The 72,089-nt window shown below is 46.0% G+C and overlaps 1 protein-coding gene across 1 annotated transcript; it reads right to left on the reverse strand.

Annotated features, from left to right (window-relative positions):
- Positions 1-4,245: 4,245 nt before the first annotated feature.
- Positions 4,246-38,817, reverse strand: LOC107116752 (keratin, type II cytoskeletal cochleal-like). Its single transcript, XM_015418743.1, has 9 exons — positions 38,261-38,817; positions 35,926-36,134; positions 24,276-24,336; positions 21,244-21,339; positions 17,136-17,300; positions 15,821-15,946; positions 8,261-8,481; positions 7,447-7,481; positions 4,246-5,355 (listed from the first exon to the last, which is right to left on the reverse strand). Exons 1-9 carry the CDS (start codon positions 38,708-38,710, stop codon positions 5,156-5,158), a joined length of 1,563 nt encoding a protein of 520 aa, XP_015274229.1. The 5' UTR covers positions 38,711-38,817; the 3' UTR covers positions 4,246-5,155.
- Between the last annotated feature and the right edge of the window lie 33,272 nt (positions 38,818-72,089).

Consider the following 72,089-nt stretch of genomic DNA (forward strand, 5'->3'; position numbering starts at 1 on the left):
AGCCCGGTTCTTGCTGCCTCTGTGGCCCGTGGCCTGCACTGCCCCAGCTTCCTTTCTACTCTCAGAGTAGTACTCTGAGTGAAAGTTCCTGCCCGCCCCACCTCGCCTGCCAACTTCCTGTGGTGCTGATTCTTCTCCAACTGCTGGCCTCTCCTGGGAGCCCTGCACCACCACCAGCTCCAGCTCCAGAGAGTCGGGGGGGGGGGGAATAGGAAGTCATGAAGCTTTGACAGGAAGCCAGGGAGCCAGGCCTTGGGAGGCCCCACTGTAGCTACCGGCCTGCAAGGAGTAGGGTTGATGAAAGCTGAAAGGTGCATGGAAAAGAAATGGCTCCTTTACATGTTGAGTAGGGTTGCATAAGGAGCTGCGGTGGCTCAAGTGGTTAAGATGCTGAACTGCAGGCTGTGGAAGGTTGCTAGTTCAGCAGTTCGAGACCCGAGTGTGCCGCATGACGTAGTGAGCTCCAGCTCCTGCCAACCTAGCAATTCGAAAGCAAGAAATTGCAAGTAGATAAATAGGTACCACTGCAGTGGGAAGGTAACAGCGTTCTGTGCGCCTTGGTGTTTAGTCATGCCGGCCACATGACCACGGAAACGTCTTCGGACTGCGCTGGCTCTTCGGCTTTGAAACTGAGATGAGCACCACAACCTTAGAGTCGGATTCGACTGGCTTTTGAGCAAGGGAACCTTTACCTTTACCTAGGGTTGTTGCATACTGCCTTGGGAAGCAATGGTCCAATCTGCATTGGTCTTTCCCGCCACTGTGCCAACGATCTCACATCGTCTCACAAATTTCTGTCTGCATTTCATGCCACATCCACTCTCCTACTGTTTCATCTCAGCATTGGCTGTCTGCATCATTTTATTGCCATTTAGTGGTTTAGTTGCTCCTCCCCACCCTCAAGCTGCTGTGAGCGATAAGCAGACAACTGGAACTGAATTCTCCCCCCACCACCACCACTACCCATCTTTTCTAAAGAAATACACAAATTGTCACAAAGGAAACTAGTTAGCTGAAAATCCAGCCGTCTGCATATAAAAGGAGCCAGGGAACATTTTTCTGCAATTGTATTTGGGGGAGGGGTGTTTGAAAGCACACCCACCCCTGAACCATTTGTTATTTCTTGGGGCAGTCCCAAGAACACCCTGCCTGGCAACTGCCCGGGCGTTTTGTGTTTTTTACCCAGCTCGTTCCGTCCTTTTGCCCCCCGCCTCCCCCTCCACCAGGTTACCCCCCTTTTACTTTCGGGGTGTGTGTGTGTTGCAGGTGCCATTTCCTCCCCGTAGCGCAGCGCAGCACCCTGCTGGCGCTCCTGGAAGGCCACTCCTCCCCCCCCTCTCTCGCGCTCTCCCTCTGTCCTGATGCAGACAGCAAGCATTTTATACTGAGCCAAATGGAAGGCAAAGGAAGCTGGTGCCACAGCAGAATGAAACCGCTTTCCATAGCAAATGCAGATTGGGCCAATGTCATCTCTCTCGAATAGAGACTTCTTTACATATGAACTTAAGTGCCCTCAAGTCACAACCAACTTATGGTGATCCCAGCAAGGGGCTTTCGAGGCAAGGCAGAAGCAGAAGTGGTTTGTCATTGCTTTCCTTCGCAGAGCCTTCCTTGGTGGTCTCCCGTCCACCTACTGACTCTGCTTAGCTTTTGAGATCTGTCTAAAGTGGGCTATTCTGGTAGGAATGCCAGCCTCCAGGTGGGACCTGGGGAATCTCCTGGTATTACAGCTCATCTCCACACTACTGAGATCTTTTTCCCTGGAGAAAATTGATGTTTGGAAGCTGGGCTGTGTGGTGTTGTACGCCACTGAGGTCCTAATCCTTCCCAAGTGCCATTCCCAAATCTTCAGAAGTTTCCTAACCATCGGCAGCCAGGGGCAACCTGGCAACCCTGTATACCAGCCTTCCTTCCCAGAGCCCTATTTACCAAGTGATCTTATTTACCTCTATGCAGGGGTCATTTCGTAGAAAAATAGCTGGGGGGACTCATTAGCATAACTCATTAGCATATGCCACACCCCCTGACATCACCGGAAGTGTGTCCTCCCCACAGCCGGCGGCAACCTCCAGCGGGCACCAGCAGGGAGCTCCAGGCCCCGCCCTCCCGCACCTCACCCGGGGGGATGGCGTCCCCCCGCGTCCCCCCCCAAATGACCCCTGCCTCTATGCCATGAAAAGCTTCTGCTGCCCATTTTCATGCATTTGCAGTGCAATCTGAAGCAATGTTACCTTCTTCTAAATCCTGGTATTACAAAGGAACTGTTTAGGATTACACTTTAAACCTATATCAAAAGGCCAGGAATTTTTCATCCAAGCCTGTTGTAACCCTGTTTGGGGGTTGCAATCATGAATATTGTTAGGGTATCTTAAATTCTGTACAAGTCAGTAGGATTTATGTCGCATAAGAGTTGCACAGGATTGGTGCAGCAGGAAGCAACTCATGACTGGATTGGCCTTGATTGGCCTCCCCCCCCTTCCCTTCTCCTTTTCCCCTCCCACTTTTTCCTTCATACCAGACAGTTTTTAGATACTAACTCCCCCTGAGACTTCACACCATCCATTAGTAGAATTGTGAAATATATTTTATCATTTCATTGTACTCAGGGCTATTTTGGGGCAGGAACGCACAGGAACGGAGTTCCGGCTGGCTCCTGAGCTGGCCACGCCCAGCAGGAACTCATTAGCATAATAGGCCACATCTAACAGCAGAAACTCATTAGGACTGGCTACATTAGGGGTGTGTTTCCTAACATGCAAAGGAGTTCCTGCTACAAAAAAAAGCCCTGGGTTTTGACAACAAAGTAAACAGAATAAGAAGCAAAAGGTGGGTGTGGCTGGATGACCACACTTCTGGTAACATGGGGGTGGCCTAATATGCTAATGACCTGTGATATCATGGGTGTGGCCTAATATGCTAATGAATTTCTGCTGTTGGGTGTGGTCTATTATGTTAATAAGTTCCTGCTGGGCTTTTTCTACAAAAAAAGCCCTGATTGTACTTATTGTATTAGAATTATGAATGTTTTACATTGCATATTGTGTTTTATCGTGATGTTACCCACCCTGAGCCCATTCGTGGGGGGAAAGTGGGCCATAAGACCAATGAAATAAATAAATATGTGCAACCCATTGTCAGATCAAAGGCTGATAAAAGCACAGTACACAGCAGTGGGCACCATAGGCAAGCTTTATTAAAAGGCACCCAAAGGTTGCTCACAGATCCAAGTATCTACATGCATGGCAATAGGACAGAGTAGAAGCACTTGCTGTTGCAGTGAGGACCGTGTGACACCTCGACGGCAGGTTCGCTCATTCCTAATGATTCCGCCCAAGCTAGGAGCTCTTTCAATGGGTTTATGGGAAGAGACTAGGGTTGTCCACAAAATCCTCCTTGGCTGACTTTCTCCCAGAAATGGGTGTTGTTGTTTTTTGTTTGTTTGTTTTGTGGAGTTTTATTTCCAGAATGGAACCAGAATAATTTTAAAAAACCTCCACTCAAAACAGTTGCTTTAGAAAGGTTTTATTGTATGCTCTGTTGAAGAACTGCGTAAAAATAACATAGAAATAAATGCCTTTGTGCTGGGGGGGTGGGGAACCCCATGCATTGATTTTATATTTTTGCTTAGTACAGAAACACATCAGCTTTCTTAAAACAGCAATGAAAACATGATAAACCACTTGTCAAAAAGTACAGGCTTTGTGTAGCAAAACAATCTTTACATTTTTTTTAAAAAAAACTATCTATTTTAAATATTTTTTCCAGCACCCTGAAGTAGCAGAACATCAACAAACAATACAGACTAGAGCCCTTCAAAAACTACTAGCTTTTTGGACACATCTTTTTTTAAAAAGTTTCCTTTTTAAGAGGCTTATTTGTTTCCTTGTTGTTGTGTTGCCCAGCAGCACCTGAGCGCTCTAATACAATGAAGGAAAAAATAAAAACTGGAGGAAAATATTTTTAAAATATAAAATGGAAAAAATAAGGGCATAAGGTTGCCATTTTTGAAGGGGAGTGTATTTGCTGCCATCATTGTCAGACGTTGCAGGAAAAAATAAAAATACTAAACAATATCTGGCAGAAAAGTGGTTAATTGTTAGGTGGGGGGGCTGCTTGGGGGGGTATTTTACCATATGGCATTGGAAAGCTGGTGCATTTTTGTGCAAAGGCAACAAATATAAAATATGTTTATTGCAGGGAAACAAATTCTTTTGCATATCCAAAACAAAAGAATAAGAGGGGGGGTTTCTCGCACAAAATCTGTTATCAGCATTGCAAAACCATCCTTCCTTGACAGAAAACAAGTGGTGTGGAATCTCAGGTGTCACAGAACCACGGCACAATAAGAGAAGGTGAACTCTAGGGTTATTCCCCAGAAAAAGAGTCTGAAATGGGCCTCCAAGATTCCCTGCTCAAAACCCCAGCATCTGACCAGTGTCCCCCAACACAGCAAATGCATTGCTATTAATCTTATTTCTCTGACTGGAAGGTAGAACAGATGGGAATCCATCTCACGGAACAGAATACAATTTTGCATAGGAAGTCGGGGGGGGGGGAGGTTGGATCCTGCAGAAAATTGCAGCTGATAGAAGAGACAGGGATTTTCACTGATTCCCCCCTCCCACTTCAAACCTCCAACTCCCATTCTGTTCCTGTGGGGTGGGGAGTCCCCTGTTCCCCAAGAACAGCTTTTCAGGGTGGCGTTTTGGGCTGCAGCAGTGAGGAGGTCAAGAAATCATCCTCTGCTGATGGAAATCCCTTCGATCAGGTGAGCTTTTCTCCTGGATCCAAGCCAACAGTTCCAGTTTTATTTTGGGGGGCTTTCATATTTCATTTCCTTTTAGGAAAATCGGGAAGGCAAGGGGAGAAGCCAATGTCTGCCCTGAAAACAGCCAATGTGAAATTTGCCTATATAGGTTTGTATTCTACTTGTAGAGGTTCACGCTTTGCTGTCCATGAAATCAACAGCAAAGCTGTCTGTGCTGGGGGATTACATACTTGCAGAATATGTGACTGTGAGAATTCTTCCTACCAGCGTGGCTTTGGGGAGACCATGAACGGATTTTTTTTTCTTGCTTTGTTGTGGGGAAAGGGGAAGGGGGGGTAGAGATGCTGTTTCTTCTGCTCAGGCAGTGATGACCGTGGTCTTCAGAGCTTAGTTTCTGACGCTTCGCCGAGTTGTGCTGCTGGTCACACTGTATGATTTCCTGCTGCTAGAGCCACCTCCGGGAGAAAAGCTGAGGCCTCCGCTGCCCATTCCACTCCCCAGGCTGATTCCTCCTCCATAGCCATAACCACCACCGCTGCCATAACCACCACCGCTGCCATAACCACCAGCACTGGAGTTGACCACAGCTGTAGCAGAAAAGAAGATTAAAAAAAATAAAAGAAAACATTTATATCCTGCCTTTCCCCTTGGTTCAAGGCGGCTTACAATAACAGTTATGAACCCTCCCAGCTAAAACGAAAGATAAAAGGGCAAGTTCATATCGCTCCCCTCCCCTTAAAAATGTCTGTCATTTAACCCCCCTCAAAAGCCCTGGCAGACCTTGCACCTAGTGACCCCCCTGGGCAGGTTCTGGGTCAGAAGGCAATACGTAATCAGGCTGTTTAGAACTCATTGTAAGGAAAACAAACATCTTTTCAAGTGGTGACAAGAACAAAAATAAATTTTCCATAATTTGACACTATAGCTCTAATTTTGGATTTTGGCTGTGGATCATGTATGTGCACTCCACAACAGTGAGGCAAGGGTAGGGTTGCCAGGTCTTACCTCGCTGCTGGTGGGGAGTCCCAGTTGTCCTCCTGGAGCTTTTCAGCATGTGCGCAAAGTTCGAGCACCGCAATGACATCACCCGCAAGTGACGTCACCGCGTAGGGCACGTTGCGGGGGATGCTCTATTGCCTAAGGAAAAACTCTATGGTTTTTCCTTAATGCCAGGTCTTACCTCGCTGCTGGTGGGGGTTGTCCTCCTGGAGCTTTTCAGCACATGCACAAAGTTCGAGCACTGCAATGACATCACCCGCAAGTGACGTCATCGCGTAGGGCACATTGCGGGGGATGCTCTATTGCCTAAGGGAAAACTCTATGGTTTTTCCTTAAATGATTGACCGTCCCCCTCACAACGTGCCCTGCGTAATGACGTCACCTCCAGGTGACATCATTGTGCTGGGCCCAATGCAGCAAACCGGGCGCTTTGGGGGCAGGGTTCTCCCCACCAGCCAAATCCGGGCCGGCAGATCTGGGGTCCTGAAAGCAGGCAAATCCCTGCCCCCGTCAGGAGAATGGCAGCCCTAAGCAAGAGACTTGTCTCATAGTTGGGGAACTCCCTTCCCTTTGTAGCCTGTGTGTGTCCCAGCCTTTATACTTTGGAGAAGAGTTCTAAAAATTTCCTTGGGGCCCCCTGTCCAGTAGAACCAGCATGGGAGGGCATTTGGGGTTGCAACAGTTGGGGGTGGGGAAGAATACTGCATGGCTAGAGATCGCTCCATCTCCAGACACCAGGGTTGAATGGCCTGGCAACTAGTGGGAGATGGGAGGAGGGAGTACTGGGGGGGGGGATGATCATCATCCCCAGGTGATGATGCAACTTCCAGCATGTCCTGGAAGCAATAGCATCATGTTGGGACAATGCTGAGTCACTCAGCTAAAACCTTGACTTTCTGGCCAAGTGCCAGAGCGTTGCCCCTGGTGCTACACCATTGCTTCTGGGTCTCAACAGAAGTTGTGTCATCACGTAGGGATGATTTGGCCATCCAGTTTCTGCCCACCAACCAGGGAAATGGGAACACTAGCAGAAATACTCCGGGGGATCCAAAGCTTGGTGCAGCAAAATACACTTCCTGCTCTGTCTGGAGAACAGAGTAATCCCTGAGAATGTAGCAGCTGGCCTTCCCTACTGATATTTGTGGATGAAACACAGGTAAAATGGTGGCACATGAATTATGTATTATTCCCCCACTGCCAGGTCCTGCCGCCAATCAGATGGCTGGGGGGGGGCAACTTATCTCGAAAAAAAGTGAGTCCCAGCTGATGTGCAGCAACATGTCTATATCACTTCCTACCTGACCTGGAAGTGACATCATCACACCAGCAACATTAGGGTGACACTCTGTTATTTGGGCAAAAACTCTATGATAGAAGAAAAATTTACCAGATAGTTTTTGCCCAAATACGAGAGCATTGCCCAATGTTGCTGCATTATGACATCACTTCTGGGTCACATCAGAAGTGATGTAGATACATCACTGCAATGTTGCCTGGTCCTCATTCCCACTCCTGGTAAGTCCCCCCCCTCCACCACTAATTGTCAGGTGAGCAGAAGGTGCACCCCCTAGGGGATGTGTTCTGTGCCACGAAAGGAAGCCTTTGTCAGTTCTGGATCTATTATGAGCCTATAGTTTTAATTGAAAGGGGAGAATTCAATAAATAATAAGCAAACTCACAGATGTTCACAGCACCAACTCCATCACCGGACAGCCTGACAAGAAAAGAAGAGGGAAAAAGAGTTAGTTTTCATTTTCTCTAACAGCACCCACAGGATTTTGGCTCTTGGTGACAAAGCAGCAACACAAAAGAAATTGTTCTCCGTATGAAATATTCAGAGGCGACAGCAGTGTGTCTGAATAATCAACGCAGGTGTTCCAGCCCTAGGGGAAGCATAACAACTGCTCTGCCAGAGCAGATCCAAGATCCTCAGTCCAATATAAGCCCACCAAATGGGCCACAAGGGTAAACAGAAGGAAAGCCCAAAAATAATAGATCAGGATGGGACACAGAAACATCTCAACCTTCACCATGCCCACTGATGGCGGAGGAGAAAGCAGGACCATTTCCAGTCTCTGGGAAGCAGTGGCAGAGCTCCCAGGACCGTGGCCACCGCATGATATGCAGCTGAGTAGGTAGTGGAACCTGGCACATGCAACAGGTGATAATATCACTTGCTGGCGCCAGGTTCTTCTAGCCACTCAGTAGTTTTTCATCTGTACAGGACTGCAGTCATGGCCCTAGAAGCCCCATCAAAGTCTCTTGATGCCCATTAGTTAAGGGCACTGTGTCCCCTTCCCCCTTCAACAGTGGTCAGATGTAGGGGATGTTCTCTGCCTCCCACCCCACAAGCTGCAGCTGCTGGAGTCACAAGACCAAACGCTATCATACCGGCAGCAATGTTATCTTCCTACTTACAGAGCCATCAGTTTGGGATGGTGTACAATGACTAAGCACGGAGCATAAAGAGGCATGGTGATTGCAGCTACTCACCGGCTCTCCTCTCCTTCCAGCAGCTTCCTGTAGGTGGCGATCTCAATATCCAGGGCCAGCTTGACATTCATGAGCTCTTGGTACTCTCGCAGCTGGTGGGCCATGTCTTGCTTGGCTTTGTTCAGTGCAGCTTCCAGCTCCTCCAGCTTTGCCCTGGCATCTTTGACAGCCATTTCCCCACGTTCCTCTGCCTCAGTAATGGCTGATTCCAGCTTGGCACGCTAGAAAGACAAAGCACAGGACTGTTCAGACTATCCTTCTCTCAATCCCTGACGAAAATCCCTACACCTAGAAAATGAGCATGTCAAAGAGGCATCCTTTCTGCTCACTAGAAAAATAGTAAGGGGATTTTTATATAAATGAAGGAAACATTTGGTAGTTGGAACACAGGAGGCCAGGGAAAGCCGGGGGCCCTCTCCAGGCCTCCCCTGACTCGCCCGCTTTGGAGGGTGGGCTGGGGAAGGCATGGGTAGGCATTTAAATGCCTTCCCTTCAGTGATAGGAATTTATTCAGGATAGTGATTTAATTCTGGATAGTGATTTAATTAATTCAAGATAGTGATTTAAATGCCTTCCCTTCCATTTGCATTCCCTTCAGTGATAGGAAACCCCCCCTTCAAGGGGCAGGATTATTATACCCTATGAGGACAGTCCCCATAGGGTATAATTGAGCCGAATTATTCAGCTAGTCCGATAATTCCCGAACCCCAGTATCATACCAATACTGAGTTTTGGGAATATCAGCAAATACTTAAATTTTTCAGGCTCGGTAGATCCAAACTCGAAAAATTCCGGATTTTTTTTTTGGGGTGCACACCCCTAAACACAAGCCTGCAGTACAATCTATTTATTTTCGAAAAATTCCAGATTTTTTTTTGTGTGCACACCCCTAAACACAAGTCTGCAGTATAATCTATTTATTTGAACCATACGATAATACAAAAAAAGCTCAAAGCATTAACCAAAAACGGCAGTGTACACAATTAAAAAAGAGATGTCTCTTGACCAACACCAAGGGCATTCAGGAGGTAGTGCTGAACAATAGAATCTTGACAATATTTATTCCCTTTTGCAAGATAATAAAAGACACGCATCAAATGTCCCATGAGAATGTCATGAGCGCACCAGTAGCCAGACCCTTCCCCTTGGTGGCACCATAAAACCATAAACTTTTCCTCCCTAAGGTCTATCAGTTAGGTCAAAGCCTCTGGCCAGAGCAGGTGAGGTATAGACAAAAATCTCTAGAGATTCAGCCTTGGGATTTAGTGCATTTTGGCTCAAGGAATGTGAGGTATGTGTGGGAAACCGTTTGTTCACAGCCAGGCACCACTTTGCAACTAGGAAGCAGGCATTGGACATACTGCGGTGCTTCATGGGAAGAAATCAAAGTCTGTTTTTGCTACATCTATTCAATATACCTTATACATAAATGGCCAAGTCTCCCTTAATGCAAAATTCTGCCACAGCCACAAAGCTCATTCAATGACCTGAGGATGACCAAGGCTACACACAGGGAAGGGGAGTGACAATCCTGTATGGTGGCATCAGTTCGCTGAAGGAAGTGCAGGATAAAAATGGATAGACAATTTTTAGGGAAGGGGGGGGGAATCACCCATCCATCTTAAGTGTAGGCTCAGTGGTAGAGCACCTGCTTTGCATGCAGAAGATTCCAGGTTCAATCTCTAGCATGTCTAGTTAAAAGGATCAGGTAATAGGTAATGTGAAAGATCTCTGCCTGAGACTCTGGACAGCCACTGCCAGTCAGATCAGACAATACTGAAACAAGAACATAACTAGAGCCTGCTGGATCACACCAGTGGTCCATCTAATCCAGCATACTGCTCTACACAGTAGCAAACATGTTTCCCCAGAGGGCCAAACAAACAGGGAGCACACAGTGGCCAAGTTTTACTGCCTCTGTGTATGGAAGTTCCCTTCAGTCCACATGGCCAGTAGCTAATCTTCTTCTTCTTCTTCATCATCATCATCATCATCATCATCATCATCATCATCATCAGGGCTATTTTGGGGCAGGAATGGCCACGCCCACTACAGAGGGAAGGCCTGGAGAGCGACACCCCCCCCCAGCAACTCCGTGGCGGGCAGGCCAGGGGGGCTCCTGAAAGGATCGGGGAGGCATTTAAATGCCTCCCCGTGCCTTCCCTGGCTTCTCTGTGGGCTGGCTTGCCCTTCAAGTGGGGGCTTGCCTGGGTTTCCCACAGCCATGGGGCACCGGGCAAGCCAAGGGAAGGCATGGGGTGTGGCCTGATATGCTAATGAACTGTACTGTTGGGGTGTGGCCTGATATACTAATGAGTTTCAGCTGTTGGGTGTGGCCTATTATGCTAATGAGTTCCTGCTGGGCTTTTTCTACAAAAAAGCAATGATGATGATGATGATGATAATCACCCTATCCTTGCTTGTGCAGGGTTCTGGGTGATGTCCAGCAAAAAAGGCATGGAGCCATAAAACAAACTGATGGACCTCTTCTCCATGAAGGCCTTGATAGACCACTGATCTGGTCCAGTATAAGACAGCTTCTTGTACTCACATGTTCAACCCGTCCTTTGTGCTCCACCTATGTTGGACATGCTTGCTGGATATTGCATACACCTCCTTGTACATGACAAAATATCCGGCTGTCCTCGGCCAGGGCCAGGGCTTTCTCAGCCCTGGCTCTGACCTGGTGGAACTCTCTGCCCAATGGCATCCATACCCTGTGGGACTTAGTACTGTTCCGCAGGGCTTGTAAGGATTAGGATAAATTTATTCAAGGCGCCATCTGGAATGGGTACTGTATTTGCTTTACTATTTTTAACTTGTTTTAAATTTGATTGATTGTATCTCTTAAATGCTGTACACCACCTTGAGCCCCAAATATGAGGGAGACAGTTTATTTAATAAATATTAAAAAAATAAAAATAAAAATGGCTAGTCACTGGCCATTGGTACAGGATGGACAAAAGGAAATGCTACTTTACACAGAGAGTGATTAAAATGTGGGATTTGCTGTCAGAGGATGTATTGATGGCCACAGGTATAAACAGCTTTAAAAGGGGATTAGATAGATTAATGGAAGATGTCTATCAATGGCTATTAGCCATGGCAACTAAAGGCAACTTCCACATTCAGGGGCACTAAATCTCTTTATCCCAGAGCCAAGAGGTAAAATCGGGAAGGTCTCAACCTCTATGTCCTATTTTTGGCCCTCTAGAGGCACTGGTTGGCCACTGTGTTAGACTGGATGCTGGACGAGATGGACCATTGGTCTGCTCCAGCAGGGCTCTTCTTATGCTCTTGTGTCAATGCAGAGCCTATTTCCCTATGCTCCTATCATCAACTGTGTTATCAGCATAATGCTCTCCTGTAGTGCAATGCAAATATGTGCAAATCCTATAGAGGAAGGGTGTATTACCACACCTTGGTTGCAAAGCTCCCATTCATTATTCAGATGTGAGTTTTCCTGGATCACACTATTTGCTTAGGGATGTTTGCTGTAGCCAGCCTGCCCTAAAGCTAAACAAATGCTATAGGGAGTGATTCACAGCAGCGTATCTCTCTTTGCTTTTGTTCAAACTCTGGTTATTCATTGTCCTTGAGGGCACCATTGGCAGAATAAGTTTCTGCCCAGCTTCTACCTGCAAATTGGCAGTGCTCGCCAGAATACAGAACATTCTGGCATGAATCATCACAGAGTCAAATCTGTAAGTTTGCCAGCTACTGGAACAAAATGGCCAATGGATGGAATTCACAGGTCAGAACATACAGGGAGCTGAGTCAGACCTCTGGTCTATTAGGGTCAGGAGGACTGTCTAACTTGCAGCAGCTCTCCAAGATCTCAGGCAAAGGTCTTTCATATCATGTGCCCGTTGATCCTTTTAAATGGAGATACCAGGAATTGAACTTGGGGCCTTTTGCAAGCAACGCAGATATTCGACCACTGAGTCACTGCCCCTCTTCAAGCAGGCTGAGAAGGCCACCGACTGATAGAACAGATGAACTGTCTCAGTGCTCTCCACTCTGCTTTCTAACTAGGTTTGGAACAAAATAGAAACCCAGGCTGCATTGCTATGGAACTCATATTTAGTGGGATAGTGTGAGGCTTTAAAAAAGGACTGGATAAATTCATGCCAGTTGGTCTGGACAATAGTTCTTAGCCATAATCTTCAGGAATGGAATTTCTGAAGTTCAGAGGCAGTAGCTAGGTTCAGACTAGGCAAAACCATGGTTTATTTCAAATATGGTTAGTTTGTAAGACCAAGGTCTGGTCCATAGGTGATCATTGAGATTGTGATTTGCCTTGGTATGTGCTGGTTTCCTTACCTCTCCTCTGGCTAGAAATTTCTGTAGCTAGGAAATGCCTAAGAGCAGCACCAAGAAACTAGTCAGCGTCATGATAGGATAGTACATCATACAAAACCATAATTAAGACTGAATGTGGTTAATTACACCAACTTCAAATGTTGGTTTCATACCTTGGGCTGACATAAACCCACCAGACCACCACTGTTAACGAAGCAGCCTGCTTTGAGACATGCACACTAACTGTAGTTAGTTTAATTGAACAATGGTTTTGTTTTATGTCTGAAACTGAGCCAGTATGTCTCTGGCTATTTCTATCATGTTTTGCTTGAGAGCTACCTAAGGGTCCATTTTTTGACTGCAGACTAGAAGATCCATACCAAGAGGACATTTCTTCTTATTATACCAGTTATTTTCAGAGAGATGGACATACCATGCCTGAATTATAGGACCTTTACTTATCAACTCCATAGAAGCATATGCATGGAAAATACACTAGTATTTGATATCCATTGGTGTTTTTGAAGGAGAATTCATGGAGTGGATACCAATGTTCCCTCTAAGCTGTGGAGTCTTGTGAGCAAAAATTCTACTTCATAAGCTAGTGACATTAAAGTTCTGAGTGAGCCATTTGGCTACTGCATAAATTAGTTTGTTCTTGAGCCATCCTTCCAGAGATATGACAAAAATGTGTGAGCCAGAGGCTAAAAAACTGTGAACTAGCTCACACTAACTCAGCTTAGGGGGAACACTGGATACCAGATTCTATTTTAAGGTCAGCCTTGAAAATCCAACTGGTGAATTAATTCTGTTGTGCCTTTTTTTTTGTCTTGCCCTGTCTATTTTTCATACTCTATCAGTTTTATATCACTATAATTATGGTGTCTTCCACCAAAGAATTCTAGGAAGTCTAGCTTGGTGAGCCTGTTATGCATACTCTGACAGAAAAGATCCATCCAGCCACCTTTCACATGTCTATGTTTCCTTGCAGGGTGACTTATAAAACTTCCTTAAGTCTGTAGCATGGATATGATCCCATGGAAATAATTACAAAAGCATTTGGGTAGAGAAAAAGGTACAAGTCCTTCTCAAGGCAACCAGCGTTGCAACCTTTACATGTTAAAATCATCGAATGACTCACAGAAGACGCTCTCAAGAAGCCAATTGTGTTTGGGGCCCTTAAAACTAGTACATCCCACATGAAATGGGTGATGCATATTTAGTGGGATAGAAATTTTCCCCTGGAAACAACTTGTGCAAATTTTTGACTTTTAGCAACCACGTTCAGGACCACTGTTCCCTCCGGATGCTGCTGATTCAGTCCAATTTCCCCCATCCCTGGTTGCTGCTGCTGCTGCTTCCCTCCCAGATCAGTCGCATGGCCAATGCCACCCAATCAGGGATCACACAGTGAATATCAGAACAATATATAACCAATCAGATTTGGCTAGTGGGTGAAATCACTCGGGGCAAACTAAATGAAAGTGATTATTATTATTTTTTGTTTTCAAAGAGTGCCCCCCCCCCCGGAACTGGAAACAGGAGTAGTTTGGGGGGCCTTTCTGAAGAAAACAGGAATAGTTTGGGGGCCTTTCAGAAGATCATCATGATGTACTTGTTGTCTCTGCTTTAGATAGGAAGCCAACTTTGGCTCAGAAGGGGACGAGAGTTAGATTCCCAAAGGCTGCAATGAAACGTGTCTTTACATCCGCTATAGCTGATGATGCTTGATGGATCTAAAGTGCACAACAGACAGCAACATCTGGGAAAGGTTCCTCAGTTGTCAGCACCCCATTCTGCCCCACCCCTGAAACAGAGTAAAAAGACACCAAGGAAAGTCCAGTACTAATGCTTGCCAAGGGGCCATGGCCAGATTTTCCCTAGTCTGATCGCTCAAGTGCGCTCTCAGGCCATCAGAATGGTCTGCTCATTCCATCCTGACTAGGCTCCCCTTCTGCTCACTTAGCAATATGCGCATAACCACATAATCGCACCCATCTCTAGGCCAGCTTTGAAAATGAGCAGGAAAGGGAGTGATCTGTGTCAGGTGACCACGGCTCACTGTGAACCAAAGGGATCACAGTGCTCCGTGGAAGGATCAGTGAGTGGTCAAAGTAGAGACTGGACTCCCAGAAGTTGGAAAGCACGCGTGCAAAAAACTGCACCCTTGTTTATGCACATGCACAAAAGCAGGCAAAAAAACCCCTCACCCATCTACATCATCTGATTACACAGTGATGGGCTGAGCCCGCAGTGAAACACATTATACTGGGATGTGTGATCGAGCAACTCCATTTCAAATACCAACAGATGAAATAGGAGCGCTTCCTGACTGCGCCAAATGGCACGTCTGACCACAGCCAAACTGAGCAGCATTAGCTATCCGGTGGCAACTGTAGACTAGATCTGATCTGCACGCAAGGAAGCTTCCTCTGGGCAGCTCTGATGGAACTCATGACTCCTTCCTTCTGTAACCAGCAATGGGATGCCTTGCAGGAAGGTGAGGTGAATCACAGGCTGTTTTGGACAGCAACAGGAGCTTCCTTTAACTGAGACTGCCAAGAGACAGAAACTCTCCTAACTAACTCACAGGGCAATGCTAAGCAGAGTCAACCCCTTCTAGACCGATTAACTCTAATGGGCTTAGATGAAAATAACTCTGCTTGGGATGGTTTTGGACAGCAACAGGAGCTTCCTTTAACTGAGACTGCCAAGAGACAGAAACTCTCCTAACTAACTCACAAGGCAATGCTAAACAGAGTCAACCCCTTCTAGACTGATTAACTATAATGGGCTATGGCCCCGGTCACACGGCAAAGTTGCCGCGGGAGAGGCATGGATGGTGGGCGGATTATCCGGGCGCGATCACACCCCAACATCTGGGAAGTGGAGTGCACCCGTGGCTTACCACCGACAATGCGCGTTAAAAAACTAGTAAACGTTTGCCACGGGCTGCCTCAAGATGCCCGTTTACCCGCTGGCGCTGAGGGAAGGACCCGTGATGTGCCACTGGCGCGTCTGATCGCGTAATCGTGGATCAAACTGTGCCGGGGCAATCAGCCACGCCTCCCCCTTGGGATGGCACTGTGAATTTGGTACTTGCTCAGAAAGTGAGGCAGTTCGCCAATCAACAGAACCGTTTGATGGGGTAGTGGGAGTGGGCAGAGTGGGCACTGTTTGGGGTGGACCCCCCCTATTTCTTTCATTCAGCATGCACCTTCCATGACAGTATCCTTCTTCAACAGTTTTTCTCCTCACCTGATTTTTCATGTTATCGATCTCAGCCTGCAGCCTCTGTATGTTGCGGTTAATTTCAGCAATCTCAGTCTTTGTGCTACGCAGGTCGTCTCCGTGCTTCCCAGCACTGGCTTGCAGGGCTTCAAACTGAGATGAACAGAACACACACAAAAAAGATAGAAATGAAGGTCAGTGTGAGAAGGGCGTGGCAAGACATCCTCTTTGGGGGCCACAGGACCCCTGTTGCTGGAGACACAGCCCACCAAGATCAGGAGGGGCATCTTGCAAGCTACTGAACTCCTTGTAACTAAGACCTCAAAGGAAGTGTTTTACTTTTTCCCTCGTAGAAGTGAATGGCAGCCATTCGGTTGCAGAAGAGATGGACTTGGGGAATAGGAGAAACCAATATCTGGTGTCCTGGCTAGTATTCAGAAGGTGTCTGATGGACAGGAGAAACTTGCAATTTATAGAACAAGGGCTCTGTCACCTGTTTTAGGATACCTGTCTACTTTTCTTTGTACCTGCTCTCCCCCTCTTCTGCCCATCAAACCTAAATCCAAAAAGCTGTCAGTGACCTTAGGCTGATGGGTCCAGCCCTCTCATTCCCTCCCTGGGAAGTTTCCCAAATGACATCTGTTTGCAGAGGAGAGGAGAAGAGATGAGTGATGTGATGAGTGGGTGACTTGTGTGTCTCAGTAAGGTAGGTAAGTGGGCTTATGGAAAGACGTAATGAATAGACAGGGTTTTTTTTGGCAGGGGTAACATAATTGGTTATCTGTTATCAATCTCTGTGCTTATTTGTGCAAAGTGTGAAGTTTCTTAAGACTGTCTGACTAGTATGCATTGACTAAGAATGCAATATGAAAGGAAGAGAAGGACAATTGGCTGGACAGTTGATGATGCCACAATGGACTTCCTTCAGGGTCAATCAAAGAGCTGTCAGTCACCCGCTTCTGATCATGGATATTCTGATGGCAATAAGGGATAATTAAAATCACCCTGTGGGACTGGCGTGCAGATAAAACAGATCCCAGGAAGTAGTAAGTATACGAAGTCTGAAGTACCGTGGGCATCTTGTTTGTGAAAACAATTACTGTATACTGAACCACTACAAAGGGATAGAATCCAAAGTGTGCACCCTGCCTTGGGTTGGAGGAAGTCACTCCATTCTGCGGTGCCTTCCTCCAGCTTAAGCAGCTCCTCTGGTGGAAGAAGAGGGTCTCCTTAGGCTGGAGGAAGCCTTCATTCAATTTTTGCTCCATGGAGTGTTAGAATCTTTGCCACAACCTCCAGCTTGTGGTTCACATACCGATCCGCCTTCGCTATTGTTGCCCACCTTAGTTTGGTACCAGGATTCTGCCTCCTGCCTGCTCTTGGTGGCGATTTCCTCATACTGTTGTTTAACCTCAGCAATGATGCTGTCCAGGTCCAAGTTTCGGTTGTTGTCCATTTGAAGGACCACGGAAGTGTCAGAGATCTGTGTCTGCATCTCATGCAGCTCCTGAAAAATGAAGCAGGTAATGTGCATTGGCTGTTTTCTAAGCACCTTCCAGCCATCATTTCCTTCAACTGGAAACTGGGTTTCTTATTCAGAGTTTACTTAATGTCATTCATCTCCATATTTCTTGCAAAGACCCAAGGCCCAAAAGCTGGAGCCAACTCAAAATTATACGGAAGAAAAGATTTAAATATTCTCATCCTCAGCATCTTTTAGGATCCTTCACTCACCAGTTTCTTTTTTTAAAAAAAACATGTGCTGTGGAGATTGAGATGGTGAAAGTTCTCCTGTTATATTACTGATCTTTTAAAAAAATATTTCAAGTGTATTTAACAGTATTTGTTGTTACAAAATATTGTTCTACCATCAATGGCTCTGTGAGAGAAGCAGGCTTCCAGTGGCGTGAGGTTTCCATGGGCCAAGAACAGGATCCTCTTCATTCTAACCATAGCTTATGCTTTGGATACACTGCAAACTTTATCATAGTAACCAACAAACTGTTCTTTTTGAATGTTTGTGTTTGACATGTTGAAAAATTTCTGTTCTGGATCATAGGCCATATATACACCCAGTTCCCTTGCCTGGAAAAAATAGCTAAAAAAAAATAGCTTCAAACATGGGACATTTCAAAATGGCCTCCAAACACTGGTAGTAATGTGTAACTCTACCAATATGGTGACCAGATGTGTTCTGTAATTTACCCAGCCCTGAGAGCAAGGGGGAAAATATGTGTCCCATGGAAACCCCTGCATTAGTGAACAACTTGGTACAGGCTCAGAAATAGACTCCAGTTCCTGCAACGTGGCCAAGAAAATCAACATGAACTCATCAAGCCAGCAGCCTTTGTAAACTCCCATCTATTGAGCCCGAGAATCACGTGAGACAGGAACCGGATTTTCTAAGCAAGGGCTTAGGGTCTTCCTGAAAAAAAATCTCACTCTGCCAAGAAGGTGCTTGGCACAGTTTAGAGTGCCAGAGCCAAAGCTGGCAAAGGCTGCGGCTATGAATCAGCGCAACAAAAAAAGTAATTATACGTGATCAGAATTCTAGCTTTTGTCATAGAGGAATAACAATCATTAATTGCATTCACTTCCTGCGCAAGCTTCTACTAAATATATAAGCAATAAAATATTAAATATGTAGAATATTGATCACATTTTTAAAAATCTACACAAACTCATTACACTGGCAGAATTGGTAAAGCTTCCTTTGACTCCCATCAGTTGAATTCAAGAACTGCACAAATCAACACTCTGGTTGTAAACCACCTTGAGTATCAAGTGAGAAAGACTTACTATAAATGAAGTAAATCGATACATACACATTCTTGGGAAAATCTAGTTTCTGTATACGGTGCCCCAAATAAATATATGTATGAATGTATTTGTGGCACCATATACAGAATATACAGAAACTAGAGTTGTCCAAGAATGTTTCCTCAATCAAAGTGCTGGTTGTTACAAAAGCTCTTTTATCATCAGCTTCAGTGTGTCTCCTCCTGTGTCCCTCACGCAAATGATACACTGGTTGACAGTGTGGAATTAACTGTTGTCCTTAAGTATTCTAGACTGAAGTCCCATCTTAACTACCCCACTCTAAACTTCAGGGTGTGTTTTTTTAATTACTTATTTACATTATTTATAGTCCACATTTCTCATTCGGAAGTGGGACTCAAAGCGTATGACACAGAGTGAGTCAATACAGCCGACATATAGCACATTAAATAAGCAATGCAATAGGATTAGGGTTGTACAACCAACCAGAAGTCTAAAAACAGAACTGAAGCAAAGCACGACACGTTAAATAGTGCAGAATTTACATTGTAGGATCCTAGTTTCAACAAGGTATACGCAGTGGTATAGGCCACAGTCCCTAATAATTTATCCAAGTTAACTGTGCTGTTTAAACCAGAAAAAAACTCTACTGACATTTTGAACAAATAAATATACATTTATAAACGTAGATAGCACCATAATATTAAGCCACCATGGTGGGAGGAAAAGGCAACATACAAATATTTTACTAAATAAATCTTGAACTATGGCATAATTCTTATAGTTTTTAATGACAAAGGCCATGCCTTTAATGGACCCATGAAGACATAACACCTAACTGTAGTTTATTTTCCTTAACCAGGACTAAATGTTATACATAAACCATTGTTAAGGACCAGCTGCAAACCAGAATCTAAAGCCATGTTTTGAATAGAGTCTGCAACTCACTGAGTAGGATTCAGTGGTGATTTTTTTTACACCAGCAGAATGATTTTCACTGATTTCCTCTGTCCCACTGTGAACCCCCAATTCACCCCTTACGCTGTTTCTGAGGGTCCCCTATCTCCCCAGCAGCCCTTAGAGGAGTTTGGTGGGCTGCAGTGGGACAGGGAAGCAGAAATCTTCTGTGCTACTGGCAGAAATATCTTCTCTTAGCAGGAAATTAGTGCACGATCCAGCCCATGAACTGTGTTGTTAACCCTGGTGAAGTTATACAACTGCAAAAAGCAAACAATGGTTACAGCAGTGTCCTAAGCAATACAGTCTCTTCATATGTCTGGTTCAAATAGGTCCCACTGGAGTCTCTCTGGAGTGCCCTCCAGAGGTAGGGCTTGCTTATCAGTATTTATTTAGGGTATTTCTATGCTGCCTCTTCAAACTTTCCACCCCTGGCACTGGGCTCCTACCAATGCTTGATGGATCACTGGGAGCAAAAATGTGGAGAAACTGGCATCACACAACACTGTGACATCACTTCAGGAATGTTGTGGTATCATGCAGCCAGCGGTCATTTCGGGGGGGAACGCGGGGGAAGCCCCGCCCCCTGCTTCCAGCTGCCCCGCTTCCATCCCTCATTCAGCCAGGAGGAGGCAGGAGAAGAGGGATGGTAAGTTGCTTCCTCACTGCCTCTCCCCACCCCTGCCTGCCTGGGGCCAAGGAGGGCCTTGGCGGGGCTTCCTTGCACTCCCGCTGGCCTTGCAGGTCCACCGCCGGGCCCCTGATGTCAAGGGGTGTGGCATATGCTAATGAGTTATGCTAATGAGTTCCCCTAGCTCTTTTTCTACAAAATGACCCCTGCATGCAGCTATTGACTTCTGCAGGCTCTGCTCCCAGAATGCTCCAGGGGGTGGCCAGACAGGGGCTGGCTACCCTAATATAGCCTGTGTTTTTTAATGGACACTTGAGCTCTTTTTTACTAGGTTTAAACCAACAACCCAGGGTTAGCACTAACCATGCTTAAGCCTTATGTTTGCTTTTGGGCAAAGGAAAAGAAGCTTTTCTATTTCCAAGTGCAAAGAGCTGTCAAATAAAAGGCAGTATGATTTTGTCAGGAAAAGCAACACCAAGCACAGAAGCCTGAATTCATTTCCCCAGAGGACAACCCTGTTCTCTGCAGAGAAGCAACAGCCACTCTCTTATCCAGTTGGTATTGCATGTCTGGGAAGCTGAGGCAAAAATATAGATTCTCAGACTTTTAAGGCGCTTATCTCTGGATGCTTATCTTCAATGTTTGTTTCCCCACATATATTTTCTTATAATGAATAGCCTTTATCGCTTTTAGCCCTTCCCAGAACCACTCCCTTGCACATTCCCACCCCACTCCACTTTGGTTCAGCTTTGACTCTCCTTCCCTCTCCCTTCGACATTTTTTGTTATTGTAGCAAGAAAGCCTCCCGCCCCCCAGCCTTCTGTAACTGCTGTATTCCACTGGGGCTCCCAAGATACCTTTGCAAGATGGATCCATGAGAGAAACAAGCTAGTATTTATGCTGTTTCACTAAATCAGTGTATCTTGACTGTCAATGGAATGATATGATCTTCGTACTCAGCCTTTATGAGGAGCCCTTAGCCCTTATGAGGAGGAGCTAAGATCTCCAATTAGTTCTTTGAAATCAGTACCTTATTTATCTCCTTACTCTAGGGAGCAGAGATAGCACAGAGATGGTGACTTACTGCTTCGTGGAGAGATCTCAGGAAGTTTATTTCATCAGTCAATCCATCCACCTTGCCTTCCAGCTCCACTCTGTTCATGTAGGAAGCATCAACATCCTAGAAACATAACGCAAGGACAGAGTGATATTTTGATGAAGCGCCGAAGAGGAGGAAGGTCACCATCCTGTGCAAATGATGGAGAATCCCATCTCCATAATCCTAAACTCCAGTGCAATCCTAAACAGCTCTGCTCAGAAGTAAGTCCCATTTTATTCAGTGGGGTTTATTCCCAGTAAAGTGTTCTTATGCTACAGTGCAATCCTAATCAAAGTCTCACCTTTCTAAACCCATTGACTTCAGTGGACTTCAGAATGTTGTAACTCCGCTTAGGACTGCAGCGTGAGTCTTTCAAAGGAGCCACTGGACTCTTGTTTTATTTCACCTTCGCAATGAAAACAAAGTTCCTACAATTCAATTGTTCTTCTCTTCCTCTCTTTATAGAAGACAAACAGGTCACTCCCTACACAAACTCCCTACACAATATTCAGAAGCCATTAGGCAACATTTCAGTTTACTAGAACACACCGTTGTACCAGGGCTGTGGTCAGACGTGCATTTAGATCCGATATAGCTGCTGATGCCTGATGGATCTAAAGTACATGTTAAGACAGCAACATCTCTGAAAGGTTCCGCAGTCATCAGCAGCCCGCTCTGCCCCGCCCCTGAAATGGAGCTAAAAGGCACCAGGGAAAATCTGATCCTAATCATTGCCGATGGGCCATCCCAAGCCATCAGGATGGTCTGTTCATTCCGTCCCAACTTGGCACCATTTTTTTTGTTTGCTTGGTGATATGCGCACAACTGCATAATCATCTCCATCTCTAGGCTAGATGTGAAAATGAGCAGGAAAGACAGTGATCTGTCAGGTGACCACAGCTCAGTGTGAACCAAAGAGATCAAAGTGCTCCACAAAAGGATCTGCGCACTGTCAAAATGGAGACTTGACCCAAGGGAGCAGAAAAGCGCATGTGCAAAAAACCTGCATGGAAACATGCAGACCACACCCAACCACGCTGTCTGATCGTTCAGTGATGGACTGAGCCCACAGCAAAATGGATTATGTTGGGATGTCTGACTGAACGTCTCCATGTCAAATAACAACAGATGAAATTAGGAGCACTTCCCGACCATGCTAAGTGGCACGTCTGACCACAGTGCAGGACACAACATTGCCATTTTCCAGGGACAGTCCTTCAAAGGAAGTTCCTCAGTATGAAACTGCTGATTTAGAATTCATCAAGAAGTTTGACACCATCATAATGAGGACTTAGGATTCTTCAGTAGTTACGGGTGTTATCTAGCTTAGCTGGTTAAAATTGCATTGCCATCAATTGCCTGCTGTTGTGAATGATCTCTGTACTTTTCTTAATTACATTTGAATTTTACATAATTGTGTCATTACTTCTACTTCTGGCATTTCCTGACCTTCTGGCCTCTATTGCTTGCAACTTTTTCTTCTTCCTAACTTTGTGAATTCATGCACGCCTAGTAAGGATCCATTACCTGCATTGGTCAAAGTAGCTGTATCCACACAAGCTTATGCTGGAATAAAATCATGTTAGTCTCTAAAATGCCACAAGACTCCAGTTTCTTTTTGCCGCAACAGTCTAACATAACTACTCCACTAGAATTGTTCCCAGCAATGTCACTGGCTACTTTGACCTTGAGCAAATGACCTCTCTTGTCTGTGTGTTTTTTGCCCTTCTTCTTTTTCTGTCCTGTCTGTTTAGTTTGTAAACAAGGAAGGATAAAAGTCCTCTCTGAATCATAGAAACACTGCTTTGGGCTCCCAACCCAATCCAAAGAATAAAGAAATATGCCGTTCCGCGTGGGTAACTGCATCTACGGATGCACGGCAATATTTTAGAAGATGCGTCTTTCTAATATGACCCATTTTCAAAAAATATTAAGCATCCTTCTTCTAGAGGATATCTTAGAAAAGCTATCTCATTTTCTCCGCTCTACCATTACAAAAAATCTTTTTTTTTCCTAGCAAGCTGTGGCCTTTTCTGAGTTCAGTCCTATCACACAAATGTAACAGATGGTGGGAGAACTTTAGACTGCATATGGATGGTCATACATCCCTATGACAAATTTCCCTGCTTGTAAGAATTCACATGAACTGCAATACCATTGGCCTATCAAGGCCAGTACTGTCTATTCTGACCAGCAGGAAACAGTCTCAGATAAAATTATTTTACATCATCTACTACTTCACCCTTCTAACTGGAAATACCAAGGGTTGAACCTGGGACCTTCTGCTTGCAAAGCAAATGTTCTACCACTGAGCTAGAGTCCCTCCCTAAGTAGGACAGCATCAAAAAGAAAGATAGGCTTGAACCCATCTCCTGGGCATCTGATTTCCTATGAACAAGAAGTTCTTTCATATGGCTGGTCATGGAATCCCACGGTCCCTGAACTGCTGTCTGAAATGGGATAGCTTCAGCATCTCATTTGCTGTTTAGGTGGATCAGACCTCATATCTCAAATGCACACCAAAGCCTACATGTGAGCTCTCAGAGTTGCAACTACTGTAGATGCTTAGTTGGTTTGGAACTAGAATCACCTCCAAAATGAATTTTAATGGCGAATTTTTACTCACGTTGGCCTTCATCCATAGAGGTGCTGCATTCATACTGTAGGAGTTCCCGCAGCACCAGAATCTTGAGTGTGGCTATTAGGGTTGCCATCCTCCAGGTGGGGCCTGGAGATCTCCTGGAATTACAACTGATCTCTAGACTGCAGAGACCAGTCCCCCTGGAGGAAATGGCAACTTTGGAGGGTGGACTCGATGGCATCATATCCCTGCTGAGCTCCCGCCCCTTCCCAAACACTGCCCTTCCCAGACTCTGTACCAAAATCTCCAGGAATTTCCCAACCTGGAGTTGGCAACCCTGGTGATAGAGGCATTCAGCTGCCTGGCCCTAAACTGGTCATCAGAACACTGTTGGTGATAGCATGTGACTAGTGCTTTAGAAAATAGTGCTTCTCACCTTCTTGAGGATCACAAATTCATTCTCTGCGGTTGTGCGCTTGTTGATTTCATCTTCGTATCTGTTGGGGGGAATAAAATGGCTGGTTTAGATTTATTCCTGGGACATTCATGAGAATCACAGCACAAAGTCTTGCTCCAAACATTCCGTTCCCAAGGAAACGGGTAGATTTAACACTGCAGTCCTATGTACACATTTGCCCAGGAGGAAGCCCTGTTGAACTTACTTCTAAATAAATGTGCATAGGATTATGCAAGGATGCTCTTTTTCCTCTTAAAACCAGCCAGTTCCCCCCATTTGTAGAAAAAATAAATGAGTCATTGGAACTTTCTATAACAGCTCTTAGCACCAGATGCTCAAGTCTTAGAAAACCATCTTAAAAACCTGAATAAAATCAATGTTTAAGCTAGCCACTTTATGGCCTGCACCATGTCTTTTGCATTATACTGTTTCCAGTTCTGATCTGGGCATGGCAGTTTGGCTGAGGTTGGGTGCCAAGTCCATTATGTATCATGGCATGGGAGGCATTTGTTTTGGTGTGTTTGTGATACATAGCATGATGAGATTGAGGAAAGCTGCAAAAGCAGGATGTTAGCAGTTCTGCCAATTGGTGCAGAACGAGGAAAGATGCAAGATGTTAGCAGTTAAATAAAAGTGTGTTCTAAGCATCCTCCAAAGGATTTCCCACTAATGATCTACATAGTCCTAAAAACAGAGCCATAAGATAATGTTAAAGATGGAGGGGGAAAGCCAGGTATGGATTAATATGGATTACATAAAGTCACAACTTCTGTTCACACTCTTGGCCCTGCACTAGATCTCCTTGAGCTGCCCAAACCAGTATGAGAGTGACAGTGCAGTCCTATGCAGAACGATTCCACTGTGAGCCCGTTGACTTCAATGGACTTTGAATGGAGTAAGTCTGCATAGGACTTCAGCACCAGTGCAGTGCAACGGTGACAACTGGCCTAGGAGTGGGAAACCCTGTGTTCCAGTTTCCTCCACAACCACATTTCATAAGGCTGTGGTGAGGATGGAAAGAGTAGCATACTGCCTTGAGCTCCTCAGAGGAAGGATGGGATCAAAATGGAAGGGAGAACACAAGCAATCATGCATTATTATTTTTTTAATGCACACAATTATCCTAGTTTTGCAAATACCAACAATCCTTTAAAAAAAAAAACTATTAGTTTTGGACCAGTTCTAGACCAAAGGTTCTCACATTTAGTGCTGAAGAATCCCCCCACATCAAGAACTACACCAGCTTCTCCAGATGTGCATGTAATTCAGCAGTGGTTCTTTCTTACAGCAAGCGGCTGTGGGTTACTCAGGAGCACCTGGGACAGCTTCCAGGTTTGTTGGCTTGGCTGTACTCATGCACAGGATCCATGCTTTTATTCTGGCAGTTTCATGTACTGCCCATGGAGGCATAGTTTTAAAAGTCAGAAAGTTCCATCTGAACGATCTGGACTCAATGGGCAGAAGTAGTTAAAATGGGTAAGTTTTGTGACCCTGAGATAAGGTTGCCATCCTCCAGGTGGAATCTGGTGGAGATCTTTCACTATTACAGTTGACCTCCAGATGACAGAGATCAGTTCACCTGGAGAAAATGGCTGCTTGGGATGATGGGCTCCCCCAAACCATGCCCTCCTTTGGCTCCACCCCCAAAATCTCCAGGTATTTCCCAGCCCGGAGCTGGCAACCCTACCCTTAGGTGCACCCTTTATGGATCACTAACCCCACTGCCTGCCAAGCTTTTCAGACCACATGTGATGATTCCACAGATGCAACCATTGTCAGAAGCAACGTTTGCCCAGTCACAGCTGTGGGGAAGCATATGGAACATGGCCACATCTCCAGACATGGAAGCTAAATGAGAAACATGAAGACCGGAGGCTAGGAGCATCAAGAATTCAAACAGATAAGCCAATTGGTGCAGAACGAGGAAAGATGCACAGTAGGTCAACACCAAGTGAAGTAGCTGACTAATCGGCTATTTGAAGTGGGAAATATTAGAAGAGCAATAGCCCAGAAATCAGGAAAAAATATATATCTGCTTTCACAGCTAAGTATCCCAAACAAGGGTTTAACTTTTCAGTGAGGCAAAAAAATACTTTCAGAAAGTACAGAATGCACATGAAGCTGCCTTATACTGAATCAGACCCTTGGTCCATCATAGTCAATATTGTCTACTCAGACTGGCTGCAGCTCCTCAGGGTCTCTGGCAGAAGTCTTTCACATCACCTACTACCTGATCCTTTTAACTGGAGATTCCAGGGTTTGAATCTGGGACCTTCCGCGTGCCAAGAGGGTGCTCTACCACTGAGCCATGGCCCCTACATCCATTGCTGCACACAGGAGCCCTAACACCACTGCTACCCCAAACCCACACTGACAAGCACACATATAATATGGATGATAACTAATTAGGGAGTCATCACAGGTAAGTTTCAGGTGGGTATCCATGCTGGAGTACAGTTGAAGAGCAAGGTTCAAGTCTAGTGGCAGTATCTGAGGAAGGGAGGTTTGACTTTCCAAAGCTTAGACCCTAGAAGTCTTGCTGGTCTTTGAGGTGCTACTGGGCTCGAATCTTGCTTGCCAGACTTAGAAGAAGAAAGAACCTAGAGTTCTCCTGAAATTACAAATGATCTCCAGCCTAAAGAGATCAGTTTCCCTTGGTGCAACCTATGAGAGGGCATCAAAACTATGGAATTATCTACCCAGGGATATTTGCCTGTCCCCTTCTGTCACTGTCTTCTGCCCGCAGGTGAAGATGCATGAACACATGAAGCTGCCTTATACTGAATCAGACCATTGGTCCATCAAGGTCCATATTGTCTACTCAGACTGGCAGCGGCTCTACAGGGTCTACAGGATCTTTCACATCACCTCCTATCTGATTCATTAAACGGAAGATGCGAAGGGATTGAACCTGGGACTTTCTGCATTCCGAGCAGATACTCTCCTATTGAGTTATGGCCCTTCCCAGGGGCTTTTTTGCTTCATCTGGCATTCTCTAAGTGATCCTTCCTTCCTGCCCTATGATATAATTACTGGTTTATGTGCTTTTAATATGTATTTTGGTTTTGGATGGAATAGTTTTTATGATATGGTTTTATAATGCTTTAACGGTTAGCTACTCTGGTGGCCCTGCTCAGGCAAAAAGGTGGCATACACATTTTTAAAATAATTTTTTTTTAAAATGGCACTTTTGGCAGGCTTCTCTCCCTCCCCAGAATCTACAGGCACTGGCATCCCCAAATTTCCAGGCATTCCCCAAGCCAGAGATGGCAACACTAATTGGAACGGATCTCAGTTTAAGTATTTTATTAAGTGTTAAGTATTTTCCAGAGTGTTGCAAGCCAAAAAGGGGGGGAGAAATACCTTTTGCTTCCAAGCTCTCTTGCTAAGCTGCACCCACTTTTGGAATTCTGACCCAGCCTGCCAGTTCCCTTTAACAAGAGTTCAAAGGGTAGGAGCCGAAGATAAGATAGCTGAGGGCGAGACCCGCTCTGCAGCATTTCCAGCTCTTGGATTTTGCCCGGAATCGCAGCCATTCTTTTATTTAAAATTATTATATTCCACCTTATCTCCTTGGGCTCAAAGCAGCTAACAAGGTTGCAAAGACATACAAACAACAAAATAGTCCACCAACAAATCACAACAACGCACAGCATTAAGAACACAGCCAAATTGCCAAAAGCATCCAACCTCCCTTGGAAATAAAACTGCTTTACATACTTCCTGAATGCAGAAATTGTCCTCCACACCCACTGTGTTAAGCCAGGCCAAAGGGCCACTTAAAAGAGTCCACAACCTGACTGTTGCTCAATGGATAGTCCAAGAAAGGCCACCACAAAGACAACAGCCGGCACATGGGGAAGGTTACCAGCCTCCAGGTGAGGCCTGGCAATCCACCAGAATTACAATTGATTTCTAGATATCAGAGACCAATTCGCCTGGAGAAAATGGCTGCTTTCAAGGGTTGGTTCTATGACACCCGGGCTTTTTTTGTAGAAAAAGCCCTGCAGGAACTCATTAGCATAATAGGCCACACCCAACAGCAGAAACTCATCAGCATATTAGGCCATATGCTGACAGCACATCTCATTAGCCTATTAGGCCACACCCCATGTTACCAGAAGTGTGGTCATCCAGCCACACCCACCTTTGGCTTCTTATTCTATTTACTTTGTTTATTGGCTTTTTTTGTAGCAGGAACTTCTTTGCATGTTAGGCCACACACCCCTAATGTAGCCAATCCTAATGAGTTTCTGCTGTTGGGTGTGGCCTATTATGCTAATGAGTTCCTGCTGGACGTGGCCAATGTGGGAGCCAGCCGGAACTCCGTTCCTGTGCGTTTCTGTCCAAAAATAGCCCTGTATGACACTATACCCTGTTGTGGTCCCTCCCCTCCCCAGACCTCTCCTCCAGGCTCCATCCCCAAATGTCCAGGGATTTTTTAACCCAGAGCCGGCAACCCTTTGTTACAAGAGGTTGATTCCGGACCGTTGAAACTGGCAACTCCAGAATGTTCCTTGATGGTAATACTTTGGCACTTGTTCATGGTAGAGCTAATGCACATTTTTTAAAATAGTCTATTGGACTCTGGAACTCTGGTAAGTCATTACGGACCTCATTTGGTTGTTTTATTGGGGTCGTATCTTGCTCTTCTGTAAAAAGGCTGAAGACAGGACATTTTAGGCTCACACTAATGCTAGGACCATGAGAGATAAAAGATTGATAAGATAAAGAAATAGCCCAAAGCTGTCATATTGATTTCCTGCACATTGGAACACAGTGCATGATCTTTTAAAAATGTGATAGAACCTTCCACAGTTAAGTAATAATATTTTTGTATTTTTCTCACCACTAGCTAGCCTGATCTCATTAGATCTCAGAAGCTAAGCAGGGTTGGCCTTTGCTAGTATTTGGATGGGATACCTCCAAGGAATACCAGGGTCACTACACAGAGGCAAGCAACAGCAAATCACCTCTAAATGTATCTTGCCTTGAAAACCCTATGAGGTCACCCTAAGTTGGCTGTGACTTGAGAGCCTCCCCCCCCAAAAAAAAAAATTAAATAGGTCCTCAGACCCAGCTATACAATTGGGTTCAAATTTGTTGCACAGTCTACTTGTCTGGGTTGCGTACAATACAGCCACATGGAGGATGAGTTTCAAGTAGCTAACTTTGGTGCAAAACATGGATTTGTGTGAAAAATGGATTTGTGCAAAATGGATGACTTTCAGTATGCCACTGCAAATCACAGGAAACCAGTTGCAGAACTGCAGACATCTGTATGGCAGGCTGCTCCAGATACAGACAGCTTGCCATCCAGAGAAACTGCATGCTGTTGGTGCAAACGTGACCCTCCAAGTGTATTTACACATACATGTCAAGCGGTTGATTATTTCAGCATGAAACAGTGACTTTAGGGTTGCTATTCCCCACCACCAGCAGTGGGACAACCCCCTCTGGCATTCCGCCATCCCCCACCAGCACTCAATAGAATAGCAAAAGGGGAAACAACATCCCATGATGCTGCAACATCACTTCCAGCTGCATTACAAGAAATTATGTCAATGTGTCACAGGATGTTGTAGGATTCACCCCAAGCTTGATGGTTTTTACCAAAGAGTTTAGGTTGAATGTTAGAATGTACTGCAACACAGTGACCTGCAGTGATGTGGGGGGGGGCATTGCGAGACACCATTAGGGTCAGTCCCTTCCTCATCAGTCTCCTGGGGGTTGACAGCCAGTGCTAAACTTTGATGACTTGCATGCGTAAATGGGCTCTTACAACAGCTTGTAAGTGACTAATAAGAGAAGTGTCTTAACTAATCTCCTTCCTTACACATAGTCCTCTTTGGGTCAGAATCTTTATTCCTGGGAAGCGGGCGAGAGGGATTCCATCACATGAGCCCAAACCTGTAGCGCAGGTAAGATACAGGCTTCCTTCTCCATTTACGGTCTGTGGAAACTAGGCCTCATTTCCCCAACTGTAAAACAAGGTGTTATACAGAGAACCCCCTTGCATGCTGAATACAAAGATGATCATCATACAGACTGAATTTGTAAGCCGCTTTGCAAAATTAAAATGATCAAATATGTTGATGGAGAATCGAGGCCGAGAAACATTGATGTTACCAGTGTCGCAAAAAGACCTTGCGCAAATGCCTACAAATTGCGCAAATGCCTACAAATACCTACAACAAGGAAGAAGAGTGACAATAAGGAACACATTATTGTTGAGCAGATGGACAAGGATGTTCTTGTTTCCATAGTTAATCTTCAACTGTTCTTGTTTTTAAAGGGAAGCATAAATACCTGCATTTCCCCCCCTCTTCTGAATTCTCTCCATTAACGTCTTTTATGTGGGATGACATGAGAAACCTGAGAGAGGCTCAAATTTGTTTCTCCGGGGCAACCTATACTGCAGAACTGTGTCAGTTCTCTACAGTTAGGGTTGTCAGCCCCCCCCCCCCAGCCATCTAAGGGAGATGATACATCATTAACTCTTATAGCTGCCCCCCTCAAACCAATCCTTGGAACCGTAGCTCATTCAAAGTGCTAAGAATCTTCTCAACTAGAGATTCATAACCTCCCCCTGAACTACAGTTCCCTCAGTTCTCCAAGGCAAGGTCGTTTGGGCACCTTGGGTGTGATGGTTAAAGAGCTGGACTAGGCTCTGGAAGAGCCAGATTCAAATCCCTACTCTGCCACAAAGCTGGATGAGCCAATTACACTCTCTCAGCCTAACCTACCCCACAGGATTGATGTGAGGGTGAAGTGCACAAGGGGAGACCAATGTATATTGCCTTGAGTTGTGAGAGAACTGGAAGAATAAAACTAGGCTTGCCAAGTCCTATCTTCACCCCCAGCGGGGGACTTTGAGGGGCATTCTTGGAGGGGGCGGAGTGTCCCCAACATGATGACTGTGGGGATGGTGCTGCTGGCTGCGCGCCGCAGCAGGGACCTCAAGTAGCGTGTATTTCTTCTTTGTCTGATAAGCTTAAACTGTTCACCCTGTCACAGATATTTCTTTAGGCTTTAATATAGGAACTTGCGGGAAATATAGGAGCTGCTCTATTTTATAAGCCCTTATGAAATGGCACTTGAGGCATGTTCCGTCTGACGCTAAGTCAAGAGTCAACAGCGCCTTCTGGATGTGATTCAACGCACGACCAGAGTGAATTAAATCATTTTTATTAAGCTCCTCCACATGCATTCAGAAGATTTCTTTACTTACAATCAAGGCTGAAGACAGGGCAGATTAACTTTCAAGAACAGAATAAAGATTTTATTAAACAGGCAGGGAATATATATATATACACATACACATACACATACACACACACACTAGTTTAAATCTGCAGGAGAGATTTGTCCCTGATGTCAAACAGGAATATGCCCTTTGATTGTGAAGTATGGGAGACTTTTAAAAGGGCAATTAAAATTATTAATGTGGCAGCCAGGCCCACGGCCTCTCCCCTCTTCCTCCTCCCCCACCCCAGCTAGATACCCTTGGCTACAGTTGCAGAAACATTACAGGCAATTGACTTTTCTCCTCTCAGGGGACACGCCCCGGGGGCTTATCAGCTTTGTTTGCTTTTGGTTCCTGTCTGTGCTGGCTTGCCAACTCATATATTTTTTCAACACTGAGGGTGTGGCAGAGTGAGGGGAACAGGTGAAGAGCTGATCCCCCATTGGAGTTTCTGAAAGAAAACAGAGGGGCCTTTTGTACAGGATCAACTGCCGACCTTTGCTCCCCTGGTTTCCATGGAGCCCTTTTTAATAGGAGAAGGTGTGCTCTTTCGTGACTATGGATAGATACGTTGCTTTACCTCTCTCTCCCTGGCCCCTGCAATCCTTTGCCAAGAAATGAGGGAAAAGAGTAACCTTTTACATATTAACACTTTGTTCTTTGACTTGATTGCACAATGAGTGCTTCTCAATGGCAGGGAAATGTGTGCACATCGTTTCTTAAAGCCTCCAGGTGGGGCCTGCAGGTCTCCCAGAATTGCAGCTGAGCTCCAGACTGCAGAGATCAGTTCCCCGGGAGAAAATCGCAGCATCATTGGGTGGACTGTATAGTATTATACCCCACTGAGTTCCCTTCCCAGGTTCCATCCACAGATCTCCAGGAATTTCCCGACCCAGAGCTGGCAACCCTGTCTTAAAGGTTTGCAGAACATTGTGGAAGGTGTACAGGAAAAAAATGCATAACAGCAGGAAACTGTAAGTTGTTGCTGGTGGTGCATAGTCAATGTGAATTAGCAAGATCTCCGCACCAGGGCTGTAGCACCAGTGGAGTGTACTAGACTAAGTTCCAGACTTGCCCTGGGGCGGTGAGTCCCAGGCTGGTGCCCGGGGGGGCACGGTGCCCACTGAGATGCCCAAAGCTCTCCCAACCAAAGCACAAGTCATGGCTTTCTTCCAGTTCATTGAAGCAGGAGATGTTTCAGAACAATGCTAGAGACCTTTCAGTCTTCAGGGAGCACCCACTTGGGAACAGCTGCCTCTATTACAGGAGGGAGTTTGGCTTAGAACCTACCAGTATTTTGTGACAGGCCAAGCCCCTGCGGCAGCCATTGTGTGGTGGCACTCACTCAGTTACCTCAGTTTTCTGGAAGCCTCCCCAGGATAAACAAGATTGGGGGCTCCTGTCCGAAGGACACCTGAATTCACATGCCCGCGAAGCTTACTGAGTAACTTTAGGCCAGTGACCGCCTCACAGTATAACGCACGTCACCAGGTTATAGCGAGGGTTAAGGGAAGAGAAGGACTGTGCATGCTGCCCTACAGGAAGGGTGGTATACAACTGTAATCAATAATTTGGTCTCGAAGGGAACCAAACATCCATTTACTGGACCTGTATCTAATGGCGAGGCCCATCGGTCCACTACACACATCGGATGGATCTAGGGTTGCCAGCTCATGACCAATGTTCCCTCTAATTCCCCCCCACACTGAGTGGAGCAGTTTACATCCTGAGCAGAATATAACTGCTGTAATTTTAATATGGGCAATGGGCAGTGTGAAACCCTGTGTGGCTCCAGATTGCTGCTGAGCAGGGCCTCCTGTGTTAATGAGCGGCTGCTCACACACACAGCTTAGAAGCAACACTGTTCCTGGAGATTTGAGGGAGGTGCCTGGAGAGGGACTTCCATTTCTCAAAGCCTAGGGATGCCAGCATCCAGGTGGGAGCTGGGGATTCCCTGGAATTCTCCAGACCTCAGAGATGAGTTTCCCTGAAGAAAATGGACAGTTTGGAGGGTGGACTCTATGGTATTGTGCCCCACCAAGTTCCCTGTCCTCCCCAGGCTCCATCCCCAAATCTCCAGGAGTTTCTTAACCTGGATCTGGCAACCCTACCCCCCTGCTGGTGGCCGGGGGGGGGGGGACTGGCTACCCTGTTTACCCCATAGGATGTCCACTGAAGTTGCCATTTTCTCCAGGGAAGCTGATCCCTGTTAAGTTTGGAAGTCCTCCAGTACCCATCTAGAGACTGGCAACCCAGATGTATCTGGGTCACAACATCACAAATGGATGGCATCTACACAGCTGACAGGTGCTTGCAATGATCACAGTTCTGGAAGGCTCATGCAACTGAATCAACAGCTTTTGCAAGGAAGCGTAACACAAACAATATCTTCTCCCTCCCACTCCATTGACTGCAACTGAGTCGTCAGAAATCACTCAATAGTCTTCTAAGTATTTATAGAAGTGTGCTAGAGCAGAGATGATCAGCTTTCCAGCCTTAAAACTGTTACACCTCTACTTGTCATATATTTTAGGGAATACTTGGCAGGTAAGGCTGTTTTTAAAACCCTGTCTGCAGCCTGCTGAAACTCTCTCTTCTCCGGTCACAGGCTAGCAAGAAGGGGTTTATCTAAGCTCCTCGGCAATACCATTCTACATGTACAGAAACAGAATAATATGCCATCCCTCCAATGCCACTAGCAATCTGAAGTCACATTGTGCAGAAAGGACTATGCCGTGCACCTGTTCAGCATGTCTGAATCAGATAAAGTCTAGACTGGAGGACTTCAGCTCTCAGAACGTATACAGCCAAAAATTATGCACAGTTGCTGCACGGCCATCAAATTGCTATTTCTAAATGTTTTGAACCCTCTTTCTACTTCTAACCCAAATTTGACACTATATAATGTTTTGCTCTTTGCAGTTGCACTTTCTTGAGCCAAAATAAAACCCTTTTCTCTGTTATGCTTCACCCCCCTCGCTACAGTTCTAGAGTGTAATCACATCCACTCATATTTATGAACAGACCACAATCAGTGTTTTCTTTGCACCTTCTGATGACCACCCCTGAGATCAGCTGCAAAAATACAGAACAAAAGAGTTCTCTCTCTCTCTCCCACCAAGCCTCACCCCACTCTGACCAATCCCGGAAGATCTCTAGTGCTTATTCCTTGCATCAAAAATCTTTAACAACCCCCCACCCCTGTATTCTTTCCTTTGAGCAAATCATTACTCATTGGTCAATTCATGAACTTAACAGCCCCCCACCTCACCCCACTCTGACCAATCCCGGAAGATCTCTAGTGCTTATTCCTTGCATCAAAAATCTTTAACAACCCCCCTACCCCTGTATTCTTTCCTTTGAGCAAATCATTACTCATTGGTCAATTCATGAACTTAACACACACCCCTTTCCCTGTTCATACAACAATTCCCCACGCGTAGCAAATGCCTTGCTAAAATTCAGCTAGACCTGGAGCTAGTTTTCAAAAAGCTTTTTCACAGTCCTTGCCCAGCCTTCCTTGTAGACCGAAAGTAAAGTGCAAAGCAGACAATCATGGGATACGGCTGTCAGCAACTCCTGCCAGTTCACACTTTTTCAGTTGCCTTCATTACAAGACTTGCTGCTGGCCTGTCTCTGTAAACATTGTGTGTGTGTGTGTAGAGTGCTGTCAAGTTGTACCCAGTTTATGGCAAGCCCATAGGGTTTTCAAAGCGAGAGATGTTCAGAGGCAGTTTGCACCTGCCTGCCTCTGCATAGCGACCCTGAGGGTTTTTGGGTGGTCTCCCATCCGAGTACCAACCAGGGCCGACCCTGCTCAGCTGTTGAGGTCTGATGAGATCGGGCCAGCCTGGGCCATCCAGGTCAGGGCACTACTGAATTCAGTCATTTGGACACTGGAAGTGCTCTACAAATGCTAATTATTACTGGCTGTGGGACGTCTCCCCAGTAAGCATCAGGCTGGGAAGGAAGGAGGGAAAGCAGCATGGGCGTAGCCCAATAACCAGCTTGATTAGAGCAGGGGGCAGAAAATTAGGGGCAGAAATTTAAGGTCTGAAGTGAGATGCTGTGGGGAGGGAAGGCAGCAGGGTACAGCCTGTTCTCGTCAGATCCTGGAAGATAAGTAGGGTCAGTACTTGGATGGGAGCCCACCAAGGAAGGCTCTGCAGAGGAAGGCGATGGCCAACCATCTCTGCTTCTCACTTGCCTTGAAAGCCCTTTTCTGGAGTCACCTTAAGTCGGTTGTGATCCTCCAGCGCTTTACTCACACACACGACGAGCATCAGGCTGAAGTTCTCCCAGAGCAGGAATCCACCCTATACATTGTGCAAAGATGCCCTGCCAGCCTCCCGAGCTTTGCGAAAACCGTTAGAAGCACATTACTTGTTCTTGAAATCCTCCACGAGATCCTGCATGTTCTTCAGCTCTCCCTCCAGGCGTCCCTTGTCATTCACCAGGCCGTCAAGCTGCCGCCGCAGGTTACCGATATAGGATTCGAAAATGGGAGCCATGTTGCTTCGGGTGGTCTTCTGATCCTGCAGGAGGCTCCATTTGGTCTCCAGCATTTTGTTTTGCTGCTCCAGGAATCGGACCTGGGGGGGGTGGGGGAGAAAGCCCGCAGGCAAATGTTCAAGTGCCTGTCATTCTTCCAACGCAACCTTAAATGCCACGGACAAAGGAGAAAATTGAGAGCCCGCATGACTGGCCACTTTCAGAACTTGATCCGGTGGAAAATGTAAGCCCATGAAGCATCTGAGGAATTATACCTGGGGGGGGGGGCGTTGCTGGAGGGAGAGGAGGCAGATTCACTCCAGGCTTGCAGTGTTTCAGGGGAAGGGAGCTCAAGAGACAGAGCTCCCTGGATAGAACTAGGTTCAAACTCAGCATTTTATATCACACAGACAAGCTTCCATTGACTTTATTGCCAGGAGAGTCAGATGCAAACACAGATCAGGGAGTGAACAACTGAAGTCTGGATGCAGAGACCTATTTTGCAAACAGACAAAACTCCTTTTGACTGCAGATCATTTGGGCCCTACCCTAACAGCTCAGGTTCACTGCAAAGTGTTTACTGCAAAGTGTTTTCTGCAACAACCCAAGGCAGGAGAGGACAGGGAGCCAGCCTAGGTGGCCCATTTAATTTCATGGCTGGTCAGGGGCTTTATCCTGTCTAAACGGACACTAAATGAGATGAAGTCAACAATCTGGGTGTGTGGGGGAATGTGAATATCAAGAATTATCAATCTTTTTTTTTACACATGTGCGATTTCACAGGTTGCACGTTGAACCAACTTTTGCACACAGGTCAGTTTGTGAAGGAAAAAAAACCCCTTCAGCTCCTCCTGTGTAATTAATAGCAAATTGTACTGTAAAAGAGGAAGTCTTGATTGTGAGATGCAGCAGGTTAAGACCTGAATCAGAGGCAGCAGGCTGTAGCATCTCACTGTGTGTGTCAAGTGCCATCAAGTTGCAGCTGACTAATGGCGACCCCAGCAAGGGGCTTTCAAGGAAAGTGGCTAAGCAGAGGTGGTTTGTCATCGCCTTCCTCTGCAGAGCCTTCCTTGGAGGTCTCCCTTCCAAGTACTGACCCTACTTAGCTTCCAAGGTCTGCCAAGAACAGGCTATACCCTGCTGCCTTCCCTCCCCACAGCATCTCGCTACGGATGCTAAATGTCTGCCCCTAATTTTCTGCCCCCTGCTCTAATCAAGCTGGTTACATTTTGCATTGCACCTCTCCATCCCAACTCCTTTCTTTGCCACACCCCTCCTGCCTTCAGCCTGGCATAGAAGGACTTGGGGATCTCATACCCTGAAAAAGTATACCTCTATAAAGCTCCTACCCCCCCCCCCATTTTGTTGGTCTCTAAGGTGTTACTGGACTCTAATCTAGCTCTTCTACGGCAGACCAATCTGGCTCCCTTCTGAAACTATCTTCATAGAATCCTCCATTAGCCATCCAGCTCACTAAGGGATCTTGGGACAGTCACGCTCTCTGAGTCTAACCTCACAGGCTTGTTTGGAGGATAAAATGAAGGAAGGGCAGGATAAAAAAAAAAAGATACTTGAAAGCATATGAGAAACCCAAGGAGCCTGTTCAAGAGATAGAAGCAGGTGGAATGGGCTACAGGTAAACAGCTGCAATTGCAGGTACAGTTATTTAAAAGCAGGCCAGTTTCAACTTATAACATGCCTAGGAATCAGGAATGATTATAGAAACCACAGCGACTGTCTTAGCTCCCGAAGTGGGTTCAGAAGCTTAAGAAAGGATGAAGATACTGAAAAGTGGATTCCTCTCCTTTCAGTATGTGGTACAGTGGCCACCTTCTTGACACCATGAGGGAATAAACTGAGGTGTTAACATATCTGGAAGATGCTACCTCTTTATAAGTTGAGTTCAGGAGCTGGCATATTGGACTAGACGTTCTGATGCTGACAAGGCCTCAGTTAATCAGGCAATGAATAGGGAAGATCCCTCAGCCAGTAATGACTAGATTGCATTGGCCAATACATTCTGAGCCTACGGAGGGGTTTGTGAGAATGAAGGCCCAGATGCCATCCTGAAACATATGCAAAGCCTTGAGTGACTGGCTGTTTCCAGCAGAGAAATATCAAGCCTCTCGCCGTGTCACTGCAACTGGCTGAGGGCCCAAGGAGAGACTCCTATGGACTATTTTGATGATGTTAGACAAGTATCGGATAAGTTGATCGTGCCTCTTACCTTGTCAATGAAGGAAGCAAATTTATTGTTGAGGGTCTTAATCTGCTCCTTCTCCTCCTTGCGTACCTTCTGGATGGTTGGGTCTATCTCCAAGTTAAGAGGGGCCAGGAGGCTCTGGTTGATGGTGACCTCTTGAATCCCTGGAGACTGAAGCCCACCGCCATAGCCTCCTCCATAGCCTCCTCCAAAACCACCTCCATAACCACCTCCATAACCACCGCCCAAGCGAGCACTCGAGGACAGGCCACCGTAGAAGCTTCCTCCACCACCGGTGGAGATCTTCTTGCCCCCAGAGCCAAAGCTGTAGAGGCTGGAGCTGCCAAAGCCACCAGGTTTCCTAAAGCTGGAGCCCCCTCCGACGCCGCGAGATGAAGAGACAGTGCTGACTCGGACCTGGCTATACCCCCCGGGGCCAGCTGCTGAGCGGGAGCTGTAACTGACTTGCGCCATGGCTATCCAAGCAGGGTTATTTTTTGAAGATGTAGAAGGGAGGGAGGGAGGGAAGGTATGGAACGCAGCTTGGTGGTGTTAAAGAGAGAGAGTCCCTCTAAACCTGCAAACCAGCACTTCCTCTCCTTTTATCCGTTAGAAAGAGCTGGGCTTGGCTTGGGGGCAGAGGGATCATTTTACTGCCTGCAAGGACTGGGTGTGTCTGGCAGCCGTCCCACCGCATTCAACCTGCTGAGCGCAGAGCATAGAAGAAGGGGGGGGAACACACACACACACACAGCCACGGTAACACTATCGCTCCACTCCCTGCACCTTGCGCTTTCCCTGGCAGCCTTTCACCTCCCTTTTGTAGGTGTGCAGTGAGTATATTTTTTATAGCCTTAAGATATCTCCCCTCCTTTTAAAATTTCTTCTTGCTTATATATGAATCAAGAAAAGGTGCTGGTCACCTCCCATGGCAAGCAACAGCAACAAAAAAGAAAGGAGGCACAGTTCAGTTAATGAAACTGAAGGAACTCTGTTGAAGGGAGTGGAAAGGCATGCTGAAATGTGTTATGCACTCCCCACAGTTGACTTTTGCCATGGTATGCACTGCTGATAGTGTGCTGCTTTAAAGGCTCTGGGAAGGATTCATCTCACTTACAAGAATCACACTAAGGCTATCATCCTATGCATAATTGTTAGGGAATAAGCAGAAGATGGCCCAACCCAGCTCAATCCGGTCAGATCTTGGAAGCTAAGCAGGGTCAGCCCTGGTTAGTATTTGGATGGGAGACCACCAAGGAAGTCCAGGGCTACTATGTAGAAGCAGGCAATGGCAAACCGCTTCTGAACATCTCTTGCCATGAAAACTCTATGGGGTCACCATGAGGAGACTGCGACTTGACAGCAGTTTTACATACACAAGCAGAAGAGCAAGATTCAAGTCTGCTAGCACCTTAAAGACCAACAAGATTTCCAGGGTATTAGCTTCTGTGAGTCAAAGCTCCCTTCTCCAGCTACCAGTGCAGCCTAGGGTGAGCAGAACAACCAGGTAACAAGGTTGTATATCAGTGGCCCCTGTCACACGAGCGGGAAAATCTGTCGGGGAAGGGAGGCATATTAGATGCGGAGCTAAAAGAAGCACGGGAGCGCAATCTTACGCTCCCCCGCAGCTCTGTTCTCCCTCGGTCGGCACCCAATTACACTGGGGAGGCAATGGCGTAGTCCCAGCGAGGCAACACGGCGGTCCCGCGTTAGTGCACGTGCATGGGTCACAGACGGCTGCAGGATGCTATGGTCTGCAATCCCATGGCCGTCGTTGCTGCGGATCTTCCGGTAGGTACTCCATTTTCCATACCACCTTTTCGATCTGCATTTTCGGCTGGATGCAACGGGTTAGGAGCGGTGCGCAACGCTTGCCAGATGTTGGTGTCTGATCATGCCGGTTTGATCCGCCCTTAATCTGTCCACTCCGCGTACCTAATTCTCTGTGTGACCGGGGCCCTAGTATATCAAACTGGGATCTGAAACCATGGTTTTAAGTTGGTTTATCAGTTAGCCATAGCTGTGGTCTGGAATAACATATACATTTAGAGATCCTGGCTGAATCCTCCTGGCTTGTTCCCTGGTGCTACACTTGCTGCATTCAAAACTAAGATACCAGACAGGTTGCTACAGGGGGAAGCAGAGGAAGGAACAATGGGGATCCAATGGGCATTCGTTGAGGCAAAGCAGGATTCGACTGATCACCTACGAACTGAATCCTGGTTTCACAACTAACCATGGTTTTGTGTTGTGTCTGAAAGCCAGTTTCTCCAGCCAATGTGTGGTTTTGACTTGCCCATATCCACCTAGTCACATTTGAACTGAGCCTCCAATGTCTGTCTGTCTGTCTGTCTGTCTGTCTGTCTGTCTGTCTGTCTATCATCTATCTATCCATCAAGTCAGAGCTGACCTATGGAATACCCAGGGGGGTTTCAAGGCAGGAGACATTAAGAGGTGGTTTGCCATTGTCTGCCTTTGTATAGTGACCCTGGACTTCCCTGGAGGTCTCCCATCCAACTATTAACTGGGGCAGAACCTGCTTAGCTTCTGAGCACTGATGAGATCAGGTTAGCCTGGGCTATCCAGGTCAGGGTGTATTGATAACACACTGCAAAACAAAACACCATCATTGATGTGATTGTATGTTTGATCACATCAACATTATTTTTGCACTATATGCCAAATATTGGAAAATAATGGAAATACCAACAAAACAAGAGTACGTAAACAAACTATTCGAAACGGCAGAAAATGACAAACTGACACTTGAGATGGGAGCCGGCACAGAATGGACTTTTAAAAAAACTTGGAAGAGATTCTATGATTGGTATAATGTAAACGCAACTGATAGATAAATGTAGTAATTTGAGAACGCAGAAGAGATAAGCTTAGTAAAATAGATAATGAATTTAGAAATTTAATAAGCAGAAGAAGGGATAAAAGTCTCTTGTTATATGTTATATGTTGTTGGGGGTAGTTGGGTGTTGTTTGTATGTATGTTTGTAGTATATAATGTAAAAAAACAATAAAAGTGTACCCTCGGGTACTTTAAAAAAACATTATTTTTGCACAAAGATTTATTAATGCACAAGAGCACATGTGCATCTGCAAAACACCACATGGTTTTTATCAATGCAATTATGTGAAGCACAGGAAAGCAAAATACCAGTGTGGTGTAGGGGTGCCACATCCCCCCTGGCATAAGCAGGCGATGGGGGGTAGGGTTGCCAGCTCCAGGTTGGGAAATTCCTGGAGAATTGGGAATGGAACCTGGATCTCAGTGGGGTACAATGCCACAGAGTCCACCCTCCAGAACATCAATTTTCTCCAGGAGAACTGATCTCTGTATTCTGGAGATGAATTGTAATTCCAGGGGATCCCCAGGGGGCTGGCATCCCTACATAGTGGTTAGCATGTCACACTAGGATTTGGGAAGCCCAGGCTGGAATCCCCACTCTTCTCTGGAAGCCTGCTGGGTGACCCTGGACCAGTCACCCACTCTCAGCCTGACCTACCTCTCAGGGTTGTCGAGAGGATACAATGGGGGAGAGGAGAATGGCATACGCTGCTTCCGGCCCTTACTGGGAAGAAAGGGGGGAAAGTAAATAAATAAACAGTGCATGGAACAAACTGATACCTGCAGCTCACTGTGCATGATTCAATCCTAAAATTAATTTTAGAATTTTTTTCCGGGTTAAACTGGAACTAAGGAGGAGTGGAATGCAGCTCAGAGTGACATTTCGGGGAAATTAAGGTATGCAGCCCAGGAGATCTGTTCATCCGTATTCCAGACACTGTCAATTGCCTTGTACCAACTATCAGGTAGCCAAGCTGAACAATGGAACGCTTTGTACCCAACAAAAGCAGCAGTCGGGGCAGCTAGTCAAGGTTATTTCCATGTCTGCTGTTCCGCCTTGCAGGACAGAGCCTTTCTGGGACTAATGTCCCAGCGGTGCATTCCAGATTTCCCATTTGCAAAATAAAAACCACAATATCTATGAACTGTATTTAGTAAATTACATTTGGAGCACAGCATCAAGTAAAAACTTAGGGATTATAGCCTACATTCTGCTCTCAGGATGCAAATGAGTGTCCTCAGCACTGGTATGTGCTCAAATGGCTTCCTTTGTTTTAGGCAAGTCATGGGCAAATGAGACGGCCTGAGAGGGACGAGGTTTCCTCTTGTGGCATTAATGGGAATGGATGGAAACCTTGCAGAGGGGAAACCGAAAGTGGCGTGTATTCAGCTATTCTCATGCCCATCTATTGTCTCTACCGAATTCTCATCTTCATAATTTTATCCCAGATGGACTCCAAAATTGGAGGTAAACTAGGCTGAGTGCAAAACAGTTGTTCTGAGGAGAAAGTTAGCAAATTCAAGAGGGGTTAGGTAATCCTTCCTCCAGCCCACTGTCCCTACCCTGCAAGTGCCCTGTTTTAAGAAACGTTCTCAATCTTGCTGTTTATCAAAATATACCCCTCAATGTGGCTTACAATTCCAAAAAAAAATTATATATAGTATAGTTGGTTTTTATACCTCACTTTTTCTACCCGAAGGCGCCTCAGAATGGCTTATAATCTCCTTCACTTCCTCTCCCCGCAACAGACACCCTGTGAGGTAGGTGGAGCTGAGAGAGTTCTGAGAGAACTGTGACTGACCCAAGGTCACCCAGCTGGCTTCATGTGGAGGAGTCAACCACTTAACCACTACACCAAAACTGGCTTTCTTATAAACAAAATCCAGTAAACCTTCAATCTCTGTGGTAAAGAACATAGACACATGGGGAAATTCCTAGACTGTCACTATAAAGGCAATTTTCCAGCCATTGTTTTCTCCTGCTCCTCAGTTTCTCAAGGGTGGAGGAATGGGGATGAAAGCAGAAGTTTACTCATGATGAGCCTATGGCCCTCTCACTCCCTCAGGGAGCCCGTTTCACAAGGTGGGAGCCACTATAGAGAACAAGCTCTGGTAGATGCCAAGCTCTGGTAGATGCCAAGCGGACCATGTTAAGCAAGAGATTAACTATAAAGTGGAAACCAGGAGACTGTAATTGGTGTCCATGGAGATATGGGGGGAGGCAGTTCCTCAGATATGTGTGTTTTCCAGCTGTGAAGGGCTTTAAAAGTCATAATCTTGAACTGAACTCAGGTTCAGAAACAAATTAGCAGCCAATATAGTTGCTTTAAATAGGCAAAATGTGTTTCCATCAGCTAACTCCTGAGAATAATCAGACTGCCACATCATGAACCAGTTAGAGATTCAGAGTTGTCTCCAAGGGCAGACCCAAATAGAGTGATTCACAGTAATCCAACCATGAGGATAACAAAGGCATGGATTAGCAGGGTCAGATTGGCTGTACCTAAGAAAGGAACAAGTGGCTAGCCAAACACAGCAGATAGAGGGCACTCTTGGCCATCACACCAACTTGTTTTCCAAACAGAAAGGCTGGTTCCATGAGCACCCCCAAGCTCTTAACATGCCAACTCCATTCCATCCACCACAAGTGGATTCTATCCCTCCAAAGCATCAGCCTTCCCGATCAGTATCACCTCTGGATTGTCAGGATATTTCTATTTCCTTAAAAATTTGGCAGATGTTTGCTTGGGCAGGACTGCCCAAATGCATTGTTTCAGGTCACATAACTCGTGATCCACCAAGTGGAATGCATCAACTATGGATGATGGCTGACCCACTAAAATAAAGATGCCAGCCTCCAGGTGGGACCTGGGGTTCCCCCAGAATTACAGCTCATCTCCTGACTACAGCAACCAGTTCCCATGGAGAAAAAGGGTGCTTTGGAGGGTGGACTCTATGGTATTGTACCCCACTGAGGTCCCTGTTCTCCCCAGGCTCCAACTCCAAATCTCCAGGAGTTTCCCAGCTATCTTGCAACCCTATCTCCTGATGGTGGCCAGGGAGACCTGGCAACCGGACTTGGTAAGGGTTGTGTTTTTGCTACTGGCCTGGGACTGTAAAATGGGGGTAAAGCTTTTTTTTTACTGGCATTTTCTCTTCTGTCTTTAACCGCAACTTCATATGCAAATACTAGCCGGCAATACTATTTAATTCCATGTTATAAAAAGCTTTGCCTACCGGTTCTGCAGGTCAGTTGGCCACTATACAAATACTTGGCAGGCCGCAACAAATAGATTTCAGGTTGCATAGAGTTTGACAGGTCAGCAACTGCGTGGGCCAACTTAAGCTGAATTTGATGACTATTCTAGCGCAAACAAACTTGTTTCATTTCTTGGAGAGAAAGATCAGACAGGAATTTGCCATGGGAATGTCTCAGACCAATTCTGTTATCGCAAACAAAGTTTCTGTTTGTTGTTTCAGACACCATGGTAACTGCTGAGTGATTAGACCAACAACCTTCCAGCCCACAGATTTGACCTTTGTCAGCTCTTCCAACTTCAAGAGAGTCTAGCATTTTTATTGAGTTTTATATATTTTTACATCCTGTATTACTTGTTAGTTGTATACAGTATCTTTCAACAACATCTAATAAACAAGAAGAGGAATGTTATCCATGCGTACAATACTTGTTAATAAAACACAAAGTCTCTATATTTCTGAGGTAATGCATACAATATGAAGAACTCCAGAGATCCTTGGCAAAGTATTGTTTTTCTTCACTGTATGGAGTTATTGTAAATACCAGTAAGGGTAACCCTAGTTTTCTCTGTGTGCATTTTGGGGGCCGAGGCTGGGAGTCAAAGAACATCCGCCCCAACCTTTCCTTTATTTCCACACTGGATGGCCATTTATTTAGCTGTGAGTCACAAAACGGATTTTTTAAAAAAAGGCTGTAGTATAAGCAAACATCAAGGCAGAGAGAAGAATATAGGTATAAGCAAACATCAAGGCATACTTGTTGACGGTTCAGTGCTGCAGGCTTCTATGTTATCTAGAAAATTCAAGGAGGCCCACAATGCGCTCTGCTTCACTGGTGGGGGGGGGAGCTTTATCTGGGGGCAAAATCAGGTAGGCACAGAATTCTGGCATGCACCAAGTCTTAAGCCCATTTGCACACCTGCGTTGCTGTATTGTTTTGAAAAGAGAGAGAGAGGGAAAGGCAGGGAGAGCAAAGTATGGAGAGTATCTGAGCAGAAACTCTTGGCAGGACATCAATGAAATAATAAACTATGATTCTTAAAAGTGCTTATAGTAACAAGCTTATAAAAAAAACAGAGTATCCTGCATGGCTGTGGCCTGTGGGGGGGGGGAGCACAGATTTTCTTCTATAGAAGAAAGCCATTTAAGGTTGCTGTTGCCCAAAGGTTAGCACAAGGGTCTTTACCCTTTCCAGATGTTGGACCTACTTTTAGATAGCAGCATGGAACCCACAAATCTACAAGCATGTGACATCACAATCATGTGACAGGAAAAAGGGGAGGCAGAGCTATGTCCTTATTGGTCTCTGACCAAGAGAGCTAGGGCCCAGAGTAACACCAGACTACCAGCAGGTGTTCCATAGTGAGGAACAAGTCACATGAACACGTGAAGCTGCTTTATATTTAATCAGACCCTTGGTCCATCGAAGTCAATATTGTCTACTCAAACTGGCAGCAGCTCTCCAAGGTCTCAGGCTGAGGTCTTTCATATCACCTCCTACCCAATCCTTTTATTTGGAGATGCCGGGGATTGAAACTGGTACCTGCAGCTGGTGCAGAATGCGGCGACTAGGCTGTTGTTGGGCCTCCCCACATGGGAACAGATTTAGCCTGCATTAAAAGCACTGCCCTGGCTGCCCATAGCATACCAAATTCACTTCAAGGTGCTGGTTCTTACCTTTAAAGTCCTTTATGTCAGGGCGCTATATACCTGAGGGACCGCCTTTCCTCGCATGATCCCTGGAAAGCACTACGTTCATGTTCCCAAAACTGTCTGCCCCTCCCGGGCAAAATCCTTATCACTATGTCCTGCCATCTTAAAGTGCTCTGTCAAGGGTGCATTCTTCCTGCCGGGGCAGGATTTTGCCTTCTTTGCTCTCGAGTATGTTCGGCCAAGCAGCCACCAACAGATGATCCAACAGCTGAAAAAAAGAGAATTATATTGGATACATACTCTTAAGACTGCAACCCCATATGGCCTGAATGAGCATGTTGACTGGTGTGCAATATAATCTTGTTGGTATAGCATGTATTTTTTATATATATGGACTGTTCTATTATGTATAAATCTGTACTGTTTCTTTATCCCTTAATGGTATACTCTATGTGTAAGGTGCAATCACATGACCAGATTACCTTATTATAAAGCTCTAGCATTTTAAACTTATCCACACTGCTTTTTACTTGTGAACATTGTGGCAACACAATCTAAGAAGGTTATTTGTGGACCATAGGTAACTATTTTACAATTATTACTATTATTATGCACTTTTGGCTTTTAAATTGCTTGATATACTGATTTTCATTTTATTCCTTAGGTTGATTTTATAACTACTGGGCTAGTGATTGCACTAAAAAGGTTGTATGTGCATATTTACCCTGTGCCTGGTTATTTTTCTTCTGAAGTAAGTTTGTAGTATATTCATTGATTGGCTTTATAGATTTTTAAAAAAATTTATTGGTTGTAAAATATGTATGTTTAATCTTCTATTTTTTATCTTTACAGCAATTTTCTTTATGGTCCTGATTGAATTTGTATTTTGTATATATTTTTGATTGTGTTTTTATGAATGTAACTATTTACCATCTAGCCACATTTGTATGACCTTTGAGGAAGGCCGATTTGGCCGAAACATGTCAGGTCATTTTTTTAGCCCTGGTTATGATTATGGTTTATGTACATTGGTTGTAATTGGGCCCCTATATATGTTTTAATTAGATATTTTCAATAAATACATGTACCTCTTTTTATAAATAGTTTTTATATTGGTCCTCCTTTCCACTAACCTTTGTTTCGTTTTGGAGTTCTTTGTTAGGTTTAGTTTTTTTCCCTTTCTTGTTTCTGCGCATCTGGAGGTTGACATCCCTAACTATATAGGGTTGCCCACTCTAGCTTGGGGAATTACTGGAGATTTAGGACTGGTGCATGTGAAATAGAATTTAAGGAGGGAATGAGGATGTCCATTTCTCCTTGACTAGGTATACCATAAAATCCATACTTTGAAGCTGCCATTTCCTCCAGGGGAACTGACAACTGTAATCCAAAGGTCAGTTGTAATTCTGGGAGTGCTCCAGGCCCCATGTGGAGGTTGGCATATCCATCTGAGGGCCCAGCTGAGGGTCCTCACCCATAGCGAAGATCACTGGATTAGCAAGCCCTCTGACATGGCACAAATGAAAACAGGGACACTCTTGTGTACTTCTCTCCCACGCTCATCCACTGCATTGCTGACAGCTTTTCTCTGCCTGATATATATTAAATTAATTTATTCTGCTGCACTGGCTTCTGAAGCATTCCATATTACTAAACTGATCATAATGGTTTAATAGGATGTTTAATAGGATATTTAATTGTAGAGTGGATCTGGTTGTGTTTGCAGAAAAGTTGCAACTCAAATCCATTAAGCCACGTTTAACCACCTGAGTAGGAGGCTGTAGGTAGGATGAAAGTTGAGTTGCTTCTCTACCTTTCTAACAGCAGTTTGATCTACAGACCTTCTCAGGTTATCGTGCTCAACACCCTGCCATAAAAAGTTTCATTTACTGATTTGGGGGGGATTGCTTCAAGCTGGTGCGTAGGAGCAGCTACGGTCATTTTCTTTCTGGTCAACTGGCAACCCTAACATGACATGCCCCAAATTGGACCAAGGGGATTAATTTTGCAGAACCCAGAAGTTGGTACATTAGTGCAGGTACAGTTCTCTACAATGATTCCTATTGGAGAGAAATGGCGCTGGCCACTGTTTTTGTTTCTAAAGAAACCTTGTCTGCATTCAATTCATTTTCCTGCTCTTACAGTGAATGACTGACCTTTTCTTTCCATTTCTGCTGAAATTTCTGTGTTTTACCATCCTGCCTCATTGTGATCTCTTGTTTGTTTCTGTTCACAGAGCGAGAAAGAAGATAATTTTTCAGGAAGCTGGAATGGCTGTTTTTGACCCAGATGTCACCAAAAGGGCTAGTGCTGACTATCTCCTAAAGAATCCTCAAGTTTCACTTGAATTGCTCCAAGGCATCCAGTTCCACAGGCCCCTGAAAAAGGTGCCCCCACCCACTGTACTTGCAGAAAGGGGGGGCTCTGTCCCTACAAACAGTTCCACAGCAGTCTGTGGCTTGTCTCCCAAAGTGATTGGTTGGGAGTGCTCTATACTCCTTCCTTGCAAGGATCCGATTAGAATGGAGAAAACAAATTATTTGGGAAATCAGGAGAATCAAAGAAAAACACAAGCATGTGGTGCAGTCCTGATAAGCACCTAAGAGAGGTTTTTTCCATTATTCTCAATAATCTATGATTTGCATTCCAGGAAATCACATTAATGTTCTGAACCAGCAATTTCTCTGACAATCTTCAGCTTGGGAATTTCATACTGCACACGCCTAATGTAAAGGTTACACCATTGCCTAATGTAAAAGTCACTGGTTTGTCAGAGAGGAACTGGGCATTGGAAGCAAACAACATAGTTCCATTCCCATATTTGCTTCGGATGTACAAGATGAGAGGCAGTGAATGGGAGGTGGTCTTTACTTTTCCAAGACTACTGAAGAAGTTCCTCTGTAGTCCCTCTCCCCCAAGTATTCCACTTCCCAGCCCGTATTTTGTGACAAGTGAGGGGGGAGGAGGGGTGCAAAGGGAAAGCATGAGGCATAAGCATCTCCTCTGCCACCTACCACTTTCCCCAGCAAATGCCCTCCCCTGCTTCTGCTTGCATAGGTTTATCATCCCTGAGTCCCACCTGGAGGCTGGATTCCTATCAGAGCTTCTGCTTGAAATGTAAAAGAGTTATGCATAACCTCATTCACTACCTGGCATTCTGTGGCTGGCTCCACTTCGTGTGTCAACCATTTTGTGGTTGTGGCTGCCACCTGTGCGAGAATTCCAAAGATCCCACAGGCTTTGGGGACCCCTGAACTGATGAATAAAAAAACAGACTACTTTGGACATTTGTTTTTCTATTCCTACCTTTCTCCAATGGCCTGCACCTATAATCTCCTTTCCCTTCCCCTCCCCACAATAGACAACCTGTGAGGTAGGTGGGGCTGAGATAGCTCTCTTGAAAACTGCCCTTGAGAGAACAGGTCTGCAGGAACTTGTAACTGTCCCAAGGTCACATCAGCAGCTGCATGTGGAGGAGTGGGAAATCAAACCTGGTTCTCCCAGATTGGAGCCCACACTTCTAACCACTACACCAAACTGGCAAAGAAGCAAAGAACCCAGGGATAAAAGCTCATGGGACACCGCAGATGAGAATGGATGTGGTTAGTAAAAAGTTAACTGACTCAGCTGTAGCCAAGTAGCAGGTCCCCCTTCACCGTTCTTATAAAGGCAAAAACTGTTTGTACTTTCCCCCTTATAATGCTACAACAAATGTGGTAACAGACTTGCTTTTTTAAAAGAAGAAAAGAAAGAAAGCTAAGAATTCAGGAAGGGGTCATGGCTTATTTCTGAGGGAGCGTTGCCCCATATGCTCCTAATAGCTACAGGCCTAAAGTACCAGAACAGTGGGACTTCTCTGGAATATAGAAATGACTGCATAAAACTATGGGCAGTTCAGCTAATAATTGGTGAGAGGAAAGGAGCGTTGTCAACAGGCCTGGAGGGGGGGAAAAACTCCTATCCCTTTAACTGATTCTTAATGGGGTGTTATTTACCATCCTGTTATTTACCTCCATGCCATGAAAAGCTTCAACTGCCATTTGCACACCTTAAACCTGGATTAAAAGGACAGGACGTGTTCCTTCAGGCATGTTGGTAACCCTAGGGTGGAATGCCTTACCTCACCATCTACCTGGCATACCTGTCCATCTTAAAACCTCTGTCTGTTCGCTACTGTAAACATACAAATACAGCCCAGTCCAGTGAACACAGGCTCAGTAGATGGAGTTCAAGTGCTTATATGAAATTCAGAAACCAACCACATGTTCAGAACCTATATGTGTGAACTCTGAATCCATTCACAGATTACATCACTGCAAAGAAGCTGAAGTTGAATTCCAGAAATGGATTTGACGGTCAAGGAAGAGTTTGTCATTAATTGTATCTGCTGTAATTTGCCAGTGCAGAAGAATATGTTTCTGAGCATGTGCTGAATGTCTTTTACTCTCCCATGAATAACCACTGTCAAGTTTCTGGCCTCACCTTACCCAAAATCTGGGATTAGCTAAAGAACTGAAGAGACATCATACTCTACAGAAACACTGCCTACAGGAAAAGAAGTACTTCAGTGCAGAAGACCAAAGGGGGAATAATAACCAGGCAGTCTTAAGGAAGTGTGATGTAGTAGTTAGGATCTGGGAGACCCAGGTTTGAATCCTTCCTCTCTGCTAGGCTTGCCAAGTCCCCCCGGGGGTTGGGGAAAATCCCACCCCAGAGGCCCGTTCCCCGCTGCTGCCGGATCGGGCCCCGGGGGGAACTCCACCCCGGATGTGGTGCGCGCGCACAAAGCGCGCACGCGCTCCAGGATTGACTCGGGAGTCCCCCGCTTCAGGACGAGGTACGACTTGGCAACCCTACTCTCTGCTAGGGTTGCCAGGTCCTACCTCGCTGCCGGCGGGGGACTCCTGGCTGCCATCTGGGATCTTCTAGCGCACACGCCACAATGACATCACCCAGAAGTGACAGTTTGGGGAAGCCGCAGCCCCAAACAGGGACATCGCTGCACCCCCAACAGGGACATCGCTGCACAATGTCCCTGTCACAATGACATCACCCGGAAGTGATGTCATCACATGGCTGACATCGGGGGGTTCTGCTGTAGTTTTGGGACAAAACTCTATTTTTTTGCCCTCATAACCATAGAGTTTGCCCAAAATCTACAGCAGAACCACCCCCGATATCAGCAATGTGATGACATCACTTCCAGGCAACGTCATTGTGACAGGGACCTCATGCAGCAATGTCCCTGTTTGGGGCTGCGGCTTCTCCATCGCTGGTGGATTGAAGCCCTGAAAATTTGGGAAACCCTGGGCGGACCGGGGGTTTCTCAACCCTACTTTCTGCCATGGGAACTTTCAGGGTGACCCTTGGGCCAGTCAAACACTCTGGAGCTAACCTGCCTCACAGTGTTGTTGTGAGGATAAAATGGAGGAGAGGAAGATGTTGTTAACTGCTTTGGGTCCTCCTTGGGGAGAAAGGCAGGGTTTATATGAAGTAATTAAATAAGCTCCACCACCTCTGTCTGCATACAAATTCTTTGGGAGAATTTAAATGTTTGGATAATTCCTTCACTGACTTGAAACTGCAGACGCTCTGCACATTTGCATTCCCTACGCTACACAACAACCACTTACAACAACTACCTGCCTGGCGTTAAGTGATAATTTCTAGGTTGGAGGGAGTTACTGGTAGGCAGGTGTGACTTAGGAATCTCCCATGGTAGTAATTAAACCTTGACCACTCCCACAGCTTTCCTAACACTATTTTGAATCCTTTCCCCTAGCCTGATGCCCCGAAACACCTCTTGAGAGAAGAATATCGGTATACTAATTAAAGGATCAAAGCACTGCCAGTATGCCATACTGAAGGTTGCCAAAGGGACAGAAAATAAATGCCCTGTCCCTTCAACAGCGGTTTGATGGGTGGCAATGAGCAGCTGGAGTTTTTCATGGCATGAAGTTAAATGACATTCCCTGGTAACTGCTTGCAAACCATTCTGCTATTAAAGGGACAGCTAGAGGAACCAGTTGACGACTATATTCTGGGAGACCCAGATTTGAATCTCCACTGCGTTGTGGAAGCTTGCTGGGTGACCTTGGGCCAGTTACACACACTCAGCCTAATCTACCTCACAGGGTTGTTGTGAGGATCAACTGGAGGAAAAGAATGACATAAGCCTCTTTTGGCCCCATTGGGGCAAAGGTAGAGGGTAAATGGTCAATAGTATGGTTGTGTGGATACCAGTGTGATGTAGTAGTTCGAATATCAGACTAGGTTCTGGGACCCCCAGGTTCTAATTTAGAGTTGCCAGGTCTGATCATCGCACTGGCGGCAGGATTGGGGGGGGCATTCTGGGAGGGGGTGAGGATGTTGTGCAACATGTATACATCACCCAAAGTAACATAGGCATGCTGGTGACGTCATGGGTGATGCTTTGGTTTTTGGGCAAAACTCTATGGTAGAATCACCCTCAAACCATAGGGTTTTGCCCAAAAACCAGAGAGTCACCTGCCGCCCCATGTCACCGATGTGCCTACATCACTTCTGGGTGACATCAGTGTGTTATGTATGACATCACTGTTGGGAGGGGGGAATTTCCTCCAACTGGCAAACTGTCCACTGGCAGGCAGGAGCCTGCAAAAGTGGGGAATCCCCCGCCCCCACCCGGGGAATGATAACCCTAATCTAAGCTAGGGTTTCTTCCAACTGTGGTTTATTAAATTCCTGGAGATTTGGGGGCAATGAAGTATGGGGGGGTATGGTGCCCTCCAAAGCTGCCAAGGAATTGAGCTCTATAGCTGGGAGATCAAGTTAATTCCAGGACCGATCTGGGCCCCACCTGGAGGTTGGTGTGCCTCTTCTAATCCCCACTCTGCCATGCAAGTTTTCTGGTTGACCTTGATCCAGTCACACATAGGGGTGTCAGCCTCCAGATGGGGCCTGTAGTTAGGGTTGTTGGCAATCAGCAGGAGAGTCACTGCTGGGGAGGGGCCTCTTGTCAGTGATGTAATGACATTGCTGACAATACACTGATGTCACAAACAGCTTGACCAGAAGTGATATCATCCTGTCTCCAGCAAAACTCAAGCACCCAGCCCAGACTATACTGTGTAACCATAGAGTTTTGACTGGTGTCACTTCTGGTAGCACTGGAATGTCAGCTAGCTGCCATTGGAGTCGGTGTATATCAATCCCCCCCCCCTTCTGGCCTCACGGCATCTGCGCAATGCCCTGTGTGTTCTGTGTGTATCCTTGTGTCATGCATTCCATTCTATGAATGCTAGCGTACGCTTATCTGCAAGATTAACAGGTGTGGAGAAGGAGCCGCTTAGCTTAGACTATAATGAGCTGGACCGTGTGAAGCTGCATTTGTTTATCTTTATAGAAACGTTGCTTCTCAGGCTTTTGAGCGCGAAACCAAAAGTCGGCCCGCTCGGCGGGAACCAAGGTTATTGGTTATTGTCTGTTTGAATGTCTATCATTATCCCTTGTCCAACCCAGCCCAGGTATTCTGGACAGTGCCTTTGTTCCTGCTCTGTCATGGCTTTAATAAAATACTACTTTGTTTAAACGTGTATTGGACTTATAGCTGTGGGGAAGCGGACACTGCATGAGGACACTAGCCACACACCCCATTTCCCACTCAGTTTTCTTCCACCACCTAAATGAGCAGTGGCAGGAAGGGCCCAATGGGGGAAGGAGATCTCTCCCATCTCCAGCAGGAGCTCGGCAACCTTACCTGAAGTTCTTCCTAGAAGGACAACTGATCTCCAGTGTATAGAGATCAGTTTACCTGGAAGAAATGGCAGCTTTGGAGACCAGTCTCTATGGCATCCCTCATCCCTGCTGAGCATTCAGCCCTTCCCAGGCAGTGCCCCCAAACTCCAAGAATTTCCCAAGCAGGAGAACCCTAACATGATTATGATAGTACACATATACCATATCACACATACCTAGTGGTGTGTGGAAATACTGCTATTCATGTTGCTATTCCAGCCCCATACTACTATATCATTGGTCAGCCCAAACCATGACATCATTTTGCTCTAGGGGACCAACCTTCAAGAAGGGCCTAACATTCTCCTGGAATTGCAACTAATCTCCTGACTACAGAGATAACCCCCCCCCCTAAAGGAAATGGCAACTTTGGAGGATGGATTCTATGGCATCACATCTCCACTGAGATCATTCCCCTCCCCCAATTCCTCCCTATGGTAGGGCTGCCAGGTGGAGGCTAGAAACCAGTGGGAGAACTTACCAGCATTAGGGAGTGACGGGAACACAGTGATGTCATTTATAAGGCTACCGAGAAGTAACATCATGTAGGGGCCACACTCTATCATTCACCCAAAACCCTATAGTTTGATCATATACGTTTTTGCAAGTACTACGTCGTCCCCTTCCACACATGAGGATATCAGTTCCAGGTGTGCCAGAAGTGATATCACCACACTGCCATCAATTCCTCCATTTTTCCCTCTGCCGGCCTACTGAGCGGTGGTGGGGGCAGAGGGCTGCTGGTGAGAGGTCTCCCACCATTCTGAGAGACCTGTCAGTGCTAGTTGATGTGCCTGTTGTAGTTGTGTTTCTGTAACAATGTTGATGTCTCCCAGGGTTACCAGTCCCCCCCCCCGGTGGGAGTGGAGGAACCCCCACTTTCACAGGCTGTTGCCCACCACCCACCAGCTGGGGGGAAATCCCACCCCCAGCTAACCTTTTTGGGCCTACTTCCAGTTTCGGGCCTACTTCCAGTTGGGGGTGACACTTTGGTTTTTGGTCAAAACTCTATGGGTTTAGGCTAAATTTACCATAAAGTTTTGCCCAAAACCCAGAGTGTCACCCCTGACTGGAAGTAGGCACGAAACCAGAAGTAGGCCCCAAAAGGCCCAACTTCACTTCCAGATCTCCTGGAAGGACGTCGGGAGACCCCGCTGCCCGTAAATTGACCTGGCAAACCGAAGTCTCCCTGCAACCATCAGAAGACAAGAGAGAGGACATGGAGGGGAGGCAACCATTGGCAAAGTTGTAGAATTCCAACAATTTCTAGAGGGGACTGAATTCCCGTCCAAATTTTCTTTGGAAGTGATGATACACCTCCCTAAGGATCGCCAAAGAGTTTCTGGTGATTTTGAGTGTGGGCTGATGTCACTTCTGGGTTTTTCCAGTTCAGTTCAATACTCTGGCTCTGGAGAACTCCTGGGTTCCTTCAAAACTTATCAGCCATCCCTCAGTGAGAAGGTCAGTAATGCCTGGGTTGGCCAACCTCCAGGTGGGGCCTGGAGATCTCCTGGAACTACAACTGATCTCCAAATGGCACAGATCAGTTCTCCTGGAGAAAATGGCTGCTTTGGAGGGTGGACACTGTGGCATTGATTCCACCCTGCTGAGGTCCCTCCTTTCCCCAAACTCTTCCCTCTTCAGGCTCCACCCTCATTCCCAAGAATTTCCCAGCCTGGACTTGGTAACCCTAGATAATTTCCCAGGCTTCTCTGAAAGGCAATTTGTCTTCCCCCAATTCTTTTACCTGCAATGAACAGTTAACAGAATAATATTGTATATTTTCTAGATTGAACAATCACTTAGAATAATGGTAAGGCCCAGCAGGCAGAATCAGAGTTCCATATGACCAAAACATGCACTCCAAAATATGTCTCTGTGTCATCTGCAACACCCAAAGAGGAGGGTCTCCAGCAGATGCTCATTTTCAAAGAAATCAAACTGATGTGGGAAATGTTCCCTGAAGGTCAAAATTTTGTGAAACACTAGTCTTTGCCATTTTCATCCATGACTCATAAACCCTGGGGTGCCTAGGATTCTTACTGGAGACACACATTCTGTTTTGCATCAGTTCCTCGTACTTATTTTTTTAATCCCCCTTTTGGAGCTTAACTCAGCACATGTCATCATCAACCACAGCCTGCTCCATGCTCTCAAAGAACAGGAATGAATTCACGTCTTATCTGTTATAAAATGACTTCTCTTAGTAATTTTTTTTAAAGCCAAGCCTTAGAGTTAGACAAGCACTAATTCTGGATCTGCACAATATACATATATTAGACAATCACTTATTTTGGATGCTCTCAATATACATATGTACAATAAACCAATATACATAAAGGGAAGGTGTTAATTTGTAAGAAGGTCTGAAGGTGAATGTCTGAAGTTGAATTTCTGAAGTCTGCATGAGGTAATAATAAGATACATAAGGATGTAACTGGGAATAGGTGGGCGTGAGCATTTCTGCTTGAGAGTGAGCTCATTTCCCCCTCACACATGTCAATCCTCAGTCAACACAATTACACCTAGGCTTGCCAAGTCCCCCCGGGGGGCGGGGAAACCCCTGCCCCAAAGGCCCGTTCCCTGCTGGCGGCGGATCGGGCCCCGGGGGGAACCCCACCCCGGCGTGCGTGTCACCAGGAAGTGATGTTATGATGCTGGGCACGCTGGGGACGGGGCCACGGTCATCCGAGGAAAAACTCTATGGTTTTCCCTCAGATGGTCGTGGCCCCGCCCCCAGCGTGCTCGGCGTCATAACGTCACTTCCTGGTGACATGCGCGCACGCTCCAGCCACAGACCAGGAGTCCGCCAGTAAGGAGATTTTTCAACTTGGCAACCCTAATTACACCTCATAATTTTGAGTGCCATTTCTGGTTCATCCCTTCTTCGATAGACGGCAAATGTTATTTTTCTTTGTTTTGTTTTTCAAGTGCCTTTCAAATGCTTATTCGGCGCTTCATTTTTCACAGTTGCTATACTTTTTACATTTTATAAGCTGCTCTAGGGGAAGGTAGAAAGATTTTTGTCAGCCAGCCGGCGCTGTCCAGAGGCCTGTTCTGAGGCAGAGGAAGGGGCTTTATGGTAGAAATAAAAGTCAGTGGTGCTGTGAAAATCCAACTTCTGCTGCAAACCAGAAGAACAGGTTTCTTTTGGTTTGGCTCAGCCTGGTGGAGAAGATTTAAAATGTACCTAAAACGTGGCGTGGGCATTTCAGAAGTTGAACAGAAAATTATAATAAAATGAACGATGTCTGTATGCTTTCCCACAGAATGCCACTGAGTATGTTCACCACCACTATGACAGTTGGCCCCACACATATGGAAATAGAGTGTGAAAGGCCTTCTAAACTGTTTCTGGACCCGCATGAGAACTGCACTTTTCTTTTAAGAAATTGATCACTAGTTCTTGGACATTAGCAAAGGTCGATTCGGGGGGAATCGCAGGAGATCGCCGTTCCCCCGGGTGAGGGGCGGGGGGTGGGGCACACAACGAAGCCCCGCCCCCCACTTCCAGCCGCCCCGCTTCCGGCCCTCATTCAGCCAGGAGGAGGCAGGAGAAGAGGGAGGGTAAGTTGCTTCCCCCCTGCCTCTCCCCAACCCTGCCTGCCTTGGGCCAGGGAGGGCCTTGGTGGGGCTTCCTTGCACTCCCGCCGGCCTTGCAGGTCCACCGCCGGGCCGCTGATGGGGCTCGGCAGTGGAGCCGCAAGGCCAGCAGCAGCGGCCGGGACCGTTGGGGGCCAGGGGGCCTTCGCGGGGCTTCCTCGCACTCCTGGCAGCCTTGCAGGTCCACCGCTTGCAGGTCCACCCCTCATGGGGCTCAGCAGTGGAGCCGCAAGGCCGGTGGCGGCCGGGACCGTTGGGGGGGGGGCTAATAAGTTATGCTAATGAGTTCCCCTAGCTCTTTTTCTACGAAATGACCCCTGGACATTAGCTTTCGAGTTTTATATTGGTCTCTTGTAGATGAAGGACTACAGTGAACAATGTGGGGTATCACTGCTTCCCATAGTTCAGTACTAAGTAGGGTTGCCAGCCTCCAGGTGGGGTCTGGAGACCTCCCACTTTTACAGCTTATCTCTAGACAATAGAGATCAGGTCCACTGGAGCAAATGGCTGCTTTGGAGGGTGGACTCTATGGCATTGTACCCTGTTGAGGTCCCTCCCCTCCCCTCCCCAAACCCCACCCTCCCCAGGCTCCACTTCCAAAATCTCCAGGTATTTTCCCACCCAGAGCTGGCAAACCTACAGAAAGGGACAGTCACAAAGTTCAGAGATTCCCTTGTAAGACTCATGACAATCATGGCAGCACGTGTGATCGGTAAAAAAGAGGACCATTGATCACCTCTGGTATAAACTGTCCAGGGGGCGAAGTGAGTGTAGGAGGCCCGCCTACTAAGGAGACCACCCCGTTACAATCCACAGTGCTGTGCATCTTCCCGTTTGCCGGAAGTGGTGGTATCATCCTCGATGATAAACTCGCCTGACTGACATTACTGTTGCGGCGGTCGCTGTTATATCTGTTTGGCACAAACGCCATTGTAGGCTTGATGTCAACATTTTAAAAAATTATGATCATCACCCCATTTCTGTTCTGCCCCCCCCCCCAGAAATGAAGAGCATTAAAAACAATAAAGTTGGTATTTAAGTGTAGGTAAGGATTGTTGGAATATACAAGGTCAATAGTGCACCTACGGTACTTGAGGAAGATCAGAAGAACAGCCTCTAGGGGACAGTTGAAGGATGGCTAGTTAGCATAGCTAGATTAGGGACTTCCCACAATTTCAAATGATGTCCTTCCTGTCTCCTGATTGACTCTTTGGAGACTTACTGCTCCAGCTAAGCCCTCCTACTTTCATTCCCCTCACAGCAGTTAGTTAAGCCTCTCTCCCTCTCCTCTGTTCTATCAGAGTTTATATCTTCTTTAATAAACCAATTCCCTGGTCACACGGGCCAGATAACATGGGGGGGAGGTGTGGCTTTTCGCGCCGGCGCAATTTAATGTGCCAGAACGTGATCAGACGCTGCAGCGGCAAAGTGGTGTTTTGTTTGTCGGCTCGTGTTTTTGGCACGTGTCAACACAGTGAGAGGAGTGTGCTTGAGCGATCACACATAGGTATTCCATTGACAGCCCGTAGCAAACTAGTAGGCTTTCCTGGCCCTGGTCACACGGAGAATTTGCTGTGCAAAAGGTGCGAATGTCGGGGCGTGATCACACCACAACATCTGGGAAGCGTAGCACACCTGTGGCATCCTGCCGAAGATGTGGAGTTAAAAAGTACCAAGGAAAGTGCAGTAGTATCTGGAAAACACGCGGCACAGGCGGGCATCTGATCGCGGGAGTGCTAGTATCCCGTGGCATCCGGCGCCCGTCCATGTCCCGTCACAAACCGGATGTTTTTCATAAGCGCATGTACACAAACATGAAACTGAAAGCAGTGCTGCTCTGTGGAACTGCACAGCCACACAAATACGAAACGCTTGTGTGATCGCGCTGCACCGCTTCTTTTCCACACTGCAGCATCGCCGTGTGATCGCCAGCTAACAGCCAAAGCATGGAGACTGGGGGACCATGTGATCAGGCTACCGTGCTTTATTTTGCTCCGGGGCGAACAGCCACGCCTCCCCCCCCCGCGTTATCTGGCCCGTGTGACCGGGGGGGCTGGGTATTTTTTAACTCCGGATCTTCGGGCGGATGCTACGGGTCGGCGATGGGTGTGCTATGCTTGCCAGATGTGTCCTTGTGATCGCACCCGTATACTCCGCCTGACATTCATGCCTCTTCCGCCACAAATTCTGTGTGTGAACAGGGCCCAAGTTATTTTTTTCTTTAAACAGTTGGTGCTCCATTTCTGTGCATGTTTAAACTCTGCCAACAAGGATAAAGAAAGAACACTAGAAATGAAAATGATTAATCTATGCAGGAAGTTCCTCCTTTGTCCCAGCCTCAGGTGAGGTGTATAGATCAATAGTAGAGTGACAGGAACTCCAAGATGAATGACAGTAGGGGATTTCCCGAGCTGTCTTTTTGCTTCCACACACTCTTCCTCCACTCCACCCATTTATTGCCATGTTAGGGTCTCCACCTGTCAGGCATGGATGAGTTTCCTACCTTCCCCTCTATGTAGGGAAGGGAAGTTTAGTTTTTGCCTCCTATCTGTAATATCCATTACGACTGTTAAAAAAAACAAAGCACTGAATTATTTATAAACCAGAATGTTTAGGTTGTATTTACATAAACCACATGTCTATTCGATTGAGATGCCTTCAGTAATTCTCTTTTCTGTTATGCCGTAACCACAAGATGTATTGTAGTTTTGTTTATTTTTCTATTATTCTAAAATATAATTTTATTCTATAAGACACACTGGTACTGCAGACTTCACACCTTTATAGGGGTTAGGGTCAGCTCCACATTTTGATACAGAGCCAGGTTCCACAATGGTTTCCTCCATCTATTTTCAGATGAATTTTCTATCACTTGCTACTATCATGGAAACTATTGTTCCTTTTTTAAATAGAAACAAATTCTGGATATAACGACATTTGTTCTATTTTCATTACAGCGGACGTGATAGCCATGCACCTTCTATGGATTTTTTAAAAAATTAATTACGAACCCATTCAGCTCACACGCCCCTCCACTCAAACTACAAGGGGCAAAACAAGGCCGGAGAGCCTCCCCACTTCACCATCCACTGATGCCAGCCTCCAGGTGGGACCTGGGGATCCTCTGGAATTATAGCTCATCTCTAGACCACAGAGATCACTCCCCCTGGAGAAAATGACGGCTAAGGAAGGCATTGTACCCCTCTGTGGCATTGTACCCCACTGAGGTCCCTGTCCTCAGATCTCAAGGAGTTTCCTAACCTGGAGCTCACAACCATACTCCACATCCCCTGCCAGTGGCCAGGAGGAACCTGGCAGCCCTATCACCACCTCATCTGCTTGCCCTGCCTTCCACCCATGATGAGCCCTGCCCTTTCCTTTCCCTCCCTTGGCCTCAGAATAGTGCCTAACAATGAGTTCTTGCAGGGGTCGTTCTGCAGAAAAAGACCTAGGAGAACTCATTAGCATAACTCATTAGCATATGCCACACCCCCTGACATCACCGGAAGTGTGTCATAAGGCCACACACCCTGAATGCGCTTGCCCGCTTCGGGAGAGGGGATCAAAGTGTAATACAAGCCTCCTCTGAGACTTGATCACACCAATCTCAACTCTCTCTTGGGTCTTGATGCCTGCCAGTCATTCCCCCTGCCTGGGGGAAGTCATGTTGGACCAAAATACAGTCCAAACTGCTGTAAGGAACACCCGTCCACCCTGAGCACTTACAGGGTGCGTCAAATCGCCATTTTGCCCCGACCGGAAGCAGGGGGTTGGGCTTTGTCATGTGCCCCGCCCCCCTGCACTTCACCCGGGGGAACAGCGATCCCCCACAATCCCCCGAATTGACCCCTGAGTTCTTGCTCTTGAGTTAAGTCATCACACTGCACCATCCTCAGTTGTTCCCCATGTTTTCTGATGGTCATGTGCTAGAGTTAACTGAAATGATCTCCATCCCACCTCAATAGTGTTTGCCATTTATAGGCCCCTGCCACACGGGGGGGGGGGGAGCACGGGCAAAGTGTGGCATTTGAAAGCCGCACCAAAAGAGACACGCGGCGGTGGGATCACACAGATCCCGTGAGCCGCCACACAGTTGCTCCCCGGCATGATCAGATGCCGTGGAGAAAGCCACGGAAGGGAGCAGGAGGCCACCGGCTGCGCATGTGTGCACATGCGCAGTTCAGCTGGGAGCCTCGATTGCTCCAGAACCTGGGTGCTCCGGCGATCCAACGGCCGTGCTTGCTGCGGCGTTTCCGGTAAGTCTTGCTCTGGAGGGGGTTTTTTTTACAGCGGATTTTCGGCCTGAAGGGCCGGATTGGGGACGGGCGCGCGCCGCTTCCCAGATGTTGTGGTTTTATCATGCCTGTTTGCTGCGCCCCCGATCCATCCCTCTTCCGGCCCTAACCCTCCCGTGTGACCGGGGCCAGAGTTGGGTATTAACAGGAGAAACCTGCTTGTTCTGAAGATAAAATGAAGGAGGGGAGAACAATGTGGTAAGCTGCTTTGAGTCCCTGTTTGGGGGGGGGGGAAGCAAGGTATAAAGAGCTAAGTGAATAAGAATGTATTTAGGTTGTAATCCTGCACCAACATGTAAGCCCTCCGTCTTCTTGGTGGTGTGGAAGAACGTTAAGCATTTGGGGATCACTTTGAGGACTGTTTGGAGGGAGATATGTACCACTGTTCTGTTTCCGGTTTTGTTTCCAGTAATTGGGTTTTCTTATGTTACACCACAGGGCTGTGGTGGCTTAGCGGTTAAGAGGCTGGGCTGCAGACCGGAAGGTCTGTAGTTTGGCAATTCGAGACTCTAGTGCCGCGTGACAGAGTGAGCTCCCATCTCTGGCCCCAGCTCCTGCCAACCTAGCAGTTCAAAAGCAAGAAATTGCAAGTAGATAACCACTTTCGTGGGAAGGTAACAGCATTCTGTGCGCCTCAGCGTTTAGTCATGCTGGCCACATGACCACGGAAACATCTTCGGACAATGCTGGCTCTTTGGCCTGGAAACGGAGATGAGCACTGCCCCCTAGAGTCCAGTTCAACTGGCTTTCGAGCAAGGGAAACCTTTACGTTACATGTGTAAGAAATTTCAGGCCTCTAATTCTTGTGATGAGAACCCTAATGAATTTCATATGAAGAAGAAGAGTGAAGCCCAGGAGGTTTGTTGTATATTTTATACACATGGTGGCCGAAGTCAAACTTTCACTGCCCTGTCCATGTCAGCACCTTCCCATGTCAGCACCCCACCCCCTGCATATCTAGTGGCAACCTTTGCCCCTGAAGTCTTGTGATGTCATTAGACGGAGCTGCATTTCTATGATATCATAGAACTAGCAACCAACAGGATGATCAGGGACAAGGACATGAGGAAAACCCCAGAAGTGACGTGGTGGCACAGATGATGGCACCTTTTCTTTCCTTCCCACTGCCACAGAGAGCAGCAGTGGACAACTAGGGCTGCCAGCAGCAACCCCACTTAGCAGGTGGAACTTGCAGGCAAAAATAGGTGACCCTGCTATATCAGTAGAGCACATGTAGAGAGTTCACATAGTGCAGCGATGTTGTTATCCTCTTAGGTTTACAACAGTGGCGCTAGACTGCTGCATGGAAATAAAATAGAAGAACATCCATGCTTGATTAGACCAAAGTTTCCTCACACAGAATATTCGGTTTCCCACAGTAGCCCATTAGACACCTCTTATAAAGTACTCTTATAAGGAGGAGCTGTGGTGGCTCAAATGGTTAAGATGCTGAACTGCAGGCTGTGGAAGGTCAGTAGTTCAGCAGTTCGAGACCCATGAGTGTGCCGCATGACGGAGTGAGCTCCCGTCTCTGGTTCCAGCTCCTGCCAACCTAGCAGTTTGAAAGCAAGGAATTGCAAGTAGATAAATAGGTACCACTTCAGTGGGAAGGTAACAGTGTTCCGTGCGCCTTGGTGTTTAGTCATGCCGGCCACATGACCACGGAAACGTCTTCGGACAGCGCTGGCTCTTCGGCTTTGAAACGGAGATGAGCACCGCAACCCTAGAGTCGGACTCGCCTGGCTTTCGAGCAAGGGAACCTTTACCTTTATAAGGTACTCTCTAGTGAGAAATGATGCTGATATCCTTCCCCCCCCCTTTTTTTTTTTACCTCAGAACCTAGTACTCAGTACAATACTCTGAACATGGAAGGAGCTGTGGCTCAGTGGTAGAGCATCTGCTTTGCGTGCAGTAGGTCCCAGGTTCAGTCCCGGCATCTCCAGTTAAAAAAGGAACATGCAGCAGTTGATAAGAAAGACCTCTGCTTGAGACCCTGGAAAGCTGCTGCCAGTCTGGGTAAACAATGTTGACTTTGATGGACCAAAGTTCTGATTCAGTATAAGGCAGCTTCGTGTGTTCATGTGCGCTGGTAGTCCTTCCTTCTGAACATACTGTTCGACATACTGCAGGTATCATGACTAACAGCATAAACCTATCGTCTCCAGGAATCTGTCTAATCTTTTTTTAAAAGGCATCTGAGCATTCACCACACCTTGTAGAACGAATCCTGCATAAGTGTTTGGTCCCATCTCAAAGACAGTGTGTGAGACCAGACCAATCCATTGTTGAGTGTTTATCACAAAGCCATTTCTGCTGGTTCCAAGCGGGTGGGATGTGCCTCCACACACAGGACACATTCTTGAGAAAGCATTTACCTATAAGGTAGCAAAGGGAGTAATAACAGGTAATGGATGTTAGTACACAGACGCCCAAGCTGGAGGCCCTTAAGCAAATACAAAACCAGTACATAAACCATCATTAGCTGTACAAATGAACTCTAAAGACAGGAGCTAATGACACCCTCAGAAGAGTATATATGAGGAATTCCGCTCCCAAAGTACACCTTCCCCTGGCGTATAACAAACAAACAACTCAAAGATGGGCAGCAAAACATGATGAGTCTTTCTTGCCTGGAAGGTAACCACTGACGGGCTGAGAGAAGGAATCTGGTCCGACAGGAATACGTGCGGTGCCATCGTACCACTTTGAACAGCCATAAAGAGGTTTTGCTTTCTCCCATGCAGGGGAACAAGGCAGGTTCTCAAGGCTTGGTTTTGAACCAAATTCTAATGCCTAGTGTTGTCCATTTGCCTATCCTGTAGACTTTAAAGCACCAATGTCTTTTTTTTTAAAACTCCAATTTCCATCCACCAAACACAAAGTAACAAGTGGCAAGTAAATCATGGGAGCAGGGTAGGCATTATCACACATAACTGAATAATGGAGGCTGGCTTGGGATATGGATCAGTGAATGTTCCCTGTTTTGTTGATATCTTGATCAACAGGTTTGTTTCTGTGCTTTCGGCTGTTAGTTTTTGGAGATTGATTTGTACTGTCTGCGCAAGCTATGCAGTTTTTACACACAGTTTAAACAGCATGCACATGATCTATACTATACATCAGATACAGTGCTGACCTACTGGTGCACAGGGAATGTTGAAAAATTTCATAATTTTTAACGAAAGAAATTAGGAGTGAGGAACCAAAAGAACAATGCAAAAGTAAAGAATCAGGAGTTTGATTTGTGCAAGAGAGAAAAGAAATAAATAGAGTTTATTGATAAAACGGCAGGAATGAGAAATCCAAAATCATCTTTAGCATGCAGATGTCTTCCATTTGCCTGCTTTGCAGAGCTGCAAACTAAAGATGAGCAGATCTTCCTTATTTTGCTCCATTCTTTCATGAGATCCCCATGTCTTGCACCCTGCTGTACCAGCCTTCCCATTTAACTTGAAGAATTTCTAACATTAATTTTAGAATTGGCCCATGAACTGTTTGCTGTAGTTTTCATTTCATGACTTTTTTCCTCCTTACATGTTACTTGTGTGCACTAGTGCACTAGTGCTTTAGTACAAACGCAAATTAATTAAATCAGTGCAAAGCAAAGTCTTGATGTTATTACACACATGCATTCATTTTTATAGGTTAGTCGGAATTCTAGAAAATGGCTCTAGAAACTTGGGAGGGCATTTTGGTGGAATTTGTGGCAATGAGGTGTTTCTTAATGGGAGAAAATGCACTGAAATTTAAAAATAAATCTAGGATGCCAAATTTTACATCCTCAGTTTGGCCACCATCTTGGAAAATGTCCACAATTTTTCACAAATTGTTATAAAGATATTTGGGTGGGGAGCTGATTGTGGCAACAACAGGATTTTTAATTTCAGTACATGTTTTAAATTAAGAACCATCTAGTTAATATGTCTAATTCTCAACATGCCCCCATTACGCATACTTAAATCTGGATTTTAGAACCATGAACAGACAATACAGATGATTCTGTAAGCCTAAGAGAAGCCCCAGGTTTGCAGAAAGATCTGTAATAATAATAATAATAAAGAAGCAGCACCCATACCTTTTAAAAAAAACACTAATGTCATCTGCAGTGGCCATTGTGGGGCTTCCTAGGCAACCACAACAGTATTGTCAGCCATCAAGCCTTGGTTTCTGACAACACAAGGTGGGGAGAGGGGACCAGTGTGATATAGTGGTTAGCGTTTCAGACTGGGTGATCTTGGGCCAGTCACACACCCCCAGCCTAAGCTACCTCACAGAGTTGTTGTGAGGATAAAATGGAGGACAGGATAACTATGTAAGCTGCTTTGGGTCCCCACCAGTGAGAGGGAGGGGGATAAACAAAGTAAATAAATAATAAATATACCTGAAGATGAGGAGCAGTTAAAAGGTGGGTTGCTTGATGGGTAAAAAGTAGAAAAGGAAGTAGGGAAGGGAAAGGGTAAAGGATAGGGGAACTGCAAGGAGGAGAAAAAGAGGAAATAGTGGCAGAGGGACTACAGAGGAAAATGTTAGCCCCCCCCCCCCAAATCCTTACAGGTCCCCTTCTTGTTGCCACAAATTCCCACCCAAATACTTTTTCCTTCCATAGCAATTTGTGGAAAAATATAGTACCATCTTCCAAACTATGAGGAAGAAAAATTAGCAACCTTATTTTCTAACTCAGTTTCACTTATGGAATATTTAGATACCACTTGTTCTTCCAAATGCTTTTGCCTACCACATTTTTTAGAAATCTGACTGTTCCATAAATTGTGATTTAATGAATGCACATGCATGTATATTTGCATCTGTCCAATCAAAACAATAGATGCCTTTCTTTAACAGTTTGGAGCCCCCAGATCTAGATAGACGTTCAGATGAGGATAACTGCACATGCACTCCTACAGAAAACCCTGGAAAAAATACCACTTCCCTTAGTCAAATAGCAATTACTAAATAATGCATGCAAATAAGTGAGCCAAGTATGGAAGCTGAGCAAGAGAGTCCTGAGTTCAAATAATGAGGAAGCCAAGCAGGTAAGTAGGTCAGTAAAGCCAGTCAGTAAATTTTCCACTTCCTGCTTTAAAGAATGAAAAGCCACCGGCCCAAGCCATACTTTTCTACCTTCCTTGTAACAGAATAAAGTGTGTTTGCCCCAGTAGCACATCTCCTATGCCCCCACATTACTTTTGTGTTTGCAGAAGGGACTTTGGAGGGGGAGTAGATTTTGCAGGGCCCTGGGCAGAGGATTTCCAGGGGACCCCCTTCCCACTCACTTGCCCATATCTCTCACTACCTGCCTGTGCATCCCTCCCTACCCTCCTCACAAGCCCTCCTACTGCCCATCCTCTCAGCCTGTTGCACTGCCTGCAGCCCTTTCCCTGATGGCACTGGGCAGTGTGTGCTGTTGGAGACACGGGTAGTGAAGCACTCACAAGTGAGCAAGCGGGGAAATGGCAAATAGGAGGGGGGTCGGCGGTAGTCGTGGGCCTCATCAGAAGCCCTCGGCCCTGGCAGCTGCCCCACCTGAGGGTATGCTGACGCTGGCCCTGGGGGTGGGGTTAAGTGTGAAAGATCCTAATTGCCTTTTGTAGGAAAGGCCAAAGGATTTGAACCCAGAATCTGAAGAGGTATTCCTTTACCTAAGAACGTAAGAAGAGCCCCGCTGAATCAGACCAGTGGACTCCATTGAATCCTCCATTCTGTTCCACAAAACGGCCAACCAGTCGCTGAGTTTCATTTCATTTGGATTAGTAAATAGAATGCCACAAAACCACAGAATGTGTTTCCTGTATGCACAGAATACCTTTTGTGTTTAGGGGCCAAAAGAAAGCATGTTGTGTTGCTGTGAACGCGGTGCTGCCTGTGTGCTCGCTTCTGTGCTTGCTTTTCTTCCTCCTTTCCGGGGAGCTGGAGGCACATTCTCATGGTTGTTGCAAGTATATGCTGTGAATTTCCTGTGCGAAAGGGTGGATCCAGGGTGTTTGGATCTCAAGATGTTTTCCCAAGGATTGTAGTTTTGCAGCAAACACAGTGTGTGGTACAGACTAGGGAGAGGCTTTGGAATGCGATCAACCAGAAGATCTGGGTTCTGTTGACAGCGTTGCTCCATTTTTGCCATTTGACCTTGGAACTATTATTTTCCTTCCCTGAAGAACAAGAACAGAGGTATTCTTCACCCATATTGTGCCAGTGATTTGTCCTCTTAGGTACTGGTAGCAACCATGGAAATGCTAAAACCTCCACCATCTCTTTTTTTTTTTTTGGTAAACAAATTTTTTATTTTCAGGAATACAACATGTAAAATTAAATCATTTCATTCTTTCAATTGTCTACCCCATTCCCAGTTCCTCCCCTCCCTCCATTGGCTTCCCACAATGCTTCCACCCCTGCTCCAAATTGCTTCATATCATCAACAATATCAGTTTCTTATCATTACAATCTAAAGATAACATCATTTGACTTAATATTGGTCTAAACATATTAAGTTTTGTTTCACATCCCAGTTCTTTTCCAGATATATTTTAAAGTCACTCCATTCTTGAAAAAACACGTCGTCTTCTTTGTTGTTCAATTTCTTCGTAATTTTGTCCATCTCTGCCATGAACAGAACTTTTTGTATCCAGTCCTCAATTTCTGGTACTTTCTCTGTTTTCCAAAATTGTGCATAAATCATTCTCGCTGTTGTGATTAAGTACCAGAATAAAGTCTTTTTAGTTGTATTGACTTCTTCCATTTTCAATCCTAAAAGCAGAATTTCCGGTGCCTTTTTAAAAGAGCATTTCAAAATTTTTTGCATTTCATTGTGGACTTTTGTCCAAAAGTCAACTGCTTTCTCACAAGTCCACCACATGTGGTAAAATGAGCCTTCATGGCTTTTACATTTCCAACACTTATTTGACATATTCTGGTTCATATTTGCAATTTTTTTCGGAGTCATGTACCACCTATACATCATTTTATAACAATTCTCTCTAACATTGGTACAAGGCGATATCTTAATAGAATTTTTCCACAAATATTCCCAGGTTTCAATAGCCACTTCCGTATTCATATTTATCGCCCATTTTATCATTTGCCCTTTTACAGTCTCATCTTCAGTATACCATTTTAGTAACACTTTATACATTTTAGAGATATTTTTTCCCCCTTCACTCTCCCAAATCATTTCAATCTCATTTTTTTCCTCTCTAAAACCATAGTTTCTTTTGTCTGATCTAAAAAGGTCAAAAATCTGCATATATTTCAGCCATTCATAATCATATTCAATTTCATTCTGCTTTTTCATTACCCATTCTGTTCCCACTTTTTTAATTAGATCTTTATATGGCAACCAATCTTTATCTCTATGTCTTGAGTAAGATGTTAACACTTCCACTGGTACAATCCACAATGGTCTTACATCACAAAAGTATTTTTTATACCTCATCCATACCACAAATAGTGCTTTTCTTACCACATGAAGCTTAATGATCTTTTGATGTGAATGTATGCTTTCTAGCTGGCAGACAAATTTACCATTATATGTTTTGCTGCCTATATTACTGTGAGTGAAGCTCTGATTCTGGTTTGGCATCAGCTGGCACCTGATGCGTCTGCCTTGTTTACTCAAACTCATGCCATGGAGGCACTGTCAGTTCTTCAACAGGGAGGTGCTCTTGTTACAGGGCATGATATAGCATGCCCTGCAGTGCAGTACAATGCATGCCCAAGGAGAAAACAGACACAACACATTACCTCCTTCTTCTAGATGTGTGCACGTTTTTAGCCCCATAACCTGGTGTAATTGACCTGGTGTAATTATACCCATTATTAGCTAGCTACACTTCTGATTATTCAGTTTGATTGTTTGTTTCAACTGTTTTCAATGGAAGACCCATTTCCATCTGCAGCCCCCTTTCCTCTATCAGACGGGGATGACATTCTCCAGGATTGTAGTCCTTGCCCCCTGGGATCTTTTCTGTCAAAGTTCAAATAGGTAAAAGGTGCTCATTAGAACAGGCAGAAGGACATATTTGGCAAGGGAACCCATGAAAGCAGACAGCATGGTTGAGACAAATAAGCTTGACAACCCCCAGGTGAGGCTTGGAGATTACTTGGTATCACAATTAATCTCCAGACTACAGAGATCAGTTCCCATGGAGAAAATGGCCGCTTTGGAGGGTGGACTCTATGGCCATTGTACCCTGCTAAGGTCCCTCCCCTCCCCGGGCTCCACCCTCAAAATCTCCAGGTATTTCCCAAACCAGAGCTGGCAACCCTATATAATAATAAAATGCCACTGGGGCAGCACCAAGTATTGCAGGAATATAGTAGACATTCAGGAATGGGTTTGGTGAAGGGCAGCTTGCGGAGCCACCACCCAACCCCTCTGCTGGCTCTGTATCACTGCTGTGTGTTTTTCTTCCTTCCCCTTTTCCTGAACATGGAACCGTATGCTCAGTCCACTTCTATGATTCTTACTGAGTGGTGTCCAGTTGGTCCTGAACAGGCTCTCCCCCGCTTACGTCCTGTAGTTTAGCTCCCAGTTACTGATTGCAGTTCACGCACGTTATGGAGAGAAGGCAGCAGATGCTGTCTGCTATGAACACTGGTGGGAAAGAAGGATAGCATTTGACTCTGACCAGTTCCACAAAAGCAGTTGTCCCGCTCTCGGTCTCCCGTTCCCCCCAGTTGTACTGCTCAATTTCCCACTATTTGCTGCGCGCCTGCATTTTGACCCGCATCTCCCCCTGATTTTCCCGGCGTCTTCTTGATCCTAAAAAATAAGGATCAAAAAGATGCAAGGGAAATCAAGGGGGAGATACGGGTCAAAATGCGGCCGCGCAGGAAATAGTGGGAAATTGAGCAGTACAACTGGGGGGAACGGGAGACCGAGTGCGGAACAACTGCTTTTGCAGAATCAGTCTCTGTCTCCCCCCCCCAAGGGGATGCGACCAAAACATTTGCATCATTAGGTCTCCCGCAGTGGCAATGCTGCCAGTCAAGGGGGTGAGGGGGAAACCACCATCTGCATCTACCCTCTGAAGTTTGCAGCATTGCCTGCATGCCAGGGTGTGCAAGCAAAATATTTTCCCCAATGCACAGCAGGATAGTACCAGAGAACAGAAAAACTTCAACAAGTAGGAGCCGGTGCTTATGTAGAATCATATCCCTCCCCCCCACCCCACCATGCTACATGCCAGCTATGTGGTTAAAAAAAAGACAGACTTATGAGCACAACCCCCTTTGGTGGCAAAATAAGTGTTGCTTGGCTAATTGGAAAATGAAATGTTCCTGTCAGTTGTACATCTGCTTTAAAAGAGATGCACAGGGATCAATATTTTTCAGTTTGGTTTAATCACAGCAAATAGGAAAACAATGATTGTTGATAAGTGAATGGAAGCTATTCAGCTGGGGTTTTAGTCAATATTTATTTATTTATTAATTATATTTATACCCCGCCCATCCTACGAACAGGCTCAGGGCGGCTAACAAAGCGGTACAATGTACCTAATTGGCATACCCATAAAAATTTAAAACTACATAAAGCCCATACTCATTCATTACATAAGTTAACAATTAGCAATAAAATGCTCGCAATACTAAGGATTAGATGGCGTGCTTTCCAGATCTAAATCCACGTTGTTCGTCTGATCATCATCCCTCGAGCCGATGGGCCTAGCGATACAACTGGGCCAGACCTAGGATCCGGAAGTTCAATAGGATCATTGATGGTAACAATTGTGGCAGCTCCTATTTAAAAGCCTGGCAGAAGAGCTCCGTCTTACAGGCCCTGTGGAACTGTTAAATGTCCCACAGGGCCCTGATCTCCTCCGGGAGGTCGTTCCACCAGTAGGGAGCCACCACAGAAAAGGCTCTGGTCCTGGTACTGGTGAGCCTTGCATCCTTGGGGCCCGGAATAGTAAAATGATGTTGGGCCCCTGACCGCAGTGCTCTCTGGGATACATATGGGGAAAGGCAGTCCCTCAGGTAGGTCGGACCCTGGTCATGTAGGACTTTAAAGGTAAGCACCAGCACCTTGAAGTGAATCCGGTATGCTATTGGCAACCGGTGCAGTGACCTAAGCACTGGCTGGATGTGCTCCCGACATGGGAGATCCATCAGCAGCCTGGCTGCGGCATTCTGCACCAGCTGCAGCTTCCGGATTTGGGACAAGGGCAGCCCCATGTAGAGAGCATTGCAGTAGTCAAGTCTCAAGGTGACTGTCGCATGGATCACAGTCGCCAGGTCGCGGCGGTCAAGGAAGGGAACCAACTGCCGAACCAGCTGAAGATGATAAAAGGCCGATTTAGTAGTGGCCGCTACCTGGGCCTCCATTGTCAAGGAGGCATCCAGGAGCACCCCCAGACTCCTAACTTCCGACGCTGGCACGAGAGGTGCCCCATTGAAGACCGGGAGCGAGCTTTATTGA

This window comes from Gekko japonicus, unplaced genomic scaffold (genome assembly GCF_001447785.1).
Source record: "Gekko japonicus isolate JY-2015 unplaced genomic scaffold, Gekko_japonicus_V1.1 scaffold823, whole genome shotgun sequence".
NCBI classification, from domain to species: Eukaryota; Metazoa; Chordata; class Lepidosauria; order Squamata; family Gekkonidae; genus Gekko; species Gekko japonicus.

Excerpts from the sequence above, each read along its gene's own strand:
- LOC107116752 (XM_015418743.1), bottom strand. The coding sequence starts at position 38,710 with ATGGCGCAAGTCAGTTACAGCTCCCGCTCAGCAGCTGGCCCCGGGGGG. Across the intron at positions 36,135-38,260 it reads TTGCTTCCTTCATTGACAAG|GTCCGATTCCTGGAGCAGCA; the intron begins GTAAGAGGCACG and ends CACCCCCCCCAG. Across the intron at positions 17,301-21,243 it reads TGAGATCTCTCCACGAAGCA|GAGCTGCATGAGATGCAGAC; the intron begins GTAAGTCACCAT and ends TTCATTTTTCAG.